The following is a 72,089-nucleotide window of genomic DNA, read 5'->3' on the forward strand; positions in this document are numbered from 1 at the left end:
TAGGAGATTACTAGGCTATCGACCCTGAGGTCATTTTAAGTTTTATCCCAATGTAATACTATAAAAATGAGTAAGTCAATGAATGTGGGAAAGAATTTCTAACTATTGGTTGCATTAGAGTAATCTTTTTTTTTTCAAATACCTTTACTGAATTATCACCTGTGACATCGGCAAATCCACATGCATAAAAAAATAATCAAACTATAGTAACATAACAAACATTATTCTTTGGTATTGGTACTGATACCCTAAGGAACTTTTCACCGAAGCATAAAGAGCCGGGCATACTTCCACGAAAGTGCTTTTTACCGAAAAAGCACTTTCGCAGAAGTATGCCTGCAGCTAGAGGGAGTCTTGGGGCAATGACTATTGTGGAGATCGTACTATGGTGTGGATAAGGGAATATTCCCTTTTCCTCACTATAGTGCGATCTCGGAGTGAGAATATTAAAGTAGGAGGGTAGGGGGGACACAGCCCCCCCCTCATGGGGGTGCAGGGGGGCTTGCCTCCCTGCATAAAACTAGATTTATTGTTTTTTTTTTTTTTAACACACTTTAACAAAAGTGCTTTTTTGGTGAAAGCACTTTTGTTAAAGTGTGTTCGGTGATTGTGGATTCGGACTATTGAAGTTTCATTCAATAGTTCTAGATCCTATACTTTATGTAGATTGCTATATATCATATAACCTAAGCAATATTACATAAATGATTCATTTCCTGCCTTTTTTAAAAGAAACTTCTTTATTAAACCATTGTGTGGTTTCTTTCATTTATATAAATGTATAATCGCCTATGTAATAAGTGATGGTTGCATTAGATTAATCTTATATTCAACCAGGACCGAGGGAAGTTAGGATAGGGGGGACAACCTCCACAAAGAGGCCAGTCACTAGCAGAGTCCTTCAGCAAGTCAATGTCAAACATCTCTGGCTGAGCAAGTTTGAAGATGACTGCAAACTAGGAGCAGTCATAGGATCCAATCATGACACCAACACTTACAGGAAGGACTAACACAGACAAATGACTGGTGTCAAAGTCAAGGCTTAAAACTCAGTGTCAAGAAATGCATATAGGTACCCTTTGGGAAGTCAGCAACCCTAGGAAGCTACTTTATTGATAACACACCCCTAAGACTGGATCCAATAGTCAAGGATTTGGGGGCGTATGGGGATAGTAACCTGGCTTTCAACTAACATGTTTCTAAGGTTGCAAGAAATCATTATGTGTTGTTTAAATTATAAGCAAGAGCATGGCATCTAGGTTGTCAAGGTTGTCACTGTTTCTCTATACTCGGTCCTCATCCGCCCCATCATTGAGTACAATGCCCCCTTCAGGCCAGGCACATGCAGTAACTGGGATGTCCACAGATGTTCTTCACAAACAGAATACAGGCTTTAAATAACATGTTCTATGGAGATTGCTTCAAAGCTGTATCTCTTTACTCAGTTTCCTAGAGACTGCTGAGAGGCCTTTTGTGTCAGTCATACAAGAGATCATTTGTGTACCTTTTGCACATCAGTAAAACCAATAGCAAAAAAAAATATTCAATCTAGACACTTGAACGTTGCTTGCAACATAAACAGGACATGTTATAGAGACAGATATGTGGCGCAGATAACTCCCCCCTCTGGAAAAAGGCTTCCTATACACATGAAGCAGAGTTCTTCCCATCCTATTCAAATGTAACCTGGACCAGTGGACGGAAAATTTGAAATCACCCCAGGTCTAACACCTGTGTCTCTAACGGACAGAAACAGATAGTAAATCATACCCTGGCTTATATATATATATATATATATCCCTTAACATAACCTCTAAGGCATAGAAAAACCTTGCATAATACATTTTGGATGCATAGCTAGACTTATAAAGGCCTCAGTGACCATTAGCCTTGTATAAACCTATGAACTTTTAAACCTGGAATGGGGGGGCCTTGTATTGTTTATCTCTGCTGAGAATGCAAGCAGGCACCTTTTTGAATGGTATAGTATACTTACTTTCTTACTGTTGTGTAAGCAAGAAGCAACAAACTACTTTAATTTTTTTGCACTGTTTTTTATTTAACTGTTTTGTATGATCAGAGAAGGTGGTTAGGCTGCAAGGGAGCCATTCTGATGTTTATCTCTAGTGCAGAGTGCAAGACAGGTGAGAAAGGAGTGGAAAGGTGGCCAGAGGCTTTATATTTCTTTTTGTGTTTATGAGTTTTAACACCACAGATAGACTAGCTCTGCTGTAGGTATATTCTGAAGACATAGCTATGTTGTAAATGTAGTATGTTCAGCTTAAGTAAGGATACTTCTTGTAACTGAGACACAACCATCTATACTAAGTGTGTTAATGTGGTGGTGAATATGGAAGCACAATTAATAATATTACGAAAAAGACATAAGTAGAATGATACATGAAAATAGAATAGTTCCTGTTGTACCTCATACAGTGGCAGTGATGACGAAATTTGTAACAATAAATGATGTTAATTCACAACTGCTAGCACTTCTACACAAATACATTACCCCCACGTAAGTGTAATTTACATACAGAGGTATTATTTTATACCTCCACAAGGACTCAGATAAGTAATGATCCCATTTCTAGTGTCTCACAACATGTTGCCCTTCATGGTGCTGTCGGGTGGATGATACACCTAATGAGAATCTGTTTATTACTGTTGAAAGAGATTCCAAAAAGAATTGTAATAATAACTGTAATTCTGAACAGACTTTTATTTCCCCATCTAGAAACAGGAAACTGAAAAGAATGACCTTATGAAGAAATGATAGACTTCAGTCTATTTTCTTTATTGATGTGATTTGTACTGCTCCTTCCCGTGATGTGCTTATAACTGGGGACTCTATGCTGAATAAAACTGTTAGACCACTTTCATTTTGTGATGAAGAAAAAGTTGCAGACCACTGTTAAGGAGGTCATAAACTGTGTGATACCCCCAAAATACTAATGAAGTTACTAAACAAATCTTGGTCTTTGATTCTATTGCAGTGCACATAGGTATTATTGAGCTATATACCACACCATTGTACCATCTCTGGGGAAAATTTGAAGAAATTGCTCTAATTTACACAACCTATAGTGTTAATCTTTTATTTAAATGAGAGTCTTCCTTCACCTAGGATGACTGATTATCAGTTCTCAAAGTATATTCTTTTTAACAGAAGGCTGAATGCCCTTGGTTTGAAAAGAAATTGATAATTGCAAAGAAGTGGGATATGTTTAAAGAAAATGTTCATGCTTTGATAAGGATAGACTTCATCTGAGCTATACTTAGTGAAAACAATTTAGCAGGAAGGAACTGTTAAAACATTTTAATACCTGTGCATCAAACTCCACTGCAGTAGTTCTAATCCCTCTACAGCCATATATTATGCAAAGGCCCATAGTTTTACACAAAATGCTGAAGTGTTATGCCTGTCTGCTTACCACAGTGGGTATAAAGTTCTGGTCATCACTGATGCTTGGCAATGTGAAGAAATAAGCATATCATAAATGTGCTTTTCTACATACAAATACCACTGGAATGGAGTTTTATTTTTGTATAAGAATCCCTTTTCTGCCAAATCACTGTATGTCAACACAGAATTAGAAATTCTTACTACTGTAATTGATGAACTATAAGGGATTAAAATGCATTGCCTGTTACACGAGCCCAAGAAGTAACATTGCTATGCAGGCTCAGTTTCTGGAAGACTTAGCTGGAAATCTGGATAGCTGAACCAAATTTATTAGACAATATTAATTATCTACACATTAATTAGCTGCTAGATAGTGTTATATCTATCATAAAAGGTGAAATCCTTGACCTGTTCAATCAGAAAAATATATTTTCCACTTAATTGAATTTGCAACAAGAAATAATAATATTTTGGATGCATTAATGGCAGGTGCAACTGAGTGATACAATTAAAAGACTAAGGTTATGCTGTGAATAACCCTCAAGAAGTCACTTATTTCACTATTGTTTGTCATAATTAATTGCCCCAGCTCATAACAGTGTTCATGATATTATACTGAACTATCGTATCAATTCTGAGTCCCCTTTAATAACTAAAGACAGGGTGGCATCATTATCAAAGAAAGTTAAAACAAGCTGCTTTGTGGATCTGGATGGTATCCTTGGCATGTTTATTTACTATTTAGGTGCACATTTAATCGCAGTTTTAACATCGTTGTTTAATAATATTCCACAATAGCAGACTGTTCCTAACTCGTAAGGTTAGATCACAGAGCACCAATTCTGAGGGGTGGTAGCCGTAATGTAGTTTGTAACTATAGGATAATTATTGTGACATCCTTGTTTGAGAAATGACATAAAAGATGCTTACAACAGTTACTTGAAAATGGAAATGGATTTAGGCCTAGTATAGACATCAGCCAATATGGTTTTAAGAAGAAAATCTACCTTTACCAGTTTGGTGCACTTCTATGAACTGGTTACCAAAGAGTTGGATGAGAAAATATGTATGGTTGTAGCATTTTTGGATCTGGCTAAAGTACTCTGTAGTGTATACCATTTTACAATAACTAATATTTTGCTAGGCTTGGTATCAGTTCTTATATTGTCAAATGGGTATTTCTTCATTTAAAAAAAATGGAAAACAAGAAGTTAAAGTTCTTTGCTACTTTTCAGATTGTGATCTACTTTGTGTGATATGACCCTTTCATTTTATGATCTACTTTCTTTGATATGACCCTTTCATTTTGTGATCTTTGTGTGATATGACCCTTTCATTTTATGATCTACTTTCTTTGATATGACCCTTTCATTTTATGATCTACTTTCTTTGATATGACTCTTTCATTTTGTGATCTACTTGGTTTGATATGACCCTTTCATTTTGTGATCTTTGTGTGATATGACCCTTTCATTTTATGATCTACTTTCTTTGATATGACTCTTTCATTTTGTGATCTACTTTCTTTGATATGACTCTTTCATTTTGTGATCTACTTGGTTTGATATGACCCTTTCATTTTGTGATCTTTGTGTGATATGACCCTTTCATTTTGTGATCTACTTTCTTTGATATGACTCTTTCATTTTGTGATCTACTTGGTTTGATATGACCCTTTCATTTTGTGATCTTTGTGTGATATGACCCTTTCATTTTGTGATCTTTGTGTGATATGACCCTTTCATTTTGTGATCTACTTTGTGTGATAATGACCCTTTCATTCTTGCTCTTATCATATAAATCTTGCTTATCAAAGTAGTCCGATGATATTAAACTGAATGCGTTTTGACATCAGATACTGATAATGAAGCATTTGTAAGTTATATCTGTAGTTAAAGAGTGGTTAGAAATTAATTAATTAACTAAATCAAAACTGTGATAAAACTTGTATATTTTTTGGTCATGCTACAATTTATAAAGTTATCACTTCTTGTAATCTATCAATAGTTAATAGATATAAAATTGGACATTTTAATTAAAAGTGATATATGTTTCAGACAATGCCAACTATATAAAATCTAAACCTTTGAAGGTAGTAGGTCTAATATTTAGATGTCCGTGTTTTTGATCTTCTGAAACATTAACCAGGAAATATACTAAGCCTATAACTGAACATGATTTTCATTGTGTTTATATGCTAATGGAATATGTTTTAGATTGAAGAGATACAGAGGAAATTCTCTAAAAGAATTCTAGTATGTCATAATCCATCATACAAAAATGCTACCGTTCTTGGGTCTGTAGTTAATGGCATTACCATGTTTTCAAAGGCAGGCAATGCTTGGATGACAGAGCACTTGTTGACAAAGAGCTGCAAATACTATCAGGCATTGAGAAACATCCTAATAACAGAGCATTTAAGACAATAACTTGGCATATAAAGTGGCCAAAAACATCCATGTTAAAAGATCTAATTTTATATTGCAGTTTATTGCAATAAAGTGAAATAAACTTCCAATAACTATATAAAGTAGCAAGAATCTGGATAAATTAAAAAAAATAGGTTAGTTGCTAGATTCATCTGTCTATTCCATCAGTTTGGATGCTGGGTTCTAATATGGCCTACAGGCTTGAACACAGGATAATTGAAATGAGCTAACATATGAATCTTAATCCTTAGTAGAAGAGGAAAAGTGTCAGCTGATAAATGAGGCAGATATGGACAGCACAGATCACGTTGGTTGATTTGTTAGTTTCTCTAGAGGCAGGCTCAGGCATATACCTCAAACCATCTGGTCTCTTTTATTCAAATATTGATGCCTAGTATGCAAACACAAGGTTTGCTTCTCAACCTAATAGAAAGCTTCAGAGCACTTGTCCATTAGTGTTAATGTTTAGCCTCATGGCTATACCTGCTCCTTCCTCTTAATCACACTATCACACTTTCAATATTCAAACATAAAATTTTGTTTATTCTGAGCAAGAAATAGAAGACTGCATATTTAAATGAGAGTATCTAGAATCCTTTGACAATGTCATCATGTTTGCAGTTGATGACACTATAATCATAGGGATAACCTACACCCTACTGATACAGAACAGATTACTACCTTACTTGTTCTACAAATAGAATACTTTTCTCTGCTCTGAGTCTCCTATAATGTTTAGTGCAGATACAATTGGCACATATATGACCTACTATATACCTTTCATGGATTTCTAAACTCCTCCAATTTTTCAAGATGAATACTTAGAGCGTATATTTACAAGCGTTTAAGACTTCTAGACTCCTGGGAAGAAGTAGCTATTACATGATGATATCTAGGATGAAGCATTTACAGTGTTAGCCTTACTTACTCTGGCAGGATTGATTCCAAAAGGATTCATGCTCAAGAAAGAAAATGCACTGTTACTATAGTGAAGAGAGCATTTCTTGAGCAATTAAACAGAAAATGTAATTCTAAAACCTGCTATACAGGAATAATAAAATACTGCGGGTACTATATTTCAGTTAAAGTCTAGGGTTAGACATAATTCTCAGTCAAGATATAAGGCAATAAAGTGCCTTCCCATCACTGAAAATGAATATTTTTTACCAACCTCATCTAAAATTGTCTTCTGTGTCACAGCCAATTCTGTGGCATAGAGAGATAAATCCCTGATTATGATGCAGCTAACCTGGATTTGATTAGTAACTCCCTGATTGTGATGCAACTAACCTGGGTTTGATTAGTGACTTCAGCAGCTGAGACACTGGCAGGGAAGGATGGGAGGGGATGAAGCAGGGGTACATGCATGGGGAATGGAATGATGGGATCACCCTACCTGACTACAAAGATTTGATTAGATAGAACTTAGACATGATTGCACTTGTTGACTATCACTCTTTTTATAGATTCACTGGTAAGTAATAGGCAATCAGTCTGCAGACCATTAAGAGCCTAGCCAAAAAAAAAAAAAACCCTGTTCAAAAGTTCCCTGTAGCCTCAAGGTGGACAAGACAAAACAGACTGGTGGAGAATTTGATGTAGTACATCCAATTATTTAGGCTTACCTTGAAAGTGGCAAGGGTGTTACTCTGCTTGACATGTAGTAGACATTTATTCCAGAGCTGAAGGATACATTGGAATATGAATATAGCATGCCAACATGTCTTGTTTACCTGTTCATGAAGGCTAAGTTCCTTTAAATGAGTATTTGAGGCATCATTTGTTCTGCAAAGGAATAGGAGGTCTCATGAGGGTGGATCTTTCATGGCTCAAAAGGCTACACACAAGTTTCCACATGGAAGTCTATAAAAGAAAGAGCAGGGGAAGGGTTGGTCGTTTTTCCTGACACCTAAAATTTTTGAGGCCACTGATCTTTTTAGTTATGAATCACTGAGATCTCGCAAGTTATGTTATGTGTTTAGACAAATATATCCCATAAGGTGCACTGTATTCAATTATGGGTCTGATAAGATAGGAAGCAAAGAGGAATTAAGACTTACTTGCATCTAGTGAAGATTCCTTTCGAAATAAGATGACCCAGATACAAGGCTTTCCAAAGTACTGTGGAGACATGATGGTGAGATGATAAGGAATTCTCTACAAGAGTGGCTACCTCCCTTACAGTGGTGCCTAACTGGAGGGGTGCATCATCTATGTGGGAAGCAAAACTGTTCTGTAAACCAAAATGAAGAGGCTGTGAACTCCTTCAATACCACCTTCTTATATATATTAAAGTGTCACTCACCCCCCAGAACCATTAGAGTAAAAACTAATTTTGCACTCTGGCTAAGCAAAGAATGTAGATCCTTACTCAAAGCAAGAGATAAGGCCTAGGAACAATTTCATAAAAACAAAAAACAAACCACAAGACAAACATTTTTATAACTCAGAAACAAAACTAAAAATGTGTAAAACTAGATAAAATTAACTATGACTACTATAATATTCAAAAGAAACACAACAATAACCCCCAAAAATTCTGGGCTGCAGTTAATAGTATACCAGGAAAATGAAGTACCCCCACCCTCAGCCACCTCCTCTGACAATACAGCAACCCAATTTAATAAATACTTTACTGATACTATCCAATCCCTTGCAGATTATCTAAACATTCTCAACAACACTGCCCCTCTCGCTCCTTAGCTCTGCAACACCTTGCAAAATTGCCCCCACCAATTTACGCTACAACTAGTGTTTGTAGATACCATAAAAAAACTACTCTGTAAACTAAAACCAACCACCCTAACTGCAGATAACCTCCCAGGTGAATTTCTGAAAATTGCAGCAGATGCAACTGCATACCCAGTAGCCATATCATTAATAGGCCAATATCTGAAGGCTTAGTACCTACCATTTGGAAGATCTCCTACATTATTCCTCTACACAAAGGAGGCAACTCCACAGAATTTACTAATTATCGTCCAGTAGTCATCCTGTCACCCTTATCTAAAATCCTTGAGAGAGTCATCCATACCCAACTCATGGATTATCTTCTCAAACTTAAACTATTATCTAACATACAGCATGGTTTTCACCCCTATCAGTGTCCTAATGGCCTTTATTTTATTTTATTTTATTTATTTATTTTACATTTGTTGACCGGGATAGTCCGACTGGATGCAGGTCCATTTTCAGCGGAGGCCTGGGGAGAAAAGCTCTAAGCAGATACAGCATTACATAATACCAGCATTACATATTACAAACAGACTATTTACAGAGATTACATAAGTAAGCAAGTTAAACAAGTTCCACAGGTTAAAGTTAATCCTGAGCGCAAGTCAGGATTAAATTAAATTACACAATAAACTGGTTAACAGATTTTTACACATTCTAGAGAGAGTTAGCCAGGCTTGATACATTGACATAGCCAGTTAAGTGGCAATTGTTGTTTACACATACAGTTAACCACTTCAGAAACCTGGACAATATGTATCTGCTATATTTCTAGACTTGTCCAAAGCCTTTGATATGGTAAATCACAATAAACTACTCAACATGCTCTCCTTCCTTAACCTTTGTAGCTTCTCTATCACCTGGTTCCAAAGCTACCTATTAGGACATCAGCAAGCCGTACAGTGGCAACCCCACCTATCTTCTCTTCTCCCAGTGTCCTTAGGGGCTCCACAAGGCTCCATCCTTGGACCTCTACTCTTCTCTCTATTCAGTAACCATCACCACACCTTCATCTTCATACATCTGTCATACAATATGCAGATGACTCTATGCTAATATGAGCAGCCCCATCACTACAACATCTCAACACCATCACCCAGAAATCATTTCTATCTGTAGAAGCATTGCTCACCAACTCCCAACTCATCCTCCATCCCAACAAAACAAAACTCCTAGTCTTCCAACCTAAAAGATCTCCCCTCATCCTGCCCAACTTTGAATATAGAATCTAAGAATAAAACTGTTATCACCCCAATAACTCATACTAAATTGCTAGATGTCAAAATTGATAACTTGAAATTCGATATTCACATTGCTCAAACCATTAAAAAGGTTCATAAGAAACTAGGTCTACTTTACAAAAACAAACAATTTCTAACTAGAACAGAAAAAGCTACTATTGCCCGCACACACCTCCTGTCAGTGCTCCTATATGCCTCCCCAGTTCTGACAATCCTTCGTAAAATTGATCTAACCAAGCTGGAATCATGCTACAATAAAATTGCCAGATTTGCCACTGATGCCACACATAGGTCTCATCACTGTACAGTTCTTAAACACCTAAATTGTCTAGAACTTCCCCACCTCTTGCACTATAAACAATTAACCTTTGCCCACAAAATCCTCCATCAACCTGATACAGTCCCAGCTCTCCAAAATATTCTACAACTATATACCACTTCTACAGTCCTCTGTTCCAGCAACAAACTCCTCCTGGATACCATGAAAGCTAACAACACAGCTAAGGAATCTCTCTTCTCAAATGTCATCCCTAAAATCTGGAATAAGCTACCATCCCCAATTATCTCCAGCTCCTCAACAGCACAATTCAAAAAGCTACTAACAGCACACTTGACCAATGTTTGGCTTTGCACCTGTAATACTCCAGGGTAATATTAACCTCTGTATAGGTAACCATATACTGCTCATTAGGTGCTATCTTACTCCTATACCTGAACTCTATTGTAGTGAAACTCACTAAAACTGAATATACTCTTGTTCCACATATTAGGCTGATGTTACTTCTGGTGAAATGTATTTTTCTTCATTGTGTAAGTGCTATTTGTTTGCTCATGCAATGTCCTTTCAAGTTTGTCAACTTTTTTAATGTTTATATTTATGTTTATTTTTACTGGAGCTTTTCTCCCTGGGCCTCAACTGAAAAAGGAATTGTATCCAGTCAGACTTTCCCGGTAAACAAATGTAAAATAAAATAAATATATAAATAAATAAAGTGAACTATGCTGCATTTATTTACATGCAATTATAGACCATTGTCCTTGCACCAATGGTCATCATGGTCCAACCCATGTTGGAGCAAACTTATTTAACCACAGAGCAGGAGTACTACCTGGATGTCTGATAAATAAATGCCAAAAACAGGCTCCAAAACTGAGCTATGTGGTGCACCACTGTTAACTTCCCTGCTTTCAGAAGTAGCGCCTGTGACTCTAACTACATGGGTTCTCTCAGACAACCAGTTAGTTATCCACTGCATAATATACACATTTTATTCACATTTACAAGCATGTCAATAATGGTGGTGGTGCTGCGGTAGTGTTGTCGCCTCACAGTAAGACGTTGTCCGGTTCGATTCTCAGCTAGAGCGTTTTCTGCGTGGAGACATGCGTGAATGGGCATACCTTCATTGAAGGTTATGCATCAGGGCTGGTAACTCTGCACGTAAAAATCAACTACCAATCATTAGTGGACCGGAGTTCCGCTGTGTTGACCCCTAACCGGAAAAAGACGAAAGACACAAAAATGCCTACATTGCAAATAATATCAAAGGCTTTGGCCAAATCTTGATATGCTGTATGCACTGCATAATCACCACTACTACTGCTTCAGTTACCTTTTCATAGAAATTAATATTTATTATATTTATTTGTGTTTTTTTAACCAGATGGGTTGCCTGATCCAATGACCCTTTTCTTACCTCCTTTTCTCCCTTAATGTTCAGTCAGAAGAGACTATAGAGCAGAACAGAGAGTTCACTGTTCATCCCCAATAGTAAAACTAGGGTGGGGTGAGAGGAGAAACTGCCCGAGGTGCAAAGTGTTGGGGAGGCACAGTCAGCCAATCTCACCTGTTATACATAACAACCTTTTTAAATGACTGTTTCCAGCTTTTGTGTTACATACACCCGCTAATGTTTGGTAGGCCAATCTTTTATACAGTTTTTGTCTTGCCATCTGCATTTGAATCTATGGCACATTTTACAAGATATTTTGGTTTAATGAAAACCCTCAAACAAAAAAAAAAACCTTCCCCCAAAACACCCCTAGGACCTATTAACTTTAAAAGAAACACACAAAAGTATGTGCATTTTCAAATAATGAAGTTTAACTCTCCTGATAGAAACAATTATCCCAAACTGTGAGCCGTACACACAGGCATTACCTAACCAAAAATTAAGGTTATCCATGCTAAGACAAATGTTTTCTCATTAGCCTGTTCTGCACCAAAAATGATGCTGACCATCCAGGAAAACAATATTCTGAAGACAGCGGGATACAGCACCATGAATCTCACACCTACCTCTTGGCATTCCCCAATTGCTGTAATAAATTTGCTTCTCTTCAAGGTGTACAGTGAATAATGTTATACAAACACTATACTGATTTCAATTTTAATACTTTGACCTCCTGCCACAGTTTTGCCAGGATCAACTCTTTCTGTTGGTATGATTGCTTCTTTACTTATACAGGTCTGAGCTGCTTTCACATGGCCAGGTTTGGAGCATACATATCATGGACCCTTTCAATTAACAAACTTTTCTCTGGAATACCATCCAGTTGCTTATCTGTGCTTTCATAAAATTAATACATTCTGTTCCTTCTAGTTTTTCTGGTACAACTCTTCTTGAGCAATTTCATACTCAGCCAGCCTTTTCTTCATTTCACCCTCTGATTTTTGTAGTTTTATCAGTTCATCTGAATAGCCATTTAAAGCTTCTTCTTTTTTCTCAGTCTTTTGCTATTTGAGTTTTTATACTCCTTCAATATTTCATTTATTTTAATCAGATTTGAGCACATTTGATTAGATTACTGGAAGCTATGTGTTGCACCAAAGATGGAGCTTGAACTGCATTTTTGCTGACCACCTCCAGGATTCTTCCCAGTCAATGTTTCCCTTGACCTCTTCTAGCTTCTTTTTCTTTCAGGCACTCTAGGTTTCTTCTTTGTTGGCATCCAGGCAGTGTACTTACAAGCCAGTAACTGAATTTACTAAAACTGGCAGAGTTACTGACCCTTATCTCTCAGTTTCTTTTATCACAATGGGAGAGTTGAAATTAAGCTGTTGTCCAATGTGCAGCCACATTGTAAGTATGACATTATTATTGGCTTTGTCCAGATTTCTTATACTAAAAGGATTAGAGGTATGTTGGAAATACATAGATACCTTCTTCACGGCAAGGGAGAGATGAAGAAATTCTTAGGGGGAATGTAGGCATATAGAAGCACGGTGTTAAATTCACTTAAAGGCCATACTACCAAGTAGACAATGTTTATTTCTGCTATCAATCATAGTTAAATTCAGTAGTTGAATCTCTTCTATTAAATACTTAGTTTTTGGCATGTGGGATGCCTGCTGATATCTAATTAAAGATTTTTAACATCATTGGACTGCAATAACTGAGATAATATGTACTCAGATAAACCTTTGTAGGCTGAGTAATTTTCATGTGGTAATACTTTATGAAGCTGCACATACAAAAAAAATGTAATAAAATGTTAAAAGAAAATGTGAAGAACATAAGGACTCAAAAATCAGGGACATTACAAAACAATACAAATAAATAGATAAAAAATGTACCCAACAAAGAGGGTTAACTCCCACACCCCTTTGACACAGGACATTACATTCAGCTTAAAACAATTTTCATAAATAAAATACCCATACTGCATGCACTGTGGAAAAAACAAGCATCACTGAAGAATCCAGTAAACACTAGCAGTAACAGAGGAATATACCATATGTAAAACAAAAGCACCTGTAACTGAGTGTATCACATACCACCCACCTGAATATAAAATTCAACCTTCCTGTAGATGAAGCTGATGAGAAAATTTTAACTTTCTAAGAAAAAAAATTCTGTTGGGTTCTAGCCTCATGTTGCCTGCACTACTATTGGTGACTCCAGTACAATGGATAAATACTACCACAGTATTTTAGACATAGTTGTTTATTATTCTTCACCAACAGCTAACTATAGAGGCTATGATATGGCATTTCCAGCATTTTGATCATGCATTCATGCCCAGAAATTAAATGTCTTAATTATTCCTGAGAATTCATACAAGGCATATGCAGTGCAGAGCAACATAACATATGATTCTGATCGTGCACAAAAATTATGAAACAGTACATGTCACTGTTAAAAGGCATACAGAGTGGAGAAGGAAGACGTAAAGAAGCAGGATGGAATTATGTTTACTTAGGCATATCAGTGTTATGCTTTATGTATGAGATAGCAGCATCTTTTTGGAAAAAAAATACTTTGAAACAACATATTACTGAAATGTAATAAGATTTAAAATAGAGGATAGTGTAAGGAAGCATTTTTCACAGAAAGGGTGATGCATGTATGGAATGAACTTAAGCTCGTGTAGCTGGTGAACATTGGGACACAAAGTTTAAATGTATGCAGAATAGGAAGATGTAGCTTTTTGCATATGGTAAATAAAACAAGAAAATTCTGCCAAACTAGTTATTCTTGCCTTTTATGTGATCCAGTACATGTGGAATTTAGCTTTCTAGTAAAGTGGTCAGCAGTTTCTCACGTTCAATTAAGGTTATGAGCTGCTAACAAATGGCATCCTTTGGTCACGTGTTTAGTTATCTTTTTTCTTGATTTGTCTCCTATGTGACCGAACACATTACTTAAACAGGAAGACCTCCTGACTTAGCCCTCAAAAAGAGACACCAGTGCATAGTGGTTCTACCTGGTTATCAATAAAATAAAAACTAAAGGATAATTTTGCTTAGTTAATTAAGTATAGTCTATGTTTATCTTAATTTAAAGTTGATAACCCCTCCCCTCAAAAAAATTATTTTGGCAAGAATGTGAACTTTCTTTTTCAGAAATTGATAACTCATTTACAGGTATCTCTCAGCTCCTAATTCAAACGCTTTCATAGTCCCTTCTCTTACTTATGATGTCAGATATACTACTCAGTGCAGTTTTTAAGTAATTTGGAAAAGACAATGCCACTATTATTGTCCTTAATGAAATGCTGCTTTTTTCACAGTTGGTAACAGCTCTTCCTTTTGCATGCTACCATTTATTTTATTTTAAACTTTGCAGAACTACAGTATTTGATGAATTATACTTATACTTTATATACCTGTTGTTTAACATCAAGCACTATTGTCCTTCTGTTACTAAACCTCCAAGCTCTCACTGTTTTTACTCAGTTTGTATACAACAAAAGTTGAAAAAAACATGCTACTAGAAAATGTATTTGTTTGGTAATGTTATTAGCTAGCATTTAATTTTCAAGCATCAAGCTATGAATCATTAAATAACTGCTAAATTGGTCTCATGGGCCAAATCAGACATCCACAATGGGCATCTCAATCCCTCTGAAGCCAGGTGTGCTTTAGAGCTATCAGAAACCAGAGCTGCTTTAAAGGGCATGCTTTGAGTATGCAGCCAGGCCCCATGCTGTGAGGTGAGCAGAAGAAAATCACGAACATAGTGACAGGCCTCCCGTCAGAGCAAGTCCTCAGTTTGATTAATGAGGGCATTTGAAAGACAATTAGCAGGAGCAGGTTTGGCTCCAACTGCCTTATCAATCAGGCACCTTCCATTCAAAGCACAGTACCTTCTGTTGCAGGAGAATGATATCAGTGAAAGACAGACAGCTAGGGACCTTTACAAAACACATAAAATAAAAGGATGAGAAACCATGTATTTCAGTCTAAATATCTTTACGACTAAAAAGAAAATATTCTTCATCATTTACAGGGTACTTTCCATTGTCAGATTGAAAAGACAAATTGTTGTATCTGTGGATGTGGGCTGGGTTGTCATTGGGTGAGGGGTCAATGGGTGAGGGTTCCAATAACATCATGGACAGAGTACATGGTTCAGTTCTGTATTCATTCATTTTTAATTGTCTGGCTGTCCAGAAATCCATTTAGTATAAATTTTTTGACAATGGATCATAACAAGTTGATAGGGAACAAAGCTGGAAGAATTCAGATTATTGATAACTCTTTTTTTAACTTTATTTGACTGCCATTTGGAAGGCTGGTGAACAGTTTAATACATAAGCTTGCTTAAAGGCTATATTCTTAAGTGCTGAGAACCAAAACAATAAAAAAAACGTTATTAAATAATGGGCCGTGGGTATTTTTATTTATTTTTTTAATGCAAAACACAGCATTATGCCATCTCAGATATATAGGTTACGTGTATCATGTGCTTTTAACATGTCAGAAAGCCAGAGCAATTTGCTGTAATTCACTGCAATATTTATTGATTGACTGTATCTCACATTTATTTAGAAGGTAAGCAGAACAGTGAAAATCCATTTTCTATGGGGGGGGGTAATTATTTGCCAGGAACCCTGATTGTACAACCTCAACTAGTTAGATTCAGTAGTACTGTGAAGGGACAGCAGTCACAGGCAATGATTACTCTGACATTGAAAAGGGTAGTGATAGTACTGGAAAATTAATATTTTTAGAAAGAAAAGAAAATAAGAATTAATAGAACAGTTAATCAATTAGCTAATTACATTGGCTCTTATTATATAAAGGGATAAGGGGAAATAGAATCTATTTGAAGCAGTATAAATAATAACAAGGTGAGCACCAAATTACACTAAAATAAAGAACTATCAAGGACAGCAAAATAGTAAAAAGATAAAATTAATATTCCTCTTTCAGTTTTAGCATTATGTAAGTGGCATTTTGTATGACATTTCACAGGCCATAGACTCTGTAAAAGTATTAGAAGAAGTAATAGAATATGACACATACTGTTTTTTGAATGTATAAATACTGTAAACTCTGTGAAGCACTAAAAGCAATAGTGTTAATGCATCCTTGAGTCTCATGTCTATGTTCTCAAAATGGTTATAGCTTGTTTAAAACTTCAGATCATGACATGCAAAATGCTGGCAATCAATTAGGCGGAATCAGTATTCCACTTGCAGTCTCATGGCAAAGAGGGATAAAGCCCTCACTGTGCCAGAAGCAACCTGTGTTTGACTAGCAGAATGGTCACTAGAGGGACTGGATGGTGGACATGGGAGTGAGCAGCAGATTCTGGGTCACCTATCCTGGATAGAAGGAGGCTGAATAGTCTCATTATAAAACAACAGTAACAGCCTGAAGAGCTCTGTATTTGGTCTGGAGGTTGCACATGCATGCACATTCCATGGGTAACATAATGTCTATATTTGGGGGGTGGCACACTGTAGTTTAAAATAAGGCAATTGCATTATTATTAGGCCATTAATATGGTTTGTCAGGAGGAGAGTATATATATATATATATATATATATATATATATATATATATATATATATATATATATATATGTGTGTGTGTGTGTGTGTGTGAGAGCAAAAACTTGAATCATATTACTGTGAACAATATTTGTTTCACTTTCCTTGCAATCAAACATCAAAGGTATAATTTAATATCTTTGAGGAAAGATAAGCTGTATGAATAGGCAAAAGACAGTTAACTGATAAACATTCATTTTTACATCCTTTTCTCCCTACATCTAATAATTTTCCAGAGTCTATGGCCCGCCAACTTTGAAGGAAAATGACAATTACACAACACTGAAACTGAAATGCCTAAACAGGAGTATTTTTTTCATTATTTTGCTGCCCTTGATATTTCGTCAGCCCTCCTACAACCTGCTCAGCCCGTTAGTTCCCATATTTTGAGAGCTGGTTATAAAGTCAGTCATAAAAACAACCATTATGATTTTGTATGATTTTGTAATTAAGCCCTTACCCACTTTCCGTTGTGATAGGGAATGAGGCTGGCCTGCAATATCTGCTTCCCAGACATGAGTATAACCTTGCATCCTTGAATGCGGCTACAGTCAGAGCTGCTTCACGTGCATGACCCAGTCATGGTCTGATTTCTGTTGGCATATCCTCGGTAAACCCAGCCACTTTGGATGTAGAGCAACAAATCTAGCTGACTCCTTCCCTCCATTAAAATAGATGAGGCAGGGTCAGCTCCAAATCCCCCTCCTTGTTTGTAATTTTTTCCAGTACTTGCATCCTTAGTCATTCTCACGTCATTCAGACTTCTATCAGGGCTTCATCTCTCTCTGCACCATGGAGCCAACAATGTTAAAGAATCACTTGTACGTTTGTTAGATAGCAGTTGAAATACACTGTCAAGATCATAATTTTGTACTTCTCAACTGCCCAGATGTTTGCAGAATGTCCCTGATTTCCCCCCCTCATATTTTCGCCCTGTCCCTTGAAAAATGTTTGATGTTCTCGTTAATCAGTGAGAATTACAGAGCACTCATAATACCAGACATTAGAGTTTCATGCCTTTTGTTGTTTAGAAAAGGCATGCTGATGCACAACCTGTTGTTCTATTAATGTATTATTTATGCATTATTATGATTTGGGGCTTTTGACCCCACCCTTAATTTTGTCTTTGTCCTAAATTCTTGGGCAAAGAAGTTGAGTGGTATGCATTATTTCTTTCACTTTTATCACAAAAATCAGAATTTTTCAAAGAAACTGTTAAACTTGAGGGAGGCATGATGTGTATAAACGCAAATGATATTTATATGCACATAGGATCATAGGAGGTGACTAGGCTAATGGCCCTGGGGCCCTTACAAGCCTAGCCAAGAGTTTATCCCCAAAAAAGAAACATCACTCAGCACCCGTCGTCCTTGTCAATGAGAGACAAAGGTGGAACCCCTGGGACAAACTTGTGGTTTCCCATCCACTCATCAAGGTTGCACTTGAAGAGGATTACATTGTTAATTACTGATAAGTGCCTTGTTTGGGGCAGTTTGTGTATCTGAAAGCAATGCCTGCACCACTTGGATGGGTAAATAGGTTTACTATCATTATTTCGAACTGCAAAACATTTTCATTAACCTAAATTGGGACTATTTATTCAACATTCTGGTGTTATTTGAATTTCCTCCTTCCTTTGTTCATCTACTAAAGAATATTTATACAAATAATTTAGTGTATGTTAAGCTCGGGCCTTTAACCTCTTAATCTATACATATAACAAAGGGTACCAAACAAGGATGTCCCATGTCACCGTCACTGATTCTATTTGCTTTGGCTATTGAAATATTGGCAGATTCAATATGTAACAATACAAAAATCAAAGGAGTATATGTTTATAAACAATACAATTCTAAAGTAATGCTCTTTGCTGATGACATATTATTAACATTATCCAATACAAAACATTTTAATGGAAACATTTTACAGTACTTCAGGACTCCATTTCAATAAATCAACATCAACATTTTTATTTTTAAATAAAAAAAAAAGAATTGCAGATGAAGGGGAATCACATTATAGGGAAACAAGAATCTACCTTAAAATATCTAGAAATTGAGTTATGCAAGGATAATAATGAATCAGTCTCAAAAAACTACAATAATATCATCAATACAATTAAAATCTCTGTGGAAAAGAGGAACAAAATAATATTAACATTTGAAGATAGACTACAGTTAATAAAAATGGTTTTACTACCCAAGATTACCTCAAAGCAGTGACAAGTGAAGTACCACAGGGTTCCGTCCTGTGACCTCTCCTGTTCGGTATCTACTTCTCTGAAGTACAGGTTAACACAGAAGGCCTCTGGCTAACGAAGTTCGCAGATGACTGCAAACTAGGAGCCATAGTCAAGTCCCCAAATGATGTGGACATCCTACAGAAGGGCCTCGCTGAGACAGATGCCTGGTGTCAGAGCCATGGCCTCAAGCTTAATACCAAAAAGTGCAGTGCCATCCCCTTTGGTAAAAACTCTGTACCCATGAACTACCACATAGGCAGCAATTTACTTAACACTAAATGTGATAACATCCTTCGGACCCAGGTGGACAGTAGTCTCTCCTTTGATAGTCGCATCACCACAGTAGTCAGGAAGTTCTTCTACGTGGCACATCTCATCATAAAAGGGTTCTCATCCAGGAAAAAAGAGGTCATTGTTCCCCTCTACTCGACATTCATTAGACCCATTATAGAGTACAATGCCCCTTTTGGAATGTACCTCACAAGACATCTGCAGCAGCTGGAAAGGCCACAGAAGTATCTCAGAAAGAGGATTTCTGGCCTCAAACAAATGCCCTACACTGACCGCCTCAAAAAACTCCAGCTTTACTCCATAGCATATCGCCTACTTTGAGGTGATCTCTGCCTAACATATAAAGCTATGTCAAACCCAGAGCTGTTGGACATGCTACACCTAAAGAAATCCCAATCCCTCCGAGCTACACGCTCTAGGGACCTGAACCTTTTCACCACAATAAACAGGACATGCTGGAGGGATAGATTCCTGTCCCAGAGACTTCCCATACTCTGGAATAGGTTACCCATCTATGTCAAGCAAAGTTTTTCATTAGCACTCTTCAAGAAAAATCTTGATGAGTGGATGGGAAATAGGAAATACACCCCGGGGATCACTTCTGTGTCTCTGCTCGACAGTGGCACAGGAAAATAACTTTCTTGGGTGGCGTAAGCCAGGGAACCTTGTTGGCTAGGCTTACGTAGGCCCTTGGGCCGACAGCCTAGTACCTACCTATGAACCTATAAGATTCTGTATATAGCTTTGGCAATACAACTGTTACCAGAAAGGAATATACTCAAACAAATAAATGCATGCCTAATAACATTTTTATGGTTTCCCAAAAGAAACAGAATTGCTTTAATACATCATATCAGACCATGGAAACAGGGAGGATTTGAAAAAGGTTTGTTTGTGTCTTTCGGCTTTTTCCTGGTTAGGGGTCGCCACAGCGGAACTCCGGTCCGCTAATGATTGGCAGTTGATTTTTACGTACCGGCTTGCCAGGCCTGACACACAACCTTCAACGAAGGTATGCCCATTCACACATGTCTCCACGCAGAAGACACTCTAGCTGAGAATTGAACCGGACAGCGTCTTACTGTGAGGCGACAATGCTACTGCAGCACCACCACCGCGGGTCAGGATTTGAAAAAGGTATTATACCGAAAGCGCTTATCCAGTTTATGAGCCAGTGCGTTTATTTTATTTTATCTTATCATCGAATATTCTATTAAAGTTTTCAAGTTTCAAGTGTTTTTAAGTGGAATTGGTGGCAGAACCATTTGTTTTTGGCGGATTAAACTTTCCTGATATAGAAACATATATAAAAGCATCAATATCTAAAACAATCTCAGATTGGATGAGTCCAAATTATTCTGCAAATTGGAAAGAATTAATAACTGTAATATCAATAAATGAATTTGATTTGCAAAAAAAATTCAAATAACAGATGAAAACAATTTGCCATGGCACATATTATGTATTAGTATGCAATATAACATAACTAAGCCCACTAAAACTCATATGATTAATTATTACATTGACTCATTTAGGAAAATTATTAATGAAAATATAGATTTAAAAATCTGGTTTAATCTTTTAACACCATTCATAGTTACAAAGAGCTATCCACATAAAATATACAGAAAAATAATTAATGCCTGAGAACAGAAAGGATTTGTTTGTTGGTTTCAATATATCAAAGAACTAAAAGTTCTGGATATGCAAACAATAGAAACAACATACAAAATTCCACAACAAGACTGGCTAACTATGCAAAGCATTCTGACATATTTGCAAGATTTATGCAGAATAATTAGTAATTCTTCATTTAAAGAAATACCTAAACTTATGACATGGGAAAAACTATTTTGAAATTTTACAAGATATTAATAAATTATAGAACAATACAGACATCCTCATATTGGAATTATATAACAAAAGGACACTCATTACAGCTAACTGAAGAAATTAAATCAAATATTTTATTATCAATAAAACATATATCCTTTACACAATACTGGAAACTTTTTAATTGGAAATGCTTGCACAGAGCATTCTTAATTCCAGATAGAATTACTAAAACTAATTCTTCCACAAAGGGAATATGTTGGAGGTGTGAGTAAATACACAATGCAGATTGGAATCACATTTTTTTTTCAATTGTGTTAAAATTACGCCATTTTGGATTAGTATTAAAAACTTTTTACAAGCTTTATTTAATGAATCGTTTAACTTATCTTAAGCTCTAGTATTATTAAATGTGTACAAAGGTCCTCATTTGAATGAGTCAAATATGTATCTAGTATGGACAATACTTGCAATCTCAAGGAAGTATATAACAAGAAGATGGAATACAAACACAATACGACTTTGGAAAACTTCTACAGCCTACTGAAAACCACACCATTGTTGGAAATTAAAATTAAATAATTAAGGATTCATCCTAAACCATTTATTAACAATCCATGGAAAAAAGTCTTATCATTGATTGACACTTTACAATAACTGAACAGATACACTCTGATAACTGAATTGTTATACCTATAAAATAATTATATATATTGAGCTCTGTTATACTGTCAGGCTAATGTAAATATTGTACATAGTTATTTAAGATGTTATATACAAATACTATGGAATTTATTTAACTGTATTTGAAAAATAAAAAATTTGGGGGAAAAAAAAAGAAACCTCTGAGGTCTCTCCAATTGCTGCAGGTGCTTTGTATGGTACATGCTGAATAGGGCACTATGCTCAATTATAGGCCAGATCAGTACCAAGTAAAAAGGGGTTATAACCTCTTTTGCTCTTGAGGTGTTGCCTTTACAAATCAAGTGTACTACATAGAAAGCCTTCCTTATTACAGTGGACAAACGGAGGCCGAAGTTAAGGTTGTGGTCAACTTGTGAACCCAAGTCCCTTACCACTTTGTGGGTACTTAGATTATTGTTGTTGATTTGATAGTGTGAAGTGACATTGTTTGTGCCAAAGGGAATGATGATGCATTTCTCTGCATTCAGTGTGAGACAATAACTAAGTCACCAGTCATTGGTCTGCGTAAGACTCTCCTGGAGTATACTGACCTCATTTGGGGATTCAATAATTGCACCCAGTTTGCAGTTGTCTGCAAACTTGGTCAGCCACAACCCCTTAGTTTTGACCTGACCTTCTGAGAAGTATATACAAAACATTAGGGGGCCTTAGCACTGACCCTTGTGGAACCCCAGTGGTAACAAGTCTGCTGGTTGATGTGGAGTTGTCCACTTTGATAGTGTACGTTGTCCAGTTTGTGAGCCAGTTAGCAACCCATCTTACAACAAAGAGGTTTACATTCAGTTTGCTAAGTTTATCAGTAATACCCGAGTGTGAGATTGTGTTGAAAGCCTTTGCCAAGTTGAGGTCTGCTGTGTGCACAGATTTGTCCTCATAAATGGCCCTGGTTACATTTTCAAAAAATTCCACAAGATTTACAGGCAGGTTCTATACTTGACGAGGCTGAATTGGGTAGGATCCAGGGTTTGGAGGTCACCCATGCCTTTATATATTAGGTTCATAATGATATGTTCCGTGGCTTTAGAGATGAGGCTGGTCAGGCTTATGGGTCTGTAATTCCCTGGGTCTGTTGCTAGGCCACCTTTGTGGAGGGAAATAACTGTTGCTGTTCTCCATTTCACAGGAATAAAACCTGTGGTTAGACTATGATTGAAAAGGGTACTTAATGGTGATGGTAGTTCATGTTTTAGCCTCTTTAGAAGACAGTCTGGGATGCCATCTGGTCCCATAGAGGCTGTGTTTATTGCCTTGGACAAGGCTTTGATGACCTGTTCTTCAGGATTGTAGGGTCAGGGGGGAGTTTGGGGGGATAGGGGCTAAAATTTTTGGTAAAAACTCTGTACCCATGAACTACCACATAGGCAGCAATTTACTTAACACTAAATGTGTGATAACATCCTTCGGACCCAGGTGGACAGTAGTCTCTCCTTTGATAGTCACATCACCACAGTAGTCAGGAAGTTCTTCTACGTGGCACATCTCATCATAAAAGGGTTCTCATCCAGGAAAAAAGAGGTCATTGTTCCCCTCTACTCGACATTCATTAGACCCATTATAGAGTACAATGCCCCTTTTGGAATGCACCTCACAAGACATCTGCAGCAGCTGGAAAGGCCACAGAAGTATCTCAGAAAGAGGATTTCTGGCCTCAAACAAATGCCCTACACTGACCGCCTCAAAAAACTCCAGCTTTACTCCATAGCATATCGCCTACTCTGAGGTGATCTCTGCCTAATATATAAAGCTATGTCAAACCCAGAGCTGTTGGACATGCTACACCTAAAGAAATCCCAATCCCTCCGAGCTACACGCTCTAGGGACCTGAACCTTTTCACCACAATAAACAGGACATGCTGGAGGGATAGATTCCTGTCCCAGAGACTTCCCATACTCTGGAATAGGTTACCCATCTATGTCAAGCAAAGTTTTTCATTAGCACTCTTCAAGAAAAATTTTGATGGGGGGATGGGAAATAGGAAATACACCCCGGGGATCACTTCTGTGTCTGCTCGACAGTGGCACAGGAAAATAACTTTCTTGGGTGGCGTAAGCCAGGCAACCTTGTTGGCTAGGCTTACGTAGGCCCTTGGGCCGATAGCCTAGTACCTACCTATGAACCTATAAGATTCTGTATATAGCTTTGGCAATACAACTGTTACCAGAAAGGAATATACTCAAACAAATAAATGCATGCCTAATAACATTTTTATGGTTTCCCAAAAGAAACAGAATAGCTTTAATACATCATATCAGACCATGGAAACAGGGAGGATTTGAAAAAGTTTGTTTGTGTCTTTCGGCTTTTTCCCGGTTAGGGGTCGCCACAGTGGAACTCCGGTCCACTGATGATTGGCAGTTGATTTTTACGTACCGGCTTGCCAGGCCTGACACACAACCTTCAACGAAGATATGCCCATTCACGCATGTCTCCACGCAGAAGACGCTCTAGCTGAGAATCGAACCGGACAGCGTCTTACTGTGAGGCGACAATGCTACTGCAGCACCACCACTGCGGGTCAGGATTTGAAAAAGGTATTATACCGAAAGCACTTATCCAGTTTATGAGCCAGTGTGTTTATTTTATTTTATCTTATCATCGTATATTTTATTAAAGTTTTCAAGTTTCAAGGGTTTTTAAGTGGAATTGGTGACAGAACCATTTGTTTTTGGCGGATTAAACTTTCCTGATATAGAAACATATATAAAAACATCAATATATAAAACAATCTCAGATTGGATGAGTCCAAATTATTCTGCAAATTGGAAAGAATTAATAACTGTAATATCAATAAATGAATTTGATTTGCAAAAAAAATTCAAATAACAGATGAAAACAATTTGCCATGGCACATATTATGTATTAGTATGCAATATAACATAACTAAGCCCACTAAAACTCATATGATTAATTATTACATTGACTCATTTAGGAAAATTATTAATGAAAATATAGATTTAAAAATCTGGTTTAATCTTTTAACACCATTCATAGTTACAAAGAGCTATCCACATAAAATATACAGAAAAATAATTAATGCCTGAGAACAGAAAGGATTTGTTTGTTGGTTTCATTATATCAAAGAACTAAAAGTTCTGGATATGCAAACAATAGAAACAACATACAAAATTCCACAACAAGATTGGCTAACTATGCAAAGCATTCTGACATATTTGCAAGATTTATGCAGAATAATTAGTAATTCTTCATTTAAAGAAATACCTAAACTTATGACATGGGAAAAACTATTTCGAAATTTTACAAGATATTAATAAATTATAAAACAATACAGAAATCCTCATATTGGAATTATATAACAAAAGGACACTCATTACAGCTAACTGAAGACATTAAATCACATATTTTATTATCAATAAAACATATATCCTTTACATAATACTGGAAAATTTTTAATTGGAAATGCTTGCACAGAGCATTCTTAATTCCAGATAGAATTACTAAAACTAATTCTTCCACAAAGGGAATATGTTGGAGGTGTGAGTAAATACACAATGCAGATTGGAATCACATTTTTTTTTCGATTGTGGTTAAATTACGCCATTTTGGATTGGTATTAAAAACTTTTTACAAGCTTTATTTAATGAATCGTTTAACTTATCTTAAGCTCTAGTATTATTAAATGTGTACAAAGGCCCTCATTTGAATGAGTCAAATATGTATCTAGTATGGACAATACTTGCAATCTCAAGGAAGTATATAACAAGAAGATGGAATACAAACACAATACGACTTTGGAAAACTTCTACAGCCTACTGAAAACCACAGCATTGTTGGAAATTAAAATTAAATAATTAAGGATTCATCCTAAACCATTTATTAACAATCCATGGAAAAAAGTCTTATCATTGATTGACATTTTACAATAACTGAACAGATACACTCTGATAACTGAATTGTTATACCTATAAAGTAATTATATATATTGAGCTCTGTTATACTGTCAGGCTGATGTAAATATTGTACATAGTTATTTAAGATGTTATATACAAATACTATGGAATTTATTTAACTGTATTTGAAAAATAAAAAATTTTGGGGAAAAAAAAGAAACCTCTGAGGTCTCTCCAATTGCTGCAGGTGCTTTGTATGGTACATGCTGAATAGGGCACTATGCTCAATTATAGGCCAGATCAGTACCAAGTAAAAAGGGGTTATAACCTCTTTTGCTCTTGAGGTGTTGCCTTTACAAATCAAGTGTACTACATAGAAAGCCTTCCTTATTACAGTGGACAAATGGAGGCCGAAGTTAAGGTTGTGGTCAACTTGTGAACCCAAGTCCCTTACCACTTTGTGGGTACTTAGATTATTGTTGTTGATTTGATAGTGTGAAGTGACATTGTTTGTGCCAAAGGGAATGATGATGCATTTCTCTGCATTCAGTGTGAGACAATAACTAAGTCACCAGTCATTGGTCTGCGTAAGACTCTCCTGGAGTATACTGACCTCATTTGGGGATTCAATAATTGCACCCAGTTTGCAGATGTCTGCAAACTTGGTCAGCCACAACCCCTTAGTTTTGACCTGACCTTCTGAGAAGTATATACAAAACATTAGGGGGCCTTAGCACTGACCCTTGTGGAACCCCAGTGGTAACAAGTCTGCTGGTTGATGTGGAGTTGTCCACTTTGATAGTGTACGTTGTCCAGTTTGTGAGCCAGTTAGCAACCCATCTTACAACAAAGAGGTTTACATTCAGTTTGCTAAGTTTATCAGTAATACCGGAGTGTGAGATTGTGTTGAAAGCCTTTGCCAAGTTGAGGTCTGCTGTGTGCACAGATTTGCCCTCATAAATGGCCCTGGTTACATTTTCAAAAAATTCCACAAGATTTACAGGCAGGTTCTAGACTTGACGAGGCTAAATTGGGTAGGATCCAGGGTTTGGAGGTCACTTATGCCTTTATATATTAGGTTCATAATGATATGTTCCGTGGCTTTAGAGATGAGGCTGGTCAGGCTTATGGGTCTGTAATTCCCTGGGTCTGTTGCTAGGCCACCTTTGTGGAGGGAAATAACTGCTGCTGTTCTCCATTTCACAGGAATAAAACCTGTGATTAGACTATGATTGAAAAGGGTACTTAATGGTGATGGTAGTTCATGTTTTAGCCTCTTTAGAAGACAGTCTGGGATGCCATCTGGTCCCATAGAGGCTGTGTTTATTGCCTTGGACAAGGCTTTGATGACCTGTTCTTCAGGATTGTAGGGTCAGGGGGGAGTTTGGGGGGATAGGGGCTAAAAGTTTCACCAAACCTATCCTCCAGCAGGTTTGCTATCTCTGTAGGGTCAGTGTGTATGATACCACTGGTCAATAATACTGCACATGCTTGAGTCCTACCTTTTAGGCTACATACATAGCTGTAAAAGGCCTTATGGTTATCCATGGCTGTGCTAGCTAAGTTTTTTCAAAGAGCCCTTAGAGGATTTGACAAGTTGTTTTATTTGCCTGTTGAGGCTGAGGAAGGGGTCTTTTTTTTGTTGGGGTCTAGCCATTTTTTTCATGGACAACAACTTTTTGCATTTATTGTAAAGTTTGTTGATGCTGGATGTCCACCATGTCAGCTTGTTTTTACTTGAAGCACTGGCTTTGATTCTTTCTGGTACAACTGAGTCTGTACACTTATGCAAGTGATGATACAGGGCTTTAGTGTATGCTTTGGTGAAGTTACCACTTCTAGCTGGGGGTGGAATTCGGAATGCATTTAAATCTTCACCTAGGAGGGTATAGTTTATCTTGGTAATGTTTTTTAGTCTGATTCTGCCCTTTGTGAGTTCTAGTGTTAGTGTCAGCTCAAAGGTGACTGATTTGTGGTCAGATTTAACTAATGAGTGTACAAACGTTGTGGTAGTACATCCATTTGAAATGTTAGTGAGGACAAGATCTAGTATGGCATTTGAGTTAACAAAGTCAAGGAACTTTTACACTAGCGGGTTCACACTAGAGTAGATCTCCCAGTTGATGGTGGGGTAACTGAAATCCCCCATAACCAGAGTACTTGGTAATATTTGGATTGTCTCCAGTTTGGTCAAGTAGACTGATTGAGTGTTATGACCCATGGAAGGATATCTATAACTGGCTATGACTTGATTGGGTGTCTTACCCACCGTAACCTGAACTTGGAATAACTCCATGGAGTTGTCCAGTCTAACTAGACGGTAGGTGAATTTATTTCACACACACACACACACACACACACACACACACACACACACACACACACACACACACACACACACACACACACACACACAAAACACAGCCTCCTTTCATTCTCACACTCTCATTTTGTGGTCTGAAGGTGTGGAAGGCATTGTGGCCTTGCAAGGCAGGAGTGCTCTCTGAAGCCTTGAACCAGGTTTCTGTGATTGCACAGACATCTATATCTTCCAGTGATAGAAGTGCTTCCAGGGTGTGCAGTTTTTGGTTTAAGTTCCTACAATTTAGCAGCATGACCCTTATTTTGTTTTGATTAGCACATTTCACTTTGGTAAGTTTGTTTTCAAGACTTTGCCTAAAAAAGGCACCATGGAAGAGGCAGGAGTCTTTGCCAGCAGCAGAAGGCCTAGAGGTGGCAGGTGCAAACCGTCTCTAGCAAAGCAGTGAGGTTTGTCAACCATGGCTTCCCAGGCTGACAGGAACTGGATCTCCCTTGAATGACACCAAAAACTAAGCCAATTATTGAAATCAATCATTTTTTGTTTATACTGTGGCATCATTCTAGATATGAGTGGTATGCTGCTCAAGGCTAGGGACATACCTGCCTGGGACATGTTCTCAGAGAGCTCAGTTATGTCTCTCTTTATATAGTCCAGTGTGGTATGTCTCAAGTCATTCACTCCAACATGAACTTTGACAAAGTTGTAATGGTACTTGTTGCTGAGAGACCTAAGTGCATGTGTGATCTGATGAATCCTGGCACCAGACAAGCAGCTGACTGTGACTTTCTCCTTGTCCAAACTGATGAGTGAGACATCCGTGTGTCTCACTATTGAGTCTCCAATTTTTTTTACTTTGTTTTTTGAGTGTTAAACCTTGCAGGCTTGGTAGGTGAGACACTAGTGTTGCTATGTGTCATAGGTGCTGTGGGAACTGTGCTAGTTGTAGCAGTTTTGTGTTTTGGAGGTCTCTGTTATCTCAGTAGGTTTTTTGAGAGAACCACCGTCTATGTTGATTTTTGTGCTGGATGCATACTATGTTTATGAGTAGTTGTACTATGTGCATGTGTAGCGGTGGGTGGGTTGACAACCCCTTCCATGTTACTGTTTTGAGTGAGAGAGAGCATGGTTTCAAGATTCTTGGTGCAGATACACATCTCACATTCTGTACTAGAGTGAGTTATTAGTAGTGGGTTATCAGGGTACGTGAGGCAATTGCTACACTGCCTCAAGAGACCCAAGTCAACAAGGCTGGCAGGGGAAACAAGGGTGGTCCAACTGTCCATAATGCTAAGTTGAATACTGTTGTCACTAGAGAGGGCTTTTCAGGATCGATCAAGGAGGAGCTCAGTGGATAGATATTTCTGCATGTTTTTTTTTTTGGGTTTTTTTTGACGGTAATTTAATAGGTTTCAGCTCACTAGCAGTATTTCTTTGACTGGGAAAATACTAAGGAGGAGGACTACACTAATGTGCTACAGCTGTAACTAAGGGAAAAACTGTTGAATTAATCTCTCCGGCAATGGCACACAATTGTGTGGCAGTCTGCAATGCTACGCAATGTGCAAACAAGCAGAAACCTGCTCAAATCCAGGGCTTAAATACCAGAAGCTAAAAACTTGAAACAAAATGTAAAACATTTCAAAAGGACCAATAAAGATGCTTATTCTAGGCCCTAGACTAACCACCAGAGGCCAGACAGGTTTCAATCAACACAATCATCTCATTAGAGTGCAGAAAGGCTCCCTCCAATCCAGGACAGCCTGTAAAATGTGTTTAGAACAAACAGCTACTACAAACAGACCCAGATGCACCAAACCACTATCTGGACTATGCTACAGCTACTAACTACCCTAGTTTTAGTGGGAATCACTACAAAATGTTTAGCACAGGAGAAAATAGCAGTGAGACACTTAATAAAACATTTAAAACAGCAGAAAATCAGCAAGGAGACTCTAAAGAATGTTTTAAACAACTAACCTCTATAGTCAGGCACACTAACTAGGCTGGACAAGGAGAAGGTTGCAGTTAGCTGCCTGTCGGGTGCCAGGATCCACCACATAACACAAGCACTCAGGTCACTCCAGAACAAGTACAAATATGACTCTGTCATTGTCCATGTTGTTGTGAATGACCTGAGATGTACCTCCCTGGACTACATGAAAAGGGACACGGAGGAGCTCTCTGATCATGTAGCCCAGGCCATTATGACCCTGACCCTGAGTAGCATCCTGCCCTCACCAAGAATGATGCCACAGTATAAAGAAAACATGCTCAATTTCAATAATTGGCTAAGTTTCTGGTGTCATTCAAAGGGGATCCAGTATCTGTCCACCTGAGATGACATGCTTGATAAGCCATGTTGCTTCACAAGAGATGGCTTGCACCTGTCACCCTTAGGCTTGGCCAAGGCTTTTGCTGCCCCCATAGTGCCTTTTTTAGGCAAGGCTCAAAAGACAAACCTACCACTGTAAATAGCACAAGTAACCAAAAACTGAGGGTAATGCTACTCAACGCCAGAAGTCTAAACCTCAAAATGCATGCACTCGAGGCACTCCTCAGTATGGAGAACATTGATATCTGTGCAATAACAGAAACCTGGTTTAAGGCTCCAGAGAGCACCCCAGCACTACCAGGCTATAACTCATACCATACCTTTTGGCCACAGAACCCAGACTGAAACACAAAAGGAGGGGGTTTATGCATATTCATCAATGATACCCACACCTCAGGTTAGTGGCACAGCACAATGCCTCAGAGATCATCCATGTGCAACTAACAATGGGCAAAACTGCAATTCAAATTGTAGCTTGCTACAGATCACCCACCATGACCCAGGACCCCCATTCTGCATTTCTGGAGACACTGGAAAATATGAAGGTCCTACAAAATGCCCTAATATTGGGTGATTTCAATTACCCAAACATTAACTGGGAGAACCACTCAAGTACTAACTCCCTTGCCCAATGCTTCCTAGAATTTATAAACTCGAACGCCCTGGATCAACTGGTCAACACCTCCACCAGAGGTGACAACATATTGGACCTGGTCATCACCAACATGGGCGACCGGTGTTCTACACTGGAGGTCAAACCCTCGCTGGTTAGATCAGAACATAGACTAATCACTCTGGATATCCACACCCCCAATCAAAAAAAACACCATGAAAAACTTTTCAAATGCAAACTTCACGTTACTTAAGACCAAGGTGGAAAGGTTCACAGCCCCCATGCTAAAGGACAATGCTGTCCAAGCTGCTAAATCCCTTACAAAGGCACTCTATGAGCACCTGCAAGAATGCATGGATCATGCTATCCCAAGCAAAACCAAGACTCACTCCTCCAAGAAAAGGAAACCAGTCTGGTGGACCCCTGCCATAAACAAGCTATACAGTATAAGGAGGAAACTAGTACAGAAAAGAGTAAAATCCCAAGAGGGAAAGACATCCCTGATCAGTATCAGCAAGAAACTGCAATCCCTCATAAGATCATCCAAGGCTAGCTTTGAAAGAAAAATTGCCAAGGACTCCAAAGATAACCACAAAGCGTTCTTTAGCTATGTCAAGAACCTAAGTGGAAACTCTCAGATCTGCTCTGAGTTAGTGCAGAATGACACAAAATACATTGAACCGACTGATATTGCCAACATTCTGGCAGACAGGTTTAGTGCAAACTTCAACCCCCTCTCACCCCCTAAAGGGCCCATAACAATACCAGAATAATGTAGTGCCCCGGCAATCACTAGCACACAGGTTAAAACAGCCCTATCCAAAGCTAAAAATACAGCTTCAATGGGACCAGATGGTGTCCCAGGCTCTGTCTTACACGAGCTCCAAAATGATCTAACCCCTCACCTATACACTCTGTTCAAACTCAGCCTCTCTACAGGCTACATACCCATAGAGTGGCGCACAGCAACAGTTATCCCGCTCCACAAAGGTGGAGCCACAACGGACCCCGGGAACTATTGCCCTATAAGCCTGATTAGCCTGGTCTGAAAGGCTATGGAGCACATCATCATGGAATTCATTAACAGAGACAATGGAAACCTTCAAACATTGGACCCTACCCAGTTTGGCTTTGTTAAGGGCAGATCATGGCTCCTAAATCCGATGGACTTCTTTGGGACAGTTACCAAGGCTTTAGTTGAGGGAAAGGAGGTCCACACAGCCTACCTAGAGCTCGCAAAGTCTTTCAACACCATTCCCCATTCTGGTATTATAGACAAGCTCACCAGCCTGAACATAAACCCCTATGTCACGGTTGCCAATGGCTCACGGATAGAACCCACATGGTAAGAGTTGCATTGGTCTGACTCTAAACCAGTTACAAGTGATGAAATTGTAACAGTACATACATAGTATATTTAGCTAAATGTATGTTATGTTCAGGGTATTACATCGGGAAAACAGAAAGAATGTTCAAGAATAGAATATACGAACATACATACAATATTAAAAAGAAGGATGTCAACAATGCCCTTTACAGGCACATAGCAAGTAAAGGAGATAATCACAACTTTAAGTTTGCCTTATTGGAGCAGGTATACAGTAACCCGAGGGGAGGTAGCACTATGGCTTTATTAGGGGAGAAAGAAGTCAAGTGGCAGTTGCTACTTGATGCCACTACTTATCCCGGTTTGAATGATTGTATACCTATTAAGCCTGTATTAGTGGCATGTTGTTAAATTAGAGATTTTAGAAGGGCACTGGTTATATACACAAGTACTGTATGAATGTTAATTTGATTTTATTGTATTTGATGCTTAGAGTAGGTTTTACCTTGTATTTTGCATTATTTATTCTTGTATTATGTTTAGATGCATAGATAGGGTATCACTTTAAAGAAGATTTCATAGGTTGTTAATTGGTCAATTGTGTATTGGCACCAAAAAGCTAAGATATTTAAGGGTTAGATTGCATTAACTTTGTATTTTGATGAAGTCAACAGTTTGGTTGATGAAAGCGCTAAACCATATTTTTATTAAAGTATTTATGTGTGATACCCTGGACTTCTTTTCCAGTGGATACTGTAGTGTTTGCACTTCTGCGCTTCTGGAGTATACATTTTGTGTGATTCTTTGGTTGGTTCCTGGAATGCTATTTGGTTGAATTTTTAGTTGAGGACACTATGGATTCTCTGGAATATCTTCCTTCTATTTTTTCACCTGTGAGAAGAGATGATATGCTCAAACTTCAGTTGGAAGTAAGCATACTTAAGGGTGAAGTCACTAGGCTTATTGAATTGTTCACTCAAAACAGCATGGGACGCATAGAAGCATCAATACACCGTTTGTTAGTTTGTAATGGAAGTGACACCTGAGAGGAAATACCTAACGGTCAAGGCATTGCTGTTAGAGGGGACACTTGTGAAAGCACTTTGGCCTCTTAAAGGATTATCAACAACAAGGACAATAGTAAGGGCTTGGAGAGAGAAATAATTTTAGATTTCTCTTTACATGATAATTCGGAGGAGGAGTATCTATGAAATAGAGCGAGACCCAAGAAAATCGGAAACGTGTACATAGTCAACAGCCGTTAATGGCAAAGGTACTGTGAACAATATTTCTAACAGCATTACAGCAGTAAATCGTCATACTAGTGGCTGTAATCCAAACTTTAATGATATACTAAACTTGGAATATGATTTTGACTCATATAAGGGTCAAGGCACTCTAAAGAAGGACTTTATTCATTCTAGTAGTGACATTGAAAAGGGAACATTAAGAGATGATATATTCGTTGGGTAAAAAGCTTGGTGCTGTCAAAGGCATTCAGATAGATAATGCCTATTTAAGAAAATGCATTAATTCAAATATTGTTCCAGTAGGGTTACGCTTTTTTAAAGTACCCAAGGACATTACACTAACAGAAAATATACGGAATGCATATGAACTGTTATTTAATAAATTTGGGCATGAGTTTATGAAGCTTATTATTAAACATAATGATGAGAGATTATGCCATTTGCTTGCTGAAACTGAGTAACTGAACACTGCTATTCAAAATGATTTATTATTTTGTGAATGGCAGAAACTGTACAATAATCAGCTTAAAAATGTGGAGAACAGAACTGATAAAATATTTAAGATGAAAAATAAAAAAAACTGAGCGTGATTTAGAACAGTTTAGACTAAAGAAAGCATACCTCTGGAAAGCAATTGACAGATGTGAATTTAAATATACGTCAGGGAAAGTTAATCAAAGGTGACATGGAAAGGACTACTAGTAGTCATGCGGAGAACGGACATAATAACAATTACAAACATGTTCAGGGGGGTACGAAACAGTACCAATGTGAATATCGGGACGAAAACTGCAACAAAGACAAGGGGGAATGGAGGAGCAGAGAGAAGGCATGGAACTTGAGATAGCCTTAGTAAAGGATCCATATTCCTCTGAGATTATATCACAAAAGGCTGTGCAGTTGACTATGGGTAAATGTAATGTGTATAACTACACTGATATGGAGATAAAGAGTATTTTAGACTCTTTGCCCATGGAATGAAATGTATACCTAAGACAAGGTTCGACATAGTTGACATGCTAACTGAGCTGAAATTCTTTCTCAGGAAATTAAATTTGACTATCTTTTTTAAGGGGAAAACTAAAATATTCACTCCAAACAAGCTATCGAAAAAAAGCACATTTGTACCACCCACACATCCAAGTGTAGCCACATATGAGAAAGTGGTAACCAAAGAGATGCACTCACTTTCACAGGACATCAAGTACAATAGGCAGAATAATAATTTGACATATAAGGAAACTGCTATTTTGAAACAACTTAAAATGGGCAGCAACATTAGGATTATGAAACCCGATAAGGGAGGGGGAGTGGTGATATAGGATTCCTATGAATACATTAATAAGATGTATGATATATTACAACATTCAGGGAATTATGAATCAGTATCTCTAATTGAAATTAACATAGTATATAGACGAATCGACATGTACCTAGAGGAATACCTATTGGATAGCAGGATAACATCTGAAGAGTTTGAGTACATGAAGGTGGATTACCCTAAATTAGCCACTATAGTGGGTATCCCTAAGACACATAAGGATATTAACAACCCCCCTTTCAGACCCATTATATCGGGTAGTCAATCCAAACCTTTTGTATAGGATCTGCCATTGACAAATGGTTGAAGCACATTTATGACAACGTATCAAATGTGATAAAAGATTCATGAGATTGTTTAAGTAGGTTGACTTCCAGTATATGGAAGAAAGAATTGACATTTATTACTATAGATGCAGTCAACCTTTTTTCATGTATTCCTAAACGGGAGGGGTTGGACAGATTTCATAACAGTATTATTAAATATGCTAAGTTGGGTAATCAACGACAGAACCTTATTGTTGAATGTATGTCTATTGTATTAGACAACAATTTTATTTTTTATGAAGGTGAATACTACAAACAAACCAAGGGTGTGGCCATGGGGGTGGCATGCCCCCCATATTTGCAAATCTTGTTATGATAGACTGGAAAGAAAACAATGTTTTAACAGCAAATTTGTTAGTTGTATAAAATTATACACCAGGTTCCTGGACAATATTTTTATCTTATGGGATGGTCCATTTGAAATTATCAACAATTCCATTAGATATTTAAATGACACAAGTCCATTCCTAAAATTCACCCACACTGTCAGTAAGGATGGTGTTGCATACTTAGATACCTATATATCTCATTCCAATATAGGGTTTAAATCCAAGATTTATAGAAAGAAAGAAAGAAAGAAAACTTTTAATAATAACTATTTAGAATACAGCAGCAACCATCCAAGGAAATTAATGCGTAACATATTTAAAGGGCAGTGTATCAGAGTAGCAAAAATGACATCTAGTCATAGTGATATGCTATTAGAAATACAATATGTTAGCTCCTTATTTTTGGAGAGAGGCTATCCTAAGGGTTTAATAGAAGATGTGGCAAATTATGTCACTAAAGAATAGGATAAAAAATAGAAGCCCATTTTAGGTAATAGGAATTGGCAGTCCAGGAAATAGCAAGTCAATCAACCCCAGTTCAATAGGTCATGTATAGTGAAGTTTAGCCCTTATGCAGACAGAGTTAAGCGAGTTATACGCGACAATTGGAACATTTTGAAGGCTGATGATGACATTACCCAAGTTATAGAAGAGGTACCCAGTTTTGTGTATAAGAGGGATAGGAATATTAAGTGTAATTTGGAAAAAAAACAATGATTGTATGAGGAATTATAAGTTAGGACATAATATAGGCACCATAGCTTTCTTCCAAGATGCTGGTATCCCCCCCCCCTCCCCAAAGCATTGTTAAATAAAACCGTCTAGATTTTTATCACTTGCTTTTCTCCCAATTTCTAGACTTACATAGGAACACCATCTCTTCCTGGAGACTTCCCTTTTGACTAAGTACACACCACCAGTTTTATCACATCTCTTCATATCTTAAATACCAAATGTTGAGTCTCAGCATCCTCTAAACTTGGCAAATAAATCTTCCATACATATTTCCTTTTATGCTTTTTCTTGGTTTCTATATTCCTCTGCTGTATACAAATTTTCAAAAGCTTTCCAGAACATCTCTAATACCTTCATAGGATATCTTATTTTTTGTTATAGGCTTTCTAAGTTTGATGGCAACCCTTTTAACTTTCTGTTGCCTTAATCATTCTGCTAAAGGTTTTTGTACTCTGGAGTTATGGAAAAATATTTGCTTAAGAGCAGTCTTTCTAAACTCATGCCAGTTATCCAAATACTCCCTTGTTTTCTCTTTAGCACTCTGAATGTTTTACTCTTCTTGTTCTGTAAGAGTCTCCTTATTCTGCAATGCTTTAACCTTTGTCAACCACTCTACATAACTCCTATTAATTTTTACCCCATGTCTCTTTTTCCTTATTTTTACTAAGTTATAATTCTCCACTTTCATTTTATCCTTTTCACAAGCACTCCATTCTATAGAAATTTCTATCTCCCCTAATAACTCTTGAATCATTTCTACTTCCCATTCCTTAAAATTCCTCTCTTTTTGTTAGATTATTTGGAAAGTGCCATAATCTCATTTTTACTTCATTACCCTATGGCTTTATCATAGTTTTTATATGTGCATGAACAAGTATTCTGCTGCAGCTGGTGGAGTGGATGGTGCTGCAGGAGATGTCCTTGAACAGCAAGCAGACCTCTAGCAAGCAAGCATATAGTAACACGCCCAGACAATGACAGAACTGCAGGGACTGGATTGCACTTTAGATCACCTTCTTTGTGGCTACCAGGTGCACATATAACAGCAGGATACAGAGAGGGCATGTCATGAGCTTGTTAAATGACAGCTATTCTGCTGATGGAATACTAACTTTTTGAAACTGTGCAAATAAGCTCATACTTTGGCTATTGCTGTGTTTGAGCTGGTGAAACTCCAGTCTAGTTTGCTTTAACAGAAGCAGTCCCATGCTTCACACCTCAGAGAGAACATTTTAGTGATACTGCAAAGGATTCATCACTGATGTACAGATCAACCAGCATGTTCCACACACCCCCAATCATGTCCACAAGACAGACTATTTCTGTGAGTATTTTGTCACCTAGGTTGTGAACCCCCCTGCCAGATATCCTATGGGATGGTCATCATGTCCAGTCAAAAGTAGAAAGCCCTGAGGCCATACATGTGGCAGACCACTGAAGAGCAGGCAGGCACTGCCAATGTATTTTCAGGCCACTCCACCTGTAGCATGTGTGTGTGTGTGTGTGTGTGTGTGTGTGTGTGTGTGTGTGTGTGTGTGTGTGTGTGTGTGTGTGTCAGTTGCATGGGATGTGATGAAATGACAGTTCTTTTCCCTGCATTCTGTTTCCTTATAGCCAGAAATGCCCAATGTTTTGCTTGGCTGCAATCATTATATTTTGATGCTAATATAAAAAATATATGTTAAAATAAAAATATATGCATGCCATCTAAACATCCAATGGATCACTGTGTCATGCATCTCTTGTGCCTAGCTTTAATGTTACTGCTGCGCAGGTCATTATGGTGGTGGAAGGTGAAAACCTCATCCTGCTGCAGTTGCAGTTAGAGCCATCCAATCATCGGCAGTGGAGGGGTGAATTTTGAGGTGAATTTCTTAGCTTCTATGTCTTGAACACATAATTAGCTATGTGGAAATTTTGGACAGTATTTTGTGGTTTGAAAACAGTGCATTATCAACTAATTATAGTTAAGTGGAACATGGCAGGAATCATTTTTAGAATGGCAGTAATGTTTCTTGGCCTAAGACTGAATTAACAGAGAACAGTGTTATTAACAATGAAAGTGCTAAGAGCATTATCAGGAATACAATTATTGAGCCCATTACTCCTTTATCCTCTACCACTGCTCCCTTCCCCTGTTCTCCATTATGGTACTTCCAACTGATTCTGAAACCGTAGTCTTCTACTTTTCAAGAGATGTTATATCATCAAGACTTTTTTTCAGTTACCAGAATTATTGGGCATGCTCTTTTCAGAAAAGCAATCTACAGAAGAAGATAAGAAGCAAAGAAGATGGTGAGCTTGAGGAAGAAGCCAATTAATATCCAAATTTAACATGATGAGGAAGAGGAACAAATCAAGAATGCAAAATTACTGAAGACTCAAGTTTATAATATTCAGCTCTAAACTGACCTTTGAACAAGTATAAATGTATAAAAAGGCCTTACCTTTAATTCTGCATCAAGCCTTAATCAGCTGATATACTAACTGATGTGTGTCTCTTCTACAGAAAATTAAATCTGAAATTGTTTTCAGCTGCAGATACAAATATCAGTCTGTGGCATCCCCACGCTGAACCATTAATCAAGGAGCCTGAGTCCTCACCAGTGACACTGGAGAGGGACGTGCACTCAAAATACAAATGGATACACACAGTATTTCCAGATGCAGACCTCCCTGCATCAAGCACAATTTCACTTAAGAGCACACAGGGCATACATTTAGCCTGGGGTCTGTATGTCTCTGTCTCTCCCCAGGACCTAATAAGGATCCCCACTGGTACTGTGAAACCAGTGCTTCTTATCCCTGATAAAAGTAGCTCACACAGACACACACACAGACACACACACACACACTTATGCTCAGTGAAGTTAATATTAATATAAATGGTAATATTGACCAAACAGCAAGGCTTTCAGGAGTGGCAAGAGTATCACCAAATAAATATGTGCAAATACTCTTAAAGCTTAAATATTTTCCTAAAAGGACCAACCACAATGAAAAGTTTAAATATATTTAATAATAAATATTAAAAGAACAAGAAAATACCGAATATATATTTACAGTAAACCACAGAGTTCAAATCAAAAAGGAAATATTGAAACTAGCATTGATCGACAGAGTCATACAAATAAAGAGAAACAATCTCTAAACTAACCTTCACTATATACCTGGTAACAAGCACACTGCCCACAACAAACTGGAATAAATGAACACAAGAATGGCAAGCAGAAAAAAGTGTGAGTTCTGTTTTAATACAAAAGAATGAAGTGCTTTTCGTTTGCTTCCAAAGCAAACTTCTTCAGATTACAAATGCACCATACAACAAAATGCATTTAAATACCAGCAGGTGATATTGTTTACCTATCACCACAAACCTCCTCACCTTAGAAACTTTTAAAGAAACACTCATACATTAAAACTGCTACTCACTACTATAAAATTACAATATGTGAAGCAGTGCACATCAAACAGTATAAACTTACGTAAACCCTAAACCTATCTAAAAAATCTTATCATTTTCAAATTAAAATAAAAAATACATTCTACAGTTATATTTAAAATTGCTCAATACTTAAAAAGTATCATTCTTATGAATGAGACACTCCTAAAGAACTATAAAACATTTTCATCTTTGCAAGCTTTTCAATTTCAAAATACAGCTGATAGAACAAGCTTAATTTATACCAGGGTAATTATAAGCATTCAATTTAATTTGCCACAGCAATTCTAATTCGTCTAACAGTAAGGGTACAGGACCACCCCTAATGTCTATAGCTACCTGGTCTATAGCCATGAATTTAAATTTGTGGTCTTTGTGCAACTGTATGTGTTTAGCTAGTGCGTTGTCAGTTTTGCCTTTAGATATTGCGTACTGATGTTCATAGACCCTATCACGGAGTCTCCGTTCCATTTTTCCAATATAGAATGCAGTACAGGATTGGCATCTAGCTAAATACACCATATACCTAGAATTACAGTTGAACCGCTGTTTTAATTCAAATTGTACACCATTTATACAGAAATTATTGGTGACTTCAATGTGTTTACAAAAGATACAAGCTTCACATTTGCCCATACATGTTATTTTGGGAATGGTTCTATGTTGTTTTTCTAGCAAGTTCTTTAAATTTTTCCCCCTTCTAAACACCACTTTAGGACTTTCATCCAACTTTCTAAATAGTACTGGATTCTGATAAGATTTTTTAGATAGATTTAGGGTTTATGTAACTTTATACTGTCTGATGTGCACTACTTCAAATATTGTACTTTTATAGTAGTGAGTAGCAGTTTTGATGTGTGAGTGTTTCTTTAAAAGTTTCTAAGGTGAGGAGGTTCGTGGTGATAGGTAAAAAGTATCACCTGTTGGTATTTAAATGCATTTGTTGTATGATACATTTGTAATCTGAAGAAGTTTGCTTTGGAAGCAAATGAAAAGCGCTTCATTCTTTTGTATTAAAACAGAACTCAGACTTTTTTCTGCTTGCCGTTCTTGTGTTCATTGTTCCAGTTTGTTGTGGGCAGTCTGCTTGTTACCAGTTTTCTATGGCGTCCAGTATGGCTAGCAGTCAGAGTCTGTTTTCACTCAGTGAAGATATTCTTCTTACAGGATCTAATCTTAACATGGATATAGGACCAACAAATGTGGTTCGGGGTGAACCGAATAACATACTGGATATGTTATCAGCCAAAATCCAATCGATAGTTTCCAGATTGGATAGTTTAGACAGAAACCAATGGAACTTATGTGAAACCTTCTCATCTTTACACTCCCCAAGGAGTGTTGGTAGTGTGGAAACGCAATGGCTGAACAACCAGCAGCATTCTTCATCTCCTGTAAGTAATGACACACAGGGAATGTGCCAGCGATGAACGCCGGGAATAATGTTCAACTATCACAACTGCTTTCCACAGGCAACACTGTTGGAGCTAATTTGGCTCAAAGTGGCGGTTTCCAAAGGCCGTATATTATAAGAGATACACCTGACAAGCAGAACCAACAACAGGTTCATTTGGGCCCCGGAATGGACCCGGGTTTGGAGCTCCAATATTCGCGAGCTCTACCTGGTAATATTGTATGCAGTGAGCTGGACACTGCCTCAGGGCTTATTGGTCTACACTCTTTAACAACTTGGATCGCAGATGGTTTTCCACTGTCTGGAGCAGCTCAGGTGAGTGATGATGGGAAGCCGCCTGGAGTGGGTAATGTTTCAACGCAAAATTTGGTTACTAAACTCAAAAATTTTGACACGCATCTTGTTAAACTAAAGAAATTATGGCTGAAGATATCTTATTTCCGAAAATGTCTCTCCCAGAAGGTGGTACCTAAAGGCTTGCGCCACCACCAGTATCCTACAGGTTTAGAACCTGAGTCAAGCTTTCACAGAGATTTATTAGACTTGTTTGATAAACAAGGTTTTGAATTAATGGAACTTATAGTCAAACACTACAGTAAATGCGTTGAAAGTCTTACTAAAACTGTCACAGACTTGGATGCCAGTATTAAAACAGACTTTGAATTTGTACAGTACAAATTTAAGTATAGTCGTATCTTTACAAGTATAGATGAATATATGCTCAAACTGAGGACCAACAAACTTAGAAAACTTCAACGTGACCATACAGCATATGACCAAGGTGCAGCTTATCCTACACCTTCGAAGGCCCAAGTCTGGCAGCAAGGTAACCATTTGACTGAACAACCCAATGCAGTTATTAGACCTAATGAGATTAATGTCACCAATTTTGAAGACCTAAATCATCCAGAAGTGGGTGACCCCATAAATAATCGTGGGAGGCCTGGAGCCCCATTGGACAATAATGAAGGTACAGGGGGGGTCCGTAGGAGCGAAAGATTACAGAACGCTTCTCGAGGACAGAATAATGTTACCCACCCTAATCAAGACAACCAAAATTTTTAGTTGGGCAACAATACAGGAGCCAAACTGAAACAGAGGAACCCATATCAGAATATGAAAAAGAACAACCACAAATTCAACAAGCGGAAGAGATAGGGAGGATGTTCTCTCTGAGCAAATATGGTCCAGTGATAATAACAAACAAAGCAGGAGACTTTAAAGTGTTTAATTATTCCTCTGTACGGATTCATCTGGACATTGTTGAATTACTTGCAAAAGGACATACTTTTGTTCCCTCCCAACATTTAGACTTGGTAAAAACTATCCTAGATGTTAAAACCTTTAGCAGGAAATTTAATTTTAATCTGATGATGGGTGATGTAATAAATGCTCCTGTGTTTGACGACTTCCATATCCCTAGTACATTTAACCCACCTTTACACCCGATTTTCCAAGTGTTTGAACACACATGTGAACTAGACATTAGACACAATACTAAAAATAAATGTAAGGGAGGTTATGTACATAACATCAGTAAACAGGAACGTGAATATTTGGAATTCATTAAATCACAGGACATACGAGTGTGTAAACCTGACAAGGGTGGGGGCTTGGTAGTCCTTGATAACTGGGACTACACGGCTAGGATGAAATTATTATTAGATACACCTGCCTGTGAAGTAAGCTCACGTTCAGAAGTGAATAGAGCTTATCAACAAATTAAAAATTGTATTAATTACTTATTTGTAGAAGGCAGGATAGAACAGAAAATATATAAATACATGTTATTACTGTACCCTAGGATCCCCTATTTTTTCGGGATACCTAAAATTCATAAAAACTTGACAGACCCACCAATGAGACCTCTAGTGGACAGATGTAGTTCATCTAGTTATCCATGTGCAAAATTTGTTGATTGTTTACTTAAGAAATATTTAACAGCTGAAAATCAAGTGTGTAAAGACTCTTGGTCTTTTCTGAGTAAAATCGACAGTTTGCAATTCGATGAGGACTGTAATTTCCTTACAGTTGATGTAAAAGATCTGTACACTTGCATTCCACACCTAACAGGAATGGAGTGGGTAGGGTTTATGTTGAGGAAAAATGGTGCATCAGAAGTAGTAATATCCTTAGTCATGGAACTACTTGATATCATCCTGTCTAATAATTTCTTCCTATTCGACAACGTGTACTATTTGCAAAAAATAGGAGTAGCCATGGGCTCCCCGTGTGGAGCCAGCATAGCAAACTTAGTCATGGCATACTGGGAGACAGAATTCATGTTTAAGTTAGAAAACATAAATAATTCCATTGTTTACTATACACGTTATTTGGATGACATCTTTATTTTATTTAAAGGTGACATGGTTGCTAATAATAAACTACTGACTATTTTAATAAGTCCACTCAGTTTTTACAATTCACATCAATGTTTGACACTGAAGAAATAGCATATCTGGATATATGGCTCTCAAAGAACAGAGTACAAAAATGCTTTGAGGCTAAGATTCACAGGAAGAGTACGTACTCTAATGCCTTCCTGCATTTCTCTAGTTGTCATCCCCACCACCAGAAGCGGTCGGTGGTCAGAGGCCAATTGGTAAGGGCCGCACGAATAGTGAGCAAAGAGAATGATTTTCTAGAAGAATGCTATTTTTTGAAAAGTATGCTTCTGGGGCGTAAGTACCCGATTCACTAATAGAAGAAGTAAAAATCAAGAGATCTAATAAGATCTACAACCCTATACTCAGTGTCAAACAGTTAGTCAACACTCAAATGCAAAGTGACAATGTGAGTAATTTATCAGTTATGGATAGTATCAACATTGAGGTGTCAAAAAATAAACCAAATTTCCATCCAAGCTTTACCACTATGTTTACGGTGAACAGCCAAGTTGTTTTGAGGATTATACAGAAAAACTGGGAACTATTTAGAATGAATCCAGTACTATTTAGAAAGTTTGGTGACAGTCATAAAGTGGTGTTTAGAAGGGGGAAAAAATTTAAAGAACTTGCTAGAACAACAACATAGAACCATTCCCAAAATAACATGTATGGGCAAATGTGAAGCTTGTAACTTTTGTAAACACATTGAAGTCACCAATAATTTCTGTATAAATGGTGTACAATTTAAATTAAAACAGCGGTTCAACTGTAATTCTAGTTACGTGGTGTATTTAGGTAGATGCCAATGCTGTACTGCATTCTATATTGGAAAAACGGAATGGAGACTCCGTGATAGGGTCTACGAACATCAGTACATAATATCTAAAGGCAAAACTGACAACGCACTAGCTAAACACATACAGTTGCACAAAGACCACAATTTTAAATTCATGGCTCTAGACCAGGTAGCGATAGACATTAGGGGTGGTCCTGTACCCTTATGATTAGAAGAATTAGAATTGCTGTGGAAAATTTGATTGAACGCTTATAATTACCCTGGTATAAATGAAGCTTGTTCTATCAGCTGTATTTTGAAATTGAAAAGTTTGCAAAGATGAAAATGTTTTATAGTTATTTAGGTGTGTCTCGTTCATAAGAATGATACTTTTTAAGTATTGAGCAATTTTAAATATAATTGTAGAATGTATCTTTTATTCTAATTTGAAAATGATAAGATTTTATAGATAGGCTTAGGGTTTATGTAAGTTTATACTGTTTGATGTGCACTGCTTCACATATTGTAATGTTATTGTAGTGAGTAGCAGTTTTAATGTGTGAGTGTTTCTTTAAAAGTTTCTAAGGTGAGGAGGTTTGTGGTGATATGTAAAAAGTATCACATGTTGGTATTTAAATGCATTTTGTTGTATGGTGCATTTGTAATCTGAAGAAGTTTGCTTTGGAAGCAAACGAAAAGCACTTCATTATGTTGTATTAAAACAGAACTCAGACTTTTTTCTGCTTGCCGTTCTTGTGTTCATTTGTTTCACTATATACCTGACTGGCTCTAGGAGGGTTACTATTCCCTAATAACTTACTTGACAGAGCAAGGCACTGTGAAATGTATAAGCAGTCTTTCTATTTAGGTTCCCCAAAAGGGAATACTCAATACTCAGGGATTACTTCCAGTAAAATATAATATCCAAGTTGGCTTGCAGAATGACTTTATCTGGTCACCTGACTCTAGGTTCTCACAGTATCTGTCTTTGAAGCTGAGACAGGAATTTAGCACAGACAGCTACAATACACATCTAAATGTTTATGGCAGTTTCTGCGGCTTCCCCTCTTTTTACTGCGCTAATGAACAAAGGTTACTTCCAGACCCACCATCTCTGGTCCTATTCAACACTGTGGTATGCTGTTTTAATGCTTTAATAGTTCATTTACATTTCCCTTGTTTTTCTTAAAGTAAACTAGCTGGTTAACCTCTATTAAAACATATACATTTAATTCAGTTACAATAATACATGTGCATTTTTTCATTCCAGCAGGGTGCACTATTGATACATTTAACACAAGCAAACCTCACAAATACATTTTCAGCACAAGCATCTGTACAAATCAGTTTTAAATACAAATGACATATACTTATTTACAAAATTCCAGCTAGTTGTGCTGGCACAAGTTATACATACACTGCCCTACCTCTCCTGGCATGGCTGGCAGTACCTCCTATCATCACACTGCTCCCTGCCTTTGAAGATGCAAGCTTGTTTTTTCAAGTGACCCTGGAAAAACATGGCTTGAGAGAAATAAGCCTCTCTGATGTTACCCAATTCCCTGTCTTGAGACCTCATCTGTGTTGGCATTGCTGACCCCACTATGTTCACCTTAATAACTTTGCATTTTGCTGGCTGGCTCTATGCAGCCATGTTAATGGATTGTGGTCTGTAAGTACAGTAAATTTCCTTCTATACAGAAATGACCAAAATGTCTACAGTGCCCATACTATGGCTAGATATTACTTTTCTACAGCTGCATAACATTCCTTCCTAGGTTGAAGCCTATGGCTGAGACATACCACTGGGTGCTCCGCTCCTTCTGAGGAAACTTGGCTAAGTACAGCTCCCATCCCATGATTTTAAGCATCCACTTGCACAACAAATTCTTTGCTGTAATCTGGGCTGGCTAACACAGGGGGTCCCCCCAAAGCTTCTTTAAGCTACTGGAATGCTTGCTCACATGTGGGTTCCACACTACCTTATCTGGCCTGTTTTTCCTTGTCAGGTCTATGAAGGGAGCAGCTATTGTACTATAATTGAGGATACATTTTCTATAGTACCCTGCATTCCCCAAGAATGCCCTCACCTGCGTTTTTGGTAACATGGGCAGGCCATGCCTGAATGGCTTCCACTTTGGCAGGTTCGGGCCTGATCTTATCACTCCCCACTCTATGTCCCATTTAGGAGACCTCTGCCATACCCACCTCACACTCACTAGGCTTAATGGTTAACCCTGCCCTTTGCAGTCTGCTCTGCACCTCCCTGACATGCTGAAGGTGTTCTTGCCAGGAATGGTGGTAGATGGCAATGTCATCCAGGTAAGCAAGGCACAATCTCTTGCTCCTGCTAGGATACCAATCTACCCACCTCTGGAAAGTTGCTGGGGCATTTTTCATCTCAAAGGGCATCTTCACGATCTCATACAAACTAAAAGGAGTCACAAAGGCTGACCTCTCTGTAATGCTGGGAGTCAAGGGCACCTGCCAGTAGTCCTTGGTCAGATCAATAGTGTTCAGATACTTAGCCTCACCCAGCTTCTATATGGCTTCATCTGTCCTAGGCATTGGGTAGGCATCTGAATCTGTGTGATTATTTAGTCTTCTGTAGTCCACACAGAACCCGGTGCTGCCATCCTGCTTTGGTACCAGCACCACTGGGGATAACCAGAGACTGCTGGACTCCTGGATTACTCCTAGAGCCAACATCTCCTGTATCTCCTCCCTCAGAGTCAATCTGACTCATTCAGGCACCCTGTAAGGGGTCTGCTTGATAGGTTTTTAGGGCCCTGTATCCAGAAGGTGCTGCACCAGGTGGGTGCACCCTGGTTTCCTATTGATCATGTGCCCAAACTCCTATAACACTGCTCAGATTTCTCAAACCTGGGTAGGGGATAGCCACTGGGACATTGCTATCCCTGCCACTGAGGTGACGGTACCAGCCTCACTGAGGAGATCAGTCACCAAATCCCACTCAGAGTCCTCCTGCCATACACTACAAATACTCAGCACAAGGACCTCCTTATCATGGTAAGGCTTCATCATGTTATCATGGTACAATTTGTGCCCCTGCCTCCTGCCTAGCAGTTCTAACATATAGTTGACATCACTGACCTTCTTTACCACTTTGAATGGTGCCTCCCAAGTTGCCTGCAGCTTATTGTGTCTGACAAGAATGAGCACCATCACCCACTGTGCCACAGCTTACTCACTGGCTCCAGCATTCCTGTCATACCAGACCTTTTTCTGCTGTTGGGCTCCTGCTAGCTTCTCCTGGGCCAAGCCCATGAGCTCCCTAAGCATTGCCCTGACTTTTAGGGCATTTGCCTCAACAGACTCCTCTGTGGGATTCACACTGAACCCCCCACTCATAACAGATCAAATCTAAAGATCCCCTCACCCTATGCCCATACAGCAACTCAAAGGGTGAAAAACCTGTGGATTCTTGGGGCACCTCTCTGTAAGCAAATAACAGCTGAGGCAAATATTTGTCCCACTCTCTCTTAAAATGGTCTGCAAATGCCTGTAGCATGGTCTTTAGTGTAGAGTTTAACCTCTCCACAAGACCATTAGTCTGGGGATGGTAGGGGGTTGTCTTTAGGTGCTCCACCCCACAGCACTCCCACAGACAAACCAGCAGGTCTGACATGAAACTGGCACCTTGGACAGTTAGTATTTCTCTTGGGAAACCTACCCTGCTGAAAATCTCTAGCAAAGCCATTGCCACCTTCTCTGCCTTGATAGAGGACAGAGCTACTGCCTCAGGGAATCTAGCAGCATAACCTACTACCACTAGGATATACTTCTTCCCTGTGGAACCTGGGGTACTCAGAGGCCCCACAATATCCATAGCCACCTTCTGAAATGGTTTCTCAGTCACAGGCAAAGGCATCAAATGAGCTTTGACCTTGTCTCCTGTCTTGCCTACTTTTTGGCACTGCTCACATGTCCTGCAGTACCTGGTTACATCCCTGGCAATCCCAGGCCAATAAGAGTTCTGCATAATATGTCTCTTGGTATGCTTTATGACCATATGACCTGCAAAAGGAATGTTATGGGCTATGTCTAGAAGTGTCAGATGGTAGGCTCTGAGCACTACCAACTGTTGTATTACCTCACCTTCTAGCCCTTCCTCAGGGATCCACTCTCTATACAGTAACCCTTTTTTCCAGTATGCAGAGTCCCTTTTTCCTTGAGAATCAGGTGCCTCAATCCTTGTAAGGTAGAGTCTGAGAGCTGATCCTGTCTAAATTCTATGTTTGTGATTTTTCCCAGCTCCCCTTCCACAGGATGTCTAGTATCTTCGGACAGAGGTGTCTCAGTCTCAGCCTGTGTACTAACACTCACCTTTGCTCTTGCTGTCACCCTGTCCAAGGGAACATCAGTACCTACCAGCAGCTGTGGCTCATCTTCAGGCTCACTGCTATAGGGTAGCTCCCTCACTGAATTAACCACAACACCAGTCCTGGCTTCAGGGATGCAGTCTGTCCAGGTCTCCCCCAGGCAGCCAGACCTACATCCCTGTCTCCAAGCCTGACTGCATGTCATTGCATGCACACAGGGTACAGCATTATGAAAATCATTCCCAGTCAAGATATCTGCAGGGATATCCTCACATACACCTCTTGCCTACTTCCTTTTCCACCCTCCCAGTCCAGGTGAACCCTGGCCAAAGGCATTTGGAATGGGATCCCTCCTAAAGCTCTGACTGGACTGGACTGCCCAAGCAAGCACTGCTCCTCTTTAACCACTGCAGGCTTCACAGTGGTTATATCAGATGCTGTGCCTCTCTTGGCAGTGACCTGTTTTCCATCAACCAAGACAGGATACAAACTCTGGTGGTAGTTTGGTACCCCTGTTGTCTCCAGACAACCTACCACTAGCATTCTGTTATTCCCACTTGCTGGCTCCTCCATCTTTTGTTCTCCACCTTGCCTCTGTGGACATTTATATACTACATGGCCCCACTGGTTACATTCAAAACATTTAACCCTTGATCCTGGTCATGTACTTGAACTAGTGGCTTCCCCTGTTACTGGCAGACTCTGTTGTGGTGGTTTAGGTTGCCCACCATGGGTTCCCTTATATCTATGTGTAGCACTGGGTATCCTGTTCCTGTGCAGTCATACCCTGCTTGCTAAGTAGAGATCCACCTTTTTCCCCCTGCTTATCTGCAGAGTTGCATTCCCTGTCTGCCAACAAGATTCTCTTGTCCTCAAGCAAAGTGCTAAGGGCTTGTTCCCTCATCAAAATGTCTGCCAGCCCTTGAAAAGTGGTGACCTGACACCCACTCACCCATCTATGAAAAAAGTGCTTAACTCGGCAATCTAATCACACACACTTTCATCTGCCATGCATCTATGCTCACAAATGTTTTTTTCAATAAGCTTCATGTGTTAACTTAAACTATTCTAATAAGCAGATTTTAACTTTCTCATAATCTAAACAATCAATATCAGACAATTTGGAAATAGTAGTTACAGCTTTACCATGGAGTAAGGGTGTCAGGAACCATACCCAGAGCCACTGGTCAACATTATATTATTTACATACCCTTTCAAATATAGGAATAAAACTATCAAAATTATTACCCTCTGTAAATTATAAAAGAAATTTACTGACATTTATTGCTTCTGAGGTGTGGTTATTCCCTTCCCCATGACCTCCATGACCCTGGCAAAGAGTCAGCATCTCCCTCTCATGTTGATGCTGCTTCTCCTTTTCTTCAGCCTCCAAACGCCACAGTTTCTCTGTTTCTAGTTCCAAACATCTGGCCTCTAGTTCAAGTCTCTTTAACTCCAGATGGGATTTTAAGTCCTCAGAGGAAAAAGTTGAACTGTCCTGTTTCTGAGACCTGTACATCCCCAATGCCAGACTGGTTGTCTTCCTGTTTGCTAGTCTGTGCTGCAGCTATGATTAAGGTTGCAATAATTTCTCCTTTAGTCAGACTGGCATGCACCAGTCCTTTGGCTTGGCAAATCTCAGCCAACTGGTTACTTGCCAGCTTGCCAAAATCTTCTGCTGATATCCTTGCCTGCTCTCCTTGACAAACTAAGCTAGCAAAAGGTAAATAAATAAAACTATTGTAATATGAAACTCTGAATGTCTACTTTGTAGCTGCTAGAGAGTACACCTTTTTTTAATGACAATTGATTACAGGCTGCAGGAGTTTAATTAATATCCCACCACTGCTCACCAATATGTGATGTCTCCACGCTGGGCCAGTAATCAAGGAGCCTGAATCCTCACCACTGATGCTGGAGAGGGACGTGCACTTGGAATACAAATGGATACACTCAGTATTTCCAGATGCAGACCTGTCTGCATCAAGTACAATTTCCCCTTAAGAGCACACAGGGCATATACTCAGCCCGGGGGTCTGCATGTCTCTGTCTCTCCCCAGGTCCCAATAAGGCTCCCCAATGGCAGTGTGAAAACAGTGTTTCATGTCCCTGCTCCAAGTAGTTGACACACACACACACACCCTTCAAGATTTAATTTTCACACACACACACACACACACACACACACACACACCTGGGAAAGGCTGGCACAGATTACCCGGTCTACCAGCTTTGACCAGACTATAAGGTAGATTCACTGCCACCAGTCAGTTATTATAAGGCTTTTAAAAGGGTATCCAATTATGCTGAGTGGAGTTAATAGTAACACAAATGGTAATGCTGACCAAACAGCAAGGCTTTCAGGACTAGCAAGTGTTATCACCAAATAAAGATGTGCAGATACTCTCAAATCATAAATATTTTCTTAAAAGGAACAGCCAGAATGAAAAGTTTAAATATATTTAATAATAAATAATGAAAGAACAAGAAAATACTAAATATATATTTACAGTAAACCATAGTTCAAATCACAAGGAATATTGAAAATAACATTGATAGACAGGCTCATACAAATAAAGAAAAACAATCTCTAAACTAAGCTTCACTATATTCCTAGCTAAATTGAGGATGATTACTATTCCCTAATAACTTACTTGATAGAGCAAGGCACAATGAAATATGTGAGCAGTCTTTCTAGTCAGGTTCCCTAAAACAGAATACTCAAAACTCAGAGATTACTCCCTGTAAAATATAATATCCAAGTTGGCTTGCAGAATGACCTCATCTGGTTCTCACAGAGTCCATCTTTGAAGTTGAGATAGGAATTTAGCATAGATGGCTATAATGCACATCTAATTATTTATGGCAGTACCTAGGGCTTCCCCACTTTTTAGTGATCTAATGAACAAAGGCTTCTTACACACCCACCATCTCTGGTCCTATTCAGCACTGTGGGGTATTGTTTTAATGATTTAACAGTTCATTTACATTTCCCTTATTTTTCTTAAAGTAAGCTAGCTGGCTAACCACTGCTGTCCCAGTATCATATGTGAAAACATATACATTTAATTCAGTTACAATAATACATGTACATTTCTTTTCATTCCATCAGGGTGCACTGTTGATACATTCTAACACAAGCAAACCTCACAAATACATTTTCAGCCCAATCATCTGTACAAAACAATTTGATATAGAAATGACATATAATTATTTACAAAATTCCAGCTAGCTGTGCTGGCACAAGTTATACATCCAATGCCAGACTTCTCTTGGTATGGCTGACAATACCTCCTGTCATAATACACTGTATTTAGGAAATCAAGTATTTACGTACTTGTATGTAATCCAGTGGTTGCTCTTTCAAACTCATGGAAAAGATAATATGAATTATATTGTAGTGCGATGCATGCTTTGATTATATTACTATTACTATTATTCTGAAAAAGCCAAATCAACTAAGCATTAGACTGGCATGAGATCTGATCTTAACAAAAGTTAAGCACACCCTGCTGAAGTTGTTGAGGTTGAGTCTCATGCTAGGTGGTAAAATCTGTTAGCACTGACCAGCAAATGACAGCAGCAGAAAACCATATTTGGTTCTGTCTGCTGTCCTTACTAATAAGGTGTCCCTTCCTATTGAAGACTTAGAAAATAGGTAGAATAACAGGACATATGTTTGCCTGCATTTTGCCTAAAGGATATGTACTCTGAAATTCAAATGTATGTCACTATTCAGTGATTACAATCCTCTGTGGTTTGTCGGAAAATCCCAAATTGTATGATGAAAAGACCAAACAAATTAGGCAAAAATCTGGACAGTCTGTGAAAATCTGCACAGTTTACTGGCATGGCAAGGTAAATGTATACACAAGGGAACTGTGTGTTATACTGCCTTTCTGACACCGCTCACTAAGTGGCTAAGTGCTTTATGGCTTTGAAAGCCAGCAAAACACTTGGCTCTTTTTTTTTTCTTTTTTATTGTAACTCATAGTACATGGAGCAGATAAATGTCCATACGCTACAAAGAATTATGATCTGGTCTCCAATCATAACCTATATATTATGTATTGTCAACATGGATGCCAAGATTTACCTCTCGAGCTTCGATACAACCCAGATAACCTATGGTCATTTATTAGAATGGATGTTGCATGAGCAGGCTTGGGAGGATGCGAGTGAGGATCTGAAGTCAATTAGTCCATCCTCGAGGAAGGAGTTGTCTTGGCTCAACAGACTAGTGATGTTTTCTTTAGGGTAGACCATCATTCACTGAATTGGCCACACAGGCATGTGCTGCTGGATCAGACAAAAGCCAGGGTGGTAGCACACATCTTCCCCTGAGTGGTACTCATTGTAAGCCAGCAAGCCACATATGATGAGATGTTAGCGTAGCATGGCTCATGCCCTACTGCAGTACTTTCATCTTCCCAGATGGATGAATGATCTGGTTAGACTCTCCAGACTGGGAACAATGGCTCATAGGTCTCTCAGCAAGTCTAGGGATACTATGCTCTTATATCTAAAGGAACAAAATAATCCCCTGATGGGGAGGTTGATCCTGGTTTCTTTTTTCTTATTATCTTAATGAAAGAAAATATAACTGGAAAACTTAAGCATTATCCTTATTCCTTACTGATGAACGTGATCAAGGAGTACAGAGTATGATTTATAGTGTGCTGTAAGAGAAAGTTTTACTACAAACTCACTGTCTCAAAGCCATGGACTCAAGCATCTTGTAACTCATGTAGACTGCTCCTCATGCTCAGACTCAAATATGAGTTTGGACAAGCAGCTGTTGTAGCATACCCAAACATATTATTTGAGTTTTAGTGAGGTAAATGAGGAAGCCATGGGGGATGGTGAAGGAGTTTAGTGTTAGGGGGTGGACAGAAAATTTTATGGCTAGGAACTGGGAAGGTAGTTTTAGGACTAGGGAGTGATTGGGGAATTTAGGTTTAGGGAACAATCAGGGATTTAGGGTTAGAGAGGGGAATGGAGTTTTGGGGTAAGATAAAAAGACTTGGATTGTGAACTGGACAGGAGTTTTAGGGTTAGAGTTAAGATTCTGATAGGGATATACAGTTTATAGGCTCAAGTGCTGGGTGAGCCATGCATAGTTCTCAACATCTTAACACAAAATGTCTGGACAAAGCCAAAAATAATGGGGAGATAAAGCCCCAAAAATAGGGACACATTTTAAATATTACAAACTTAGAAAATATCTAGAATAAAAGGTCTTGTGTTACCATGCATTTTCTGAAAGATATGAAAAGGAGACCATATGGCTTAATGGTTAAGGTCTTCTCCTCCCATGCACAAGGTAGAAGGTTCGATCCTGACCTCCGACCAATTTCAGTTTGGAGTTTGCATGTTCTCCCTGTATCTCTATTTGTCCCACATCCAAAAAACATGCTGAGTGTTTCCATCTCAAACTCACCAATGAATTGAGCTGCATGCAGCAGCACAGACTCTACATGGTGCCTTATAGGGTGGAAGAGCTGTACAGACCAACCACTTTGGGCATTTACTGTGGTGCACAGTATCCTCAAGATAGCAGAATACAGATCACAGACTGTGCACTGTGGCAGGCCTAGCCACTCAATGGCATAAAATATGGTTCTAGGTGATTTGATCATGTTGACTAATGACCAAAAATGGGCATGGGTAGTTACTGGTGATAAGTGGGTTGAGGACCCTGCCTACTCTGACCCACACCAGGGACCCTTGCTAATGGTAGGGGGGTATATGTTCCCCTATTGGCCAGTGTCTGCCCACCATAAAGCCCAGCAGCCCTGGATCAATAAGCTACTGGCTGGTCGGTATCTGGTTGGCCACCCTGGGTTACCTGGGATAGCTCTGTTGAGTGAAACCTGGACATAAATCCAACCAACCTGACAAACATGAACTGAGAATTGCTATGCTTAATGTAGGTTCACTGACAGGATGCAGCTTGGAAGTGGATGACATGATGATACGGAGGAGGCTGGACATCCTATGTATCCAAAAGATGAGATGGAAGGGCAGTGCAGCAAAGGCACTTGGCTTGGGATCCAGACTCTACTGCTCAGGTGGGGGACAGGCTAGAAATGGTGTATGACTTGTTATGAAAGAGAGGCTTCAGAAGCCAGTGAGGGATATCATCAGAATTAATGACAGACTCATGGCAACCAGACTCCAGTGTAATGATAGGGCAGTATTCATAATCTTAGCCTATGCCCCACAGCAGGGTTGTGATAGTGAGGAAAAGAGTGCATTCATACAGCAGTTGCAGGACCTACTAGATAAAGCAAGACAACATGAATTGGTGTTGATAATGGGTGACTTGAATTCTCATATCAGGACAGACAGAACAGGATATGACAACTGCCTGGGTCCACATGGGTGAATCAACAGGAATAAAGAAGGAAAAGCCATTCTAAACTTCTGTCTGGCAAATGGCTTGATAGTAGCCAACACATGGTTCACAAAGAGAGAAAGTCACAAGATTACATACAAGAGTAGTCAACATGCAACTCAGGTAGACTTGCTCCTAGTAAGGAAAAGGCACTGGGGTAGAATCCATGATTGCAAAGTCATCCCCAGTGAAACAGTCTGCCCACAGCATAAACCATTAGTTGCCACAATCAGCTGCAAGCAGTGATCAGAGAAGGCTCTAAGGTCAGCAGAGACCAGGCTGAAGACCTGGAAGTTGACTGGAGAGAAAGTACAGCAGTTCAAGGAATTACTTAGGGTTCTAGCACCCCAAGAATAGGATCAGTAAATAGGTAGAGTTGAAGAAGAGTGGCAGCTTCTAAAAACAGCATGTGTTAGGACTACAGAAAATATATGTCGCTGAGCCAGATATGGAATTAAGGTACAAAAGGAAAGCTGGTGGTGGAATGCAAAAGTCCAGGAAGTCATCAAAAGAAAGAAGGAATGCAGGAAGAAGTGGGAGATAGAAAAGACTGACCAGGCTAGGAAGGACTACTGGCTGGCTAACAAAGAAGCTAAGAAAGAAATTGCAATAGCAAAGAATAGGGCATCGGAGGCACTCTTCCAACTTCTGGAAAGTGACTCAGTAAGGGGCACAAAGAAACTATATCGGGTTGCAAGGCAAAGACAGAAAGATAAAGAAAATAGTCAGACACCCTTCATAAGGGATGGCAGCAACAACCTGCTCACCAGTCCATAGGACATCAAAGGCAGATGGAAGGAGTATTTCCAGCAGCTTTTGAATTAAGAAAACTCCACAGAAGCTGTACTGCCCCAGAAACAGCCTACGATGAGAGAAGAGGAGGAGCCCACCTTAGAAGACGTAAGAGCAGCACTATGAAAAATGAAGTCAGAGAAAGCAGCAGGCTCAGATGAGGTCACAACAGATAGGGGAGAAATAGTTCCAGGGGTACTAATAGCAGTGTGGAGAGAAAGGCGTACCCCAGATGACTGGGGAATAACCATACTTGTGCCAGTGTACAAGAAGAAAGGGGACATCTACAACTGTGGGCAGTACAGAGGCATCAAACTCCTACCACATTGCATGAAAGTTCTGGAGAGGGTGATTGATAAACGGATACGCAGAGTAGTAGAATGTAAGATGGGAGATGACCAGTTTGGATTCAGATCAGGATGCAGCACAATTGACCCGATGTTTGCATTGAGACAGATACTTGAGAAGAAGCTAGTGATGAGGAGAGAGTCCAACTGGGCATTCCTAGACTTGGAGAAAGCATAGGACAAGGTCCCAAGAAAGCTGATCTGGGCAGTACTATGGTGGTTTGAAGTCCCAGAAACACTGGTAGAATTAGTGCAGGCTATGTACAAGGACCAAGTGACTCAAGTACAAACAGTGTTCAGCATCATAGAGGGGTTCCCAGTGGGAGTGGGTGTACGCCAGGGTTCAACTCTGAGCCCACTGCTGTTCATACTGGTGATGGACTACAATAGCAAATGGGTTGGAGGGGACGGATCAACAAAGCTGCTGTATGCAGGCGATGTGGCAGTGCAGGCAGACTCTGAGCTTGAACTTCAGAAAATGATAGGAGAATGGAATGCAAATCCGAAGGCACATGGGATGGAACTAAGCACAGATAAAATGGTGGTAATGACAGCAAATTGGGCAAATCAGAAGAAGCTGAGAATAGAGATAGAAGGGAAGATAGTGGAACAGGTAAACAGCTTCAAGTTTCTGGGAGGGATGGTTGAGAAGAAGGGTAGTCTGAATGAAGTGGTCAAAGCTAGAATTAGAGGGGCTGCAGCCAACTGACATAGAGTATCAGGTATAGTCTATGACAGAAGTATGCCAAGGAAGCTGAAAAGAAAAGTGTACAAGACAGTGGTGCAACCAGTACTACTGTATGGTACAGAAACGTGGGCAGTAAAGGCAGAACAGTTGAAGAAGCCAACGGTGATAAAAATGAAGTGCCTAAGAAAGGTGGTAGGATGCACACTGTGGGACAGATGAAGAAATGAGGACATAAGAGCAGATGCCAAAATAGCTCCAATTGCAGAAAAGATCTAAGAGAACAGATTACGGTTTTATGGGCACAAGTGTAGAAAAACAGAAGACAGTCTGGTGAGGAAGATTTGGGACAGACAGAAAGAAAGTAAGAGGAAGAGAGGACGTCCAGAAAAGAGGTGGATGGATTGTGTGAAAGAAGATGTGCGACAGTCAGGCATGAGTGTTGAAGAAGGCAGGAGTGTGGCATTGAATCGAGAGAGCTGCTGACAATTAATCCGATACTCCAACCCCATGTAGAAAAAATGGGAAAAAGGGGGCTGATAATGAAGTATGAATCTCAAATGCTTGTCATTATTTAGTGAATCCAAGCCTCATTGATTTGCCACAAAAATCCAGAAAACCACAAATTTTATGAGGAGCAGAACAAAATTATGAGACAAAAATCTGGACATTCTGTGAAAATCTGGACAGTTGAGAGGTATAGGACCATGTAGAAACAGAAGATTGGGCTTGTCAAAGTTGGAACACTTGCTTTTTTGGGTAAGTGGCAGCTTACAAGTGTGTCACAAGCTACAAGCATGAGCATCTATAGTAGACATGTAAGAGAAAGTTAAATGGTGAGGAGTAGAATGGGCATGATGGGAGGTATGTGAATGGTGGCAGAACAGGCTTTCAAATTCAGGATTTCTGTCAGTTAAGTCACGTTTGTGAAAGTGTGACTGAGAAAATAAGCGTTGTGTCCTTATGAAGTGTGAGAAATGTGAAGTCATAAATCATAAGAAATGATGTGAACATTTTTTATGAAAGATAACCTTTGGTAGAATAATGTGGCAACAAGTCTGTGGCACAGTATGCTCATTATTAGAATGACAAGCAGTGTAGAACAGAGAAGGTAGAGACAAAGAAGTGTGACAGAGCCTATAAAGAAACAAAGGAAAAAAAATGAAATTTGAGTTTAGGAATAACAGAATAAAGAATTAAGCCAAGGCAATTTAATGGAAGGCGAGTATACGAGCTGCAAAGCCAAACCAAAATGAACAGTGCCCAAAAGGACATACACAGCAGTGGTTGAACACGCTGCTACTAAAGGTCCTGTCAAAACCACTGATTGTGAAGTTAATGCTTGTGGCATTAGGCCAACACCTAACAATGAAAATATCTGATTATGAAAGGTTTTTAAATGTAAACTTTGAGTTTGATTCTAAAAGTAAAAAGACTGTTAGGGGCACAGTGACACTTGTATTACCAATCAAGGCATAGTGAGGGACATGATATATGTTATGGAAAAAAAGCTAGAAAAAATAAAAATATTGCAAATGGACAATTCATATCTTAACCATTGTATTGAATTGAAAATTGTGCCTGTTGGTTTAAGAGTTACAAGAAAGAGTGTAATTTCATGTTTGATTGATTTGGTTTCCAGTACATGAGATTTTAAATTAAGTACAACAGTCAATTATGTACTTTAATTAATGAGGTTGACAAAATGAATGTTATCATCAATGATTTGGTGTTTCCTCAATGGGAAAATTTGTACTGTAAGCAATTTAATACTATAAATGAAAGATGTGAAAAATTATATGAGAAGAAGTGTGAAAAGATTGAACTTGATTTATAGCAATACAGTGCACAGTCTGCTTACCCTTGGAAGCGAGAAAATATAGAAGAGGGGAAAAATGATTTTAAACACAATAGTAAAAGCATACATTATGGTTATAATACAATTTTTTTTTCCAGCATGGAAAACAGGGGAAGTGGGTATACAACAAGGAATGAATATGTTCAGGACAGGGGAAACATTTACAGGGAAGACACAAACCACAATGGAAAACACCACAGGGGAACAAGTACAGGAGGGAGCAGTGGAACAGATAATTAATAGTCAACAAGTGATATATACCTACAAGAATTATAGTATATACAACTATACTTCTTTGAAATTAGAAATAAAAAAGTAAACCGGTTTGTTTGTTCTGCATTAAAGTGAAGCGACTGACCTTGGTGGTCTGGTTTATTTATTATTTATTTTTTATTTTTATTTTTATGTTGTGAGTTGGTCCTGGTGGACTAGTCTTGTTTATTCTTTGAAATTAAGTATACAACACTTTTCTTTATTTTCTAAAGGGATGAAATATGTCCTGACTTCTAGATTCAATGTAGTGGATACACTAGTGGAGATGAAACTATTTTTAAGGAAACTAAATTTAGCTATTCATTTCAAAGAAGTAAAAACAACTTTGAAAAAAAGGAAGTCTAAAGAAGAAAAGTAGTTTTAATCCCCCACTGCACCCTTCTCTTATGGTATTTGAAAAAGTGGTTGCAGAAGATATATACAATTTACAATAAAAAGTTAGAAACAAAAATATTAAGAACCACTTAACTTCCACTGAATTGCAAACATTACAAGAAATAAGTAATAATAAACAAATAAGGGTTATGAAACCCAACAAAGAAGGAGAAGTTGTATTATATGATACATTATAATACATGAACAAGATGTATGATATTTTAAACAACTCTGGGGCTTATGAGGCTATATCTATTAATGAGATTAATGTAGCTCATCATCGCATTTATTTATATTTAGAAGAATTCCTGTTAGACAATAGAATAACTCAAGAGATATACAATTTCTTAAAAGTGAATAACCCTGTATTAGCCATTGTTGTAAGAATTCCGAAAATGCACAAAAATATTTAGAACCACCATTTCATCCCATTATATTGGGTAGCAAATCTAAAATCTTCCATTTTGGGGTAGTGATAGATCGGTTAAAGCACATATATAACAACATTGATCATATGTTAAAAGACTCATGGGATTTTTTGAGTCAATTAAAAGGACAGATCTGGGATAAAGATCTAACATTTGTTACTATAGACATTATAGATTTGTTTTCTTGTATCCCCAAGGAGGAAGGTTTAGAAACCTTTAGTAAAAGTATGAGAATGTACTCAGGTTTTGAGTGGGAGAAGATTAGTCTGTTGAATTTATGACTATAATATTGGACAACTTCATATATTTTGAAGGTGAACACTTCAGACAGATGAGGGGAGTAGTGATGGGTGCTTTGTGCACCTCTATATTTGAAAATCTAGTACTTTTGGACTGGGAAACCCAATATATAATAAAGAGCAAATATGTCAAAAAGATCAAATGTTACTTTGATTTTTGGACGACATATTTGTATTATGGAATAGAACATGTGAATAACTATCTGAGCTTATTAATTATATTTATATTTATTAATTATATAAACAATACAAGTACTTATTTAAAATTTACACATTCCAATAGTAGGGAAGGTATACCCTATTTGGATACATATATATCTCACTCCAAAAATGATTTAAGTCACAGATATATAGGAAAAAATACATTTAGTAACTCTTTTTTGGAATATACTAGTTGCCACCCCTATAGTCTGAAAAATAATATACTCAAAGATCAGTGTATTAGGGCTGCCAGTATGACTTCTGAGTAGAATGATATGACAAGTGAGATAGACTGTAGAGGCAAAATGTTCAAAGATAGGGGTTATCCCTTAGCAATGGTTATGGACATGACCCACTATGTAAAAACACAATGGGGGTATAAATGCAAACCCCTTTTAGAAATTGAAATTGAATTAAACAACAAAAACAATAAAGAAAGAGATGATGATTTTGGGAGAGTGTTAGTTTTGCAGTATAACTCGTCTGTAGAATCTATTACAAATATAGTGGCTAGAAACTGGAATTTATTAAGAAATGACTGTGAGGTGGATAACATATTAGGAGATCAACTGAAATTTGTGTATAAAACAGGGATTAATTTATAGAATAGATTTGAATATCATATTAATTTTGGAAATCATTTCCATAGACAAGTAACAGGAGGTACAAGTAAGTGTGGAAACTGTAATCAATGTTCGGCTTTATTAGAGCTCCAATATTTAACTTTAGACAATATCAATAGAACTAGAGTGTATTTTAAGAAAGGTAATTGTTGTTTAAACCATGTAGTATATTTAGCTAAGTGCTGTAAAGGTTTTGGGTTCTATACTGGGAAGACAGATAGAGCCCTTAAAGAGTCAGATATATGAACATATGTATCAAATGAGGAAGCAGAATAACAACAATGCGTTATACAGACAGCTGCTAGTCTTACATGTTCTAGTTTTAAATTTGCTATATTAGAATGTTTAACCTTAAATCCTAGGGGTGGTAATGTTAAACATCTATTAGAGGAAAAAGAAGTAAGATGGCAGGTATTATTAAACTTCTACAAACCCTCCTGGTATCAATGACATCCCCCTCAATCTGGTATTACAATTAAGAGAATAGTATGAAAATGAATTAAGCTAGGTTTTACAGTAAGAATTATATGATTATATTATTGTGGTGTTTTTATACTTTATATTTTAAGGTACACAATACAAAAAGGGTGTATACATATACTTTTTAAAAAACAACTTTTACATTTTTTTACAATATGTTTAACATTTCAGATAAAATTTGACTGCTATTATAATGTGCACTATTTTTATAGTAATGAATGTGCTCTGTTTAGTTGCTATAGTTTATTTTAATGTGTGCTATCTTTAAGTATGTATCTTTAAAAAAATTGAAGTTTTAATTAGGTTTTTAACAGTGTTTCATTGGGTGATTCAGTATATTTAAACTGCTTCGCAATGATGTTAATTGATTCTGAAGAAATCCACAGTCCAGTGGGCGAAAGTGCTTAATCCATTCATCAAATAAAGAGTTTTTTGGTGAAATAGAATCCTGAATGGGTCTTTATTGCCCTCAGAATACCTGGTGTTAATTTAGTGTTTTATTATCTGGTTAAGTTTAGGAATAAGTTAGATTTGGGATATTTATTTTCAAATGGTGAGAAAAATAAGAATATATAGTATGATAAATTAAATTTAAAACAAGTGTTGCTTAACAGCTGGTATAAATATCAGATAAAAATGAGAAAATGTTTTTGTATGATAATGTCTTTTCTTGAGCATTTTTCTGACTTTACTTTGGTGAGAATGAAAGCTATTGCACATTTTTCCCCAGCTGAATGGGAATCAAAACTGTGCATAGTAACATTGAATCATTAGATCGGAAGATGTTATGTTTCATATTTTTTTGTTTGTTTTAGGGGTTTTTTTTTTTTTTTTGTTTGTTTTTTTTTTTTTTTTTACTATTTTGTTCAAAAGTTATTGTTGGGGGAAATGTGATAAGGCTAAGAAAAGTGTTTGGTGGACAAGCAAAGAAGAGGTTGAATTGCAGGACATGGAAGATACTCATAGAGGGAGGGAAGGGTGAAAACTAAACATGTTGATGATCTGAAGTTATGATTAAAATCAGAAGAAGTGCATATGTCTGCAGTGATGGCAAAAAAAAATATGAAAGAGTGGTTAGTGATCTTTTTTATTACTCCATGCAAGAAAAAGGAATGCTCTGGAGTGGAAATGTACGCAGAGGACATTAAATGAACAATGTCTATCACCTCAAATATTGATGAACATAAAGATAATAACCAGATAGTACTGCATTATTATTTTCTTTCTAGAAGAAGCGTAAAAGCATTTATATTAGAGGCTTTGAAATAAAAAGAAACAAGAAGAGGCTATCCAACATTTATTAACTGACTGTTGTTTCATTAATAAATTTTAGGTATATATTTTTGAAAAAATGGCAGATGAAATTCTTTCAAAAATTGCTATAGGAAAATAAGATTTATGGCAAATATGAAACAATAAATTCATAAATAAATGTGACTTTTTTATAAGAATGTTGGTGATTACCTTAAGATGACTCTTATGAGATGATATGTGGTTAATTTTTAAAGTAAGAATATAGCAAATTTAAGATTTAGTTCAATTTTTACTATTATAAAAAACACCTGGAAACCTGAAATAGAGAAATGTTAAAGTCAATGACTACAGTGATAAATGATTTAAATGTAAAACTACTATGTTGTAAGGTATTACTACATTGTAAATAAGCTTTGTTAAATTGTACTTTTTATTATGGTTAAATTTTAATCCTTGTATAATAGCTTGAATAAGCATGTTCCCTATTTTCAAAGATAGATGTCTTGCATTGTAATGCAATACTATCCAGCTATTCTCTGAAAAAAAATGTGTGTTTGCTCTTCTGCTATGTACTGGGTTCATTTTTTGTTTATAACTAATGCCTGAGCACCTACACACATCTTCTGCATCTGTGATGCCTTTCTTTCTTCTTTGTTTAAAGGTACATTTGCAGAACTGTACTTTGTTAACACCTATATTGAATTATCACTTGTGACATAGGCAAACTTGCATTTATATAAAAGTAATCAAATCATATTAACAAGCTCAGATTAACAAACATTATCCATTACATAATGTTATATATCCAGTAATCTAGACATTACATAAATTATTCAGTTCCTGCCTTCTCTTAAAACACATTCCTCCTACAAAACATTTTTCTGCATGTGCTGTTCCCACAATTTCCATTTTTTCTATGTAATTCACTCCTACCCTTTTCTAAAGATCCCACCTCCTGTTCTTTTACCTCCGTTACAATATTCACTACTTCAAGTACAGTTGGTTTAGATTTTGATTTTCATTTTTTATTAAATGTCTTTTTATCAGCGACCAGAATTACACTTAACAAGGCCTTACTCCATCTGGGCAATTCAGATCCCATATCTCAGTTTAAAAAAATAATTTCATTAGCTATATAACTCATTTGCTCACCCAGTATTCCTAACAGAGTACTCTGTAGGGAATTTTGAAAGTTTGCCAACTCATTACACTTCCAAAACATATGTTCTCAGTTACCTCTTTCTTCCCCATCATACCAGCAACATTTGCCAAGAGCTGTACCTTTTAAACCTTGCTCTGAGCACCACTGTCCCATCAACCTAAAGGAGGCCATCAAAAGTGATGTCAGAGAGCCTATCCTTATCACAGAGTAATGTCTCTAGTAAGCTTACCTCCTTCTCCTGCTAGTCTCCAGCATATTCCTAAGTTCAGTGTTGCAGCCGGTCATTATAAGCTGGAATTTTCTCCTTCTCAGGTAAGCTGGTTGGTGGCAAAGTTAAAACATCACAGACTACTACCTCCAACCACCCTTCAACACCTCTTTCCTGTCTGTTTACTGTCCACCTGTCTGAATGCACCTACATGCCTGCATGGTTACATCTGGTTATGCTTTCCCTTCATCACTTACCACTGCAACCTGCACCTTTCCTTCCACCTGTCATCTCTTTTATTGCTGTCTCTTCTACCTTTACCCTGCTGTCTGCTGTCTAAATAGTCTACATTCCATTACCTTTGCTCATGCTCTCCTGTCTACACATATCACTTTCCTACCTTTTTCTGCATTGTTTTGACTTTTTTCCTTCTTGTTGCCCTTTCTTCTCACTCATATTTAGCTTTTCCTCACTTAACTAGCCAACATACTACCATATTCTCCACAGAAGCTCCATAATTTCCTGCAGACCCATATCTTATGATATCCCAAAGTCCTCAAGCTAAATGCCTGACTACCATGCTGAGTACATATTTAGCCTTCTCCTTATCAAGCCTGCATTATTACTCCCATCCTTTTCTATTGCCCTATTACTGACTCACGTTTTTACATATTAACTTACACCTAGGTTAGTCTTTCTATCACAACAGATTCTCCAACCATCTTAAGAAATACACACAACTTAAAATGTACTAAAGAAGAAGGCATGTCATTGACGTTTAACCTATCTTGACAATATCTTACCAAAAACAATTAAAATATGTTGCTCTTTATGCTGAATGAGGTACTCTCCTCACTGATCTCCCAGTATCATGACTTAAGGCAATTTATTTATTTATTTATTTATGTATTTAACATTTGTTTATCAGGAAAGTCTGACTTGGAACAAAGTCAATTTTCAGCTGAGGCCACGTCTTTAAAACATGGGAGGAAACCGGAGCACCCAGAGGAAACCCACACAAATGTAGGGAGGACATGCAGACTCCACACAGAAGGCACCCTACCCAAGAATCAAACCGGGGAACCTTTTGCTGTGAGGTGACAATGCTACCTCTGTACCACGGTGCCCTACAAAGCAATTAATTTCTAATTCTGATTCATATCATATTAGACTAAAAAATAAAGTCATTGTTTTCCTTGAACCTCACTTCAGAAGCTAAGAAGCTAAGAAGTCAGGCATGCATGAGCACACACAACACACACACATGAACACACAAATGCATATACACATATTGCATATATATAGCTGACAAGATGAGTCTTTGAATGAAACTGAGCTGCTACTGCTCAGTTATGTGTTCAGGCAATTAGAACTACAAACCACTTGACTTTTCCTTGCAAAAGCAGAAGCATTATGTGATCAGGGAATGTGAAAAGCTTTGTAGCCATGAAAACAATGTATCATTACCATAGTCATCCTGATGAAGAAGCAATTTATTCTTTTTTGAGCCATGGTAATCTTCTCATGTTAATGACATGAATTCATTTTTATCAACTTATTTTTATAAAATTCTGGAAGAATATAATTTTTAATCTCATTTTCTAAATGTATAATCTCAGAAAAAATACAGCAATGTTTATAATCCCAAATTCAAAGTGTTCAACCATTTCTTACTACAATTTAAACTCATTGTTTGCCTCCAATCTCAAAGATCTGAATCTGGAAACAGATATGCTGGATCTTGATTACTTCTCAGCCCTCTAGGCAAAGAAATCCATATCCACATTTTCCTGCAATGTCAGTTTCTCATAAAAATGCTGAGTTCCTTCTGCCACAAAAAAGTTTTATTAAATTTTTATTCAACTTCCATATTCGCATCTCCACCAAAAGGCTCATATAGTGGATTCTATCACCCCATTTTGAATTGCTGTTCCCAAAATGGTTTATCAAACACATTTTCCAAAACATTAGCATCTTACCTAGTTGATGGCATCTGATTCAAATGTCCCACCACCATAACACATTAAACACTACAAAATACATGCATAAGAAATGTATGCAAACACAATTTGACTGGATGGGAAGAAAAAAAATGTGTTGTCCCTAGCAGTTTGGCTACACGCCTTCTAGGGAACAACCTAAAAAATACTACCATCTACCATTTAAATAATATGTATAATTTATTAATTTTGATTAAAGGGATAGTCATACAAAACTATTTAATGATATAATATCATTAAATTAAATAAAAAATTGACAGTTACTATCAATATTTAAATCCCTAGGCTGTAACACATTGCATTTCAAAATCATTTTTTATTCTAACTGATTTGAAGCCAAAACTTTATCACCTACATTAACAAAGTAGCTGAGGTCCTAGTGACAAAAACAATTCTATTCTTCCTGTCCAATGCCTTTCTGAATAACAATTAATAAATGTAAGCACTTCCACAGTTCCAGTCTAACCAAACGTCTTATAGCCCTCATTTCCTGAAGGGATTGAAACTTCCCTCCTGCAAACTCCTAAATATTAGAAATATAATAAAAAAAATGGACACCCAGTTCTTTCAGCAGAAAAGTCAAGCCTGCATTGATAGCATGTGCTTGGCCGAAGTTGACGAAAACACTGAGACTATTAAATCCTGCCATATAATACCAAACCCAGCTTTGAAGATTAATGACAATCTTTATTTAGTGAAATTATTTTTCTCTACTAAAGTCTTCAGGCTTTACCACAGTAATATTGTTTTAGCCCTTGGTTGTATATAACATATGAATATTAACCCATGTTGCATCTGCACTGTGGTGTTTTTTTTCCAGCATCTTACTGCCTGCAATGAACAGTATAAAACTGGTAAATAGTTTACAAATTGTGCAGTTGGTTTTATGTCTTATATATTTTATGTAGTATGAATTTAGAACATGACAGCTACTTGCAGGCATCACATTTAGGTCTTAACAGATATACTGGAAAATATTAGGGTTTAACCAAACACCCTAATAATAGGCGATTTCAACTACCCCACCATTAACTGGGAAAACTACTCATGTACCAACTCCTTCGCTCAACGCTTTCTGGAATTCATAAATTCCAATGCCCTGGATCAACTTATCCACACTCCCACCAGGGGCAACAATATCCTAGACCTAGTCATTATCAACATGAGTGACCGGTGTTCCACACCTGAAGTCAACTCCTTGTTGGTCAGATCCGACCATAAGCTAATCACCCTAGATATCAACATCCCACCCCCCCCCCCATTAAGGAAATCACTGTAAAAAAATTCTCCAAAGCCAACTTCATGCTTCTTAAGACAGAAGTGGTGAACTTCATGACACCCATGCAGATGGGCAGTACAGTTACTACTGCTGAATCCTACACAAATGCACTATAAGCAGTTACAGGAGTGCATGGATTGTGCTATCCCAAATAGAACAAAGATGCTATCCTCCAAAAAAAGGAAGCCAATCTGGTGGTCCCATGCCATAAAAAACTCTACAACAGAAGGAAGAAATTGTTGCAAAAGAGAGTAAAATCCCATGAGTGGAGGAGTTCCCTGGTCAGCCTCAATAAGAAGCTGAGATCCCTTACAAGATCCTCCAAAGCTAACTATGAAAAGAAAATCACCACTGATCCTAGGGACAACCACAAATCATTCTATAGCTATGTCAAGAATCTTAATGGCAACACCTAGATCTGCTCTGAGTTACAGCACAATGGCATGAAAATTACATAACCAACTGATATTGCCAATGTCCTGGCAGATAGGTTCAGTGCTAACTTTACCCCCCTCACCCCCTAAAGGGCCCATATCTATACAGGAAGAAAGCAGAGTCCCTGTAATCACAACTACACAGGTAAAAGCTGCACTCTCTAAAGCCAAAAACACAGCATCCATGGGACTGGACAACATCCCAGGCTGCGTTTTACATGAACTTCAGAATGAACTGGCTCCCCACCTAAGCACCATGTTCAATCATAGTCTCACATCAGGCTTTGTGCCCACTGAATGGTGCAAAGCAATAGTTATCCCACTCCACAAAGGGGGGGGGGCCACCACTGATCCTGGGAACTATCGCCCTATTAGCCTGACGAGCCTGGTCTGTACAGCCATGGAACGTATCATCATGGAACTCATAAACAAAGACATTGGTAACCTCCAAACTCTGGACTCCACCCAGTTTGGGTTTGTGAAAGGCAGATCATGCCTTCTGAACCTGATTGATGTCTTTGAGGCAGTCAACAAAGCTGTAGACGAGGGTAAAGTGGTTCACACAGCCAATCTTGACCTCGCCAAGGCTTTCAACACCATCCCCCATTCTGGAATTATAGCTAAACTCACTAAACTAGGTATAAATCCCTACGTCACAAGATGGGTTGCCAATTGGCTCACTGACAGAACCCACACTGTAAAAGTTGCAGACTCCAAACCTGACTTCAAACCAGTGACAAGTGGAGTACCACAGGGTTCAGTCCTGGGATCTCTCCTGTTTGGAATCTACTTCTCTGAAGTACAGGCTAACACAGAAGGCTTTTGGCTAATGAGGTTCACAGATGACTGCAAACTAGGAGCCATAGTTGAGTCCCCAAATGATGTGGACGTCCTGCAGAAGGGCCTCAGTGAGACAGATGCCCGGTGTCAGAGCCATTGCCTCAAGCTCAATGCCAAAAAGTGCATTGTCAGACCCCTTTGGTAAAAACTCTGTACCCATGAACTACCACATAGGCAGCAGTCTACTTAACGCTGAATGTGTGATAAGAGACCTGGGGACCAGGTGGACAGTAGTCTCTCCTTTGATAATCACATCACCACAGTAGTCAGGAAATCCTTCTATGTGGCACATCTCATCACAAAAGGGTTCTCATCTAGGAAAAAAGAGGTCATTGTTCCCCTGTACTAGACACTCATTAGACCCATTATAGAGTAAAACGCCCTTTTTGGAATGTAGCTCACAAGACATCTGCAGCAGCTGGAAAGGCCACAGAAGTACCTCACAAAGAGGATTACTGGCCTCAAACAGATGCCCTAGGTTGACCGTCTCAAAAAACTCCAGCTTTACTCCATAGCATATCGCCTACTCCGAGGTGATCTCTGCCTAACATATAAAGCTATGTCAAACCCAGAGCTGTGGGACATGCTACACCTAAAGAAATCTCAATCCTTCCGAGCTACATGCTCTAGGGACCTAAACCTTGTCACCACAATAAACATGACATGCTGGAGGGATAGATTCTTGTCCCAGAGACTTCCCATACTCTGGAACAAGCTACCCATCTATGTCAAGCAAAGTTTCTCATTAGCACTCTTCAAGAAAAATCTTAATAAGTGGATGGGAAATAGGAACTACATCCCGGGGATCACTTTGGTGGCTCTGCTCGACAGGGGCACAGGAAAATAAGTTTTTTGGGTGGCATAAGCCAGAGAACCTTGTTGGCTAGGCTTACTTAGGCTCTTGGGCCAATAGCCTAGTACCTACCTATGAACCTATGCACTGCAACTAATTTGCTTGTCACATATTTATTTTTATTAATCAATGTTATAACAAGGTAAGTTTTCCATTTAGCACAGGTGCATGAATTCAGGGCAACAAATGATCACTTGAGTAGTCTTAGAGTTACTGTTGGTAGTTTATACCATTATTTATAAAGATTTATATAATTTTCCTGTTTCTGTAGATAGATATAATTTTCTATTTCTGTAAATAGCTCCCAAAAAAATAAATAATTTACACGGTCATATGAAATACTTTAAATATGTCATAAATGTGAGTGGATATGCAAAAGTATAGTGTGGAAGAATAATCATGGTGGGCTATCTCCCGGTGGTGTAAATCTTGGCCCTCGATGATTGTCATGTCTGAAGTGATACTCTGACCCCTGTAAAAAAATGGGAAAAAGGGTTGTGGATGGATGGATGGCCTGCTCAAACTATGCCTCTAACCATCCTGGATTCCAGTCCTTGCAGTAGAGAGCATTAATCCTCTCTTAATTTTCTTGCAACATTATTGCTATTTCCAACCCAAAATAAATTGGATTGAACCTAGCTCTTGCCATGATGAACTGCCAAATTAAACTGCTTCACTGTAATGTGTGATACTAGAAAGGCCAAAGTCTCATTAAATAAAATTTTCCAACAGGTTATACTTATTCTTGACCTATTTCCACATCATAGAAGCTGTAATAAAAGTGCTTGTATATTTTTATATACTTACAAAAAAATCTGCATGCAGGAGATGCCTCAATAGAAGAAGAAGTTTATGAAACAGCAACATTCTACAGACTTACCACTTAAAAAAAGAGAAGGAACCACTCTTTCTAACCTTTAACTTGTTTTTTTTTTTTTATCTCATACATGTGTCTTTAAAGTTCAGGTTGATAATATTGTCATTACATAAGGCTTGTCTAATGGCCAAGTTGGTGCATTTGTAACATTTCAAACAGAGAGAACAGATATAAGCAGTATCCCTCAATGGAAAATGTTAATTTTGGTCCTATTCACAATGAGGTCTGAATATTGGATGACCTGATACAGTGCATCCACCTTTTTTCTACACATCTCTACATTTGTATAGCCCAAATAATGTAATCAGCTGTAAACATGTGAATAATATTTTCAGGAAATTGTGTAACAAAATATCATTTGGAAGAAATTTGCTTGTTAGAAACTAATCCAATGAGAATGCTACCAGGATAAATAACAGTGGCTACAATGGACATCCCTACCTGGTACCATTTGTTGTGCAAAAAGGTGGCAACATGATAACACATACCTGAGGTGATAGATTTGATTTATAAAAGTTGCACTTTGTCAATGAAGGTAAATAGGAAGCCAGGACTGTTCATCAGGTACCAAAGGTACTCTCTGACCACCTTTTCAAAGCATTTTGAAAATCCACTAAAGTAGCCAATCCAAGTAACTTCCTCAGCTTCACCCATTTTTGCAAATTAAGTACCATTTACACAAAATTAAATTTCCAGTCCTCCTCTAAATCCATTTACAAAGCTGTAATGATTTAAATATAAATGCTGGCAAAATATTCTCTAACCTGTTCAAAAGAATCTGAGTTATTTATTTTTAAACCTAACTGAAGAGGAAATAGATACAGGTGTAATACTGGAGGCCACTGACTGGTCTTTCACTGCTTTATGAAGCCTTAGAACTTTGAAATATTTGATATGTTACCCTGCATTTCTGCCACCTAATAATCCTGCAACAATGTTGGTGTTGTGTCTTTCGGCTTATCCCGGTTAGGAGTCGCCACAGTGGAACTCTGGTCCGCTAATGTTCGGCAGAGGATTTTTACAGGCCAAGTTACCACCCCTGACGCACAACCTTCAAAGAAGGCACGCCCATTCACGTATGCCTCCACACAGAAGACGCTCTAGCTGAGAATCAAACGGGACAACGTCTTGCTGTGAGGCGACAAAGCTACCACAGCACCACTACCACAGGTAATAATTCTGCAACAATACTGGGATCAAATATGTTCTTAAAGCTTTATGGGTATCTTGTGTGAGGTCATCAACATCCAGAGTATTGTCTGATGCCAGGCTGTCAATGACCATGTGGATTTCCCTTATTCTGGCTTTAGTTGAAAGTGCAGTGAACAGTGATGTAATAATCTTGTGTAAACCCAATGACACTACAAACTTTTCCTTAATACTATATGACTCTTTGCTTGCCTGAGTGAATGAAACAGAATATTCCAATCTCAAGATATGCTTTATTTTCTGAAGGTTTGTAGCCCATCATTGACAGCGTTTACTGCTAACTCTCTT

Source organism: Protopterus annectens, chromosome 9.part0 (genome assembly GCF_019279795.1).
Source record: "Protopterus annectens isolate FY-2018-M chromosome 9.part0, PAN1.0, whole genome shotgun sequence".
NCBI classification, from domain to species: Eukaryota; Metazoa; Chordata; order Ceratodontiformes; family Protopteridae; genus Protopterus; species Protopterus annectens.